The following is a 72,089-nucleotide window of genomic DNA, read 5'->3' on the forward strand; positions in this document are numbered from 1 at the left end:
ATACCAGAAGAATTCAGTTTTACCTTTACCATGAATCTTTATACATTGTACTTAACATTCAATGTAAAAGAACAAATGTTTTAACACTTTTTAAAAATCAGCCTTTATCATTAAAGCGACTCCACTGAGGTTTAAAAGCCAAAAAACATAAAATTTGAATTTTCGTACATAAATGAGCCGGGGCACTTTAAACTGAAATATATGCAAAGATAGTCAAGAAATATACTTCGAAATAAATTGAAAATCATATTTTTATGCTTTTCTTAGCTTGATTTGTGTGAAAAGCGTTTAAACGCTTTTCATTTTTGGTCATATTTTTACAATTTGAATAATTATTCTGGAAAAACGAAGTGCACAAATGATCTGAAATTTTGCACAATGATTAGTGGTCTAAACCTACATCAAATGGTACATTTATCTGAAAAAATATTTTCAGTTCCATCATGTCAAAAAACCTCAGTGGGAGTCCCTTTAGTTTTCATATCTTGATTTGCATGAATGTTTTATGCCATGTTTGTTTTTTCATTTTTTTTTCAAATAGAAATAATCAATATTTTCTAGAATAATTTTATGTCACTATTAAAAATCAAAATGATTACTTTTAAAAAACCTGCATTTTACACTTGATTTTTTAAACTTTTACAATGGTTTAAATAAAGAATATTTGAATTTTTTATTACCATATTCTTGTAAGCATGTATACTAATGGGACTTAGAAATTTTAAACTTTTAAAAATATAAAGTATTTAAATTCTGTTATTGCCATATACTTGTAAGCATGTATACAAGGCAAAATGTGATGTTTTCAATTAAAATTTTCCTTTTTTTATTTCATTATTTCTTTAATTTTATTTTGCTCTAGTCGATAAATAGGTCAAGGGACACTATAAAGTAAAATAGGTAAAGGAACACTATATCAAGGAATGATAAAAGTCGGCAAAAGTTGCTTGCATTGGGTAAAAGTTAAACAAAATACACAAATTAATTATTTTAGAAATAACTTAGTTGCTTACATTGGGTAAAAGGTTAAAAATTACTCAAATTAATAATCTAAAAAATAATGCATAATCTAAACTGGTTTCACAGTAGAATATGTAAATTGTAATTCCAAGACTAGCTTGATAAATAAAATTAAAGCCTTTTTTAAGATAAATATCATAATAACAATTTATGTTAAGAAAAAAGATATCAAAATATCACTTCACATAACCTTAACAAATAACAAATCTTCCTTAAAACTCAATAGTGTTTAAATTCACAAAAATGAATCCTACATTGAATTGAAAATATAAAAAAAATATCAAATTCCCTCTTTAAAAGTTTATAAAAATTGTTCTGGAAAAAGTAAAACATAACCTTTTCATCAACCTTGTGTACAAAAATACATGTACTGTAGTAAAACATGATTGGCTTAAAATATTTAAATAATCTTTTCATCTCTTTGCTCTAAAATATTGTAAAACCTGCATTCCACAGTCAACTGTCTTTCTTTATGTTGTTTTTTTTTTAACATCTACAACAAAATACACAAAAGGTGTGTAAAAAGTTAAATCATTTTCAAATATCTCCACATTACCTCTAAACCTATGTCAGCCAGATTCTGCCAGGCTTTCTATAACCATTGTTAAGTACAATATTGCAAAACCTCCAAAATAAACCCCAAAAACAATTTCATGGGAACCTTTTTTACCCCCTCTGACAAATCATTCAACATCTATGACAAAATTAATTTTTGTCCTATTTACCATCAATTACAAAATTAATTTTTTGTCCTTTTAACCGTCTATGACAAAATTAATTTTTTGTACTTCTTTACTATCTATGACAAGTAACATGTACACAATTTCTACTTTTTACCATCTGTCCTAGAACGTTTACTCCATATTTGACAATTCACAGCATTTTCAACTTTGGCCATCTCTGTTGATCTAGTCTCATTTCTCCAGCAGTTAGGTTTTCAAAAATTTTCTAACATGCTCTTAAAACATCAGTTAAACATGTTAAAATCACCAAAATCCCCTTCAATTTCTCTAAACGGTTCCCACGGTAACCCTATATCATCTAACTCCTGCTGCGTTAAACCTTCTTGTTTGTTCTGACCATTTTCTACAACCATGTCCAATTCCTCACCGGTCAGTTTCCCGCTAATCAGCAAGTTCTTAATCATACTATTGTTTTCAGATCTATTGTAAGCACCACTATCATCTAACATCCCTAACTCTGTATTTGTCACTTGGAATTTCTGAGTTTCATTCAAATCCCTAGGTAGAGAAAAGTCTGGTTTGTTCAAAAGCTGACTGGTTTCAATCAAGTTCAAATTTGTTGAGTCATGATTATGAATTGAAGGCAAAGCTTCACTCTGATTGGCTGTTACAAAATGAGATGACAAATGAAAGGACGGATCTATATTTAGCACATTGTCTGATGATGGATTAGATATAAGTATGGAATGATCAGGGTATGAATTAGGGAGCACATTTTTAAGACTATCACTCTGTTTTAGCACAAAATCCGGACGCCTTTGATCTAAATGGGTATTTTTCATTAACTGGTTATTCGAGTACACATTCATATCTCCACCGAAATTAAAATCTAAATTAGCACCACTAGGATCTCTATCTGATGTGGAAATATTTATCTGACACTCATTAACAGAACTGGTCAGGTTTGTAAGGTCATTTCCTGACTGAATTAACTGATTTCCAATATTTGTACCTAAGGTGGCTTGATTTTTTGAGTTTATAATTTCACTTCTTAACAGAGTTCTCATGTCTTTACCAACAATATTCTGTGTTTGTTGAGACAGTTTCATGAGCTTCTGTGCAAAAGGTCCTAAACTATCTGTAGACTGTTCACTGACCATGTTTCCCAACAACGTCTGCTGCTGGTCAAAATTTGGAACTTGTTCTTTGACTTGTTCAATTTTGTTCAATACCTCAGAAGGCTGTGCTTGATTCATTGTTCCATCTTTTGGAGGGGAAGATTTCTTTAACTGTTTGATAGCAACTTCATATGAAGGAGGGTCTGCTGACCTTGGTGAGATCATATTTATATCAGCACCTGTGATTGGTTGATTAGCATCTATAAATAGATTTCCGACTGAGTCCGCACCTACTGGAACTGAGACTGGTTCAATACTGTTATTAGGTAAGGTAACCATAGGTTTAATGGGTGTTACATATCTAACATCATGGTGGGAGCCTTGTATTGGAATAAATGCACTGTGGATTGATGATCGAAGTTGACTTGGATTCATGCCAAGATTGTTCATCTGGCTGGTTGCTATGGAGACATTCTGTTGATGTATGGTCATTTGTGGGATGTTGGGTGATTGATGTGGAGACAGTTGTTGAACCGGACTTGTAAAGTCTGTTACCATGGTTATTGGAGACTCTGCTATAGATGGTTTATATGTCATCTGACCACGTCCTTGGCCATACACAATCTCAGAATTATCTGCAGCAGAGACTGGCGTGGAGTTCAAGATAGGACTTGGGCCACAACTATGATAGCCAGAGTCAGAAAATGGCGTTTTGGAGACAAAACGATCATCGGCATCAATGGAAGACTCCCTACTCTTATTATGCAGCGCATTCAAATTTTTCCCACCAGAAAGTGGGTGTTTACCAAAGGCGGAGTCTTGTGGACTTATGACATCATGTGGTGTGTCAACAGGTTTCTGCAGAGAATGTTGGATGCTTGCCAAATATGTGCCTTGCTTTGACTCTTTGTGCCCTACTTCACGAAGCTCCCTTCTTTTACCAGGGGAAAGAATTCCAAATGAAGTTGGAGAAAGCATCTCAGTACTCTGATCAGCAATCTGACCTCTTGGCGACATGGATGAAGCCCTTTGGTTGCCATGGAGATGTGTCCCCGGAGGAGCCATTGGAGAGACTGGACTTTGCACAGGTGAGGCAAAAATTGGCAAAGACTGACATCGTTGACTTACTGAAGATATATCAGTGTTCAGTCTCAAGGTGTCTTTCATACGTGTGCTTGAGACAGGTGGCGCTTTTGGTACAGTGAAATTATTGTCATCATTCACAACATCAGGGACAGTGTTAAAACTTGACATATCCTTTGCATTTTTACTTTGACCTCCACAAATAGGACTGACCTTTTTACCACTTTGGACTGAATTATCCACTTCAAACTTGAAGTTTTGTAATTTTGGATTTCTGCCAGCTTTCATAGACTGGTAATTTCTAAATTCTGGCTCTGACATAACAGACTGGTTTTCTTTCTGTCTCTTTTCTATGGTTTCATTGATCCAGTCTGCAACATCACTTGGTAAACCAGACGGCTCAATATCTAAGTTGGACATTCTATTCCCAACAGTAGTGACACTGGATGGTCGCTGATATGGTTTCCCCCTGTCTGATACTACAAATGATTCTGCTTTCAGACTGGCTCTACTTCCGGGTGAATTCTGACTGGTTTTCTGTTCTCCTTTATTTTTCGTGACTGGTTCACTGCTTTCCCCAATGTCAACATTGAGACTGCTCTCAGTCTGCATTTGTAGAAAATGCTTCACTCTTTCATCAAGGTCTTGCTGCTGCTTGATTAACTTCTGCTGCGACTGTCTCAATGACCTTGCACTGACCCCTATTGAACTCGACTGGTTCTTGTGTGATTTGTGCTGTGGTTTCATTGCATACAGACTATTAGGGAATGACTCAATCAGAGCTTCACGCTCTAGACTGTGTATATCTGGACTCTGTAACCCAGGTAATAGTGAACTGCCCCCAGATTTTACCGTCTGCTGCTGCATTTGTTGTTGTTGCTGCTGCTGCTGTTGACGATAAAGGTGTTGAGGTTGATATTTGACCTTTGCTTCCGGGTCAAGTTCCATCGTACAAGATTGGGTCCTCCTAGGGATATCATTGACAGACAAATCATTATCTGGACTTAAAACAAAAGACAAATTGTGAGCTGGGTCGCCCTCCTCCCCTGTGGAGTTCAGACGTTTAAAATTCTGTCTCGCATGGATGTCCGATGACTTTCGTTTTCTTGCGCCAGATGGAGTCTCCCGTCCATACAAATCAGCACTTTCGGGTCTGCTTAAACTTAGATCAGATGGTTTTGAAATTCTGACTGGAGTTTCACGACCTAATGAATTAGACAAGTCTTCCTGAAAGGGTGATTTAATGTTTAATTTTTGTATTTTTCGCGGTGTTTCGATCCACATTTGATCCACTAACTCTGTACTAATATTTTCTGCCCTATCAGTGCCTATTCCACCTGTCTTACTTTCTGATCTCACTCCGAGTATGTTAAGGTTACCATTGCCAGCTGTGTTAAAATTGTCAATCAGATCACTGTCCTCATAGTCCTCGCACAAAATCGGAGTTACGTCCCTTTCTTCACTCATTGGAGAGAATACTTTACTTTCTGATGAACTACTTCCGATATCATAATCTTCACTACCAAGATTTAATGTGTCAGTTGAGCTAATAGAAGTTGTGGAATTTTTGGATTGTTTATCGATGTTTTCACTAGAAACAAGATTAAAGTTTACTTCAGTTTTTTCCGGATCAACTTCCTTTTTATCTGGACCTGATGCTGCCAGCTGGTAAGCTTTTGTTGTGACATTTGAATTATTACCGACAAGCGACTGATCTGTGACAGATTTTTGTCCCATATTGCTCACTTGCTGAAGTTTCATTGGCTGATTGTTGACAATAATGACCACCTCACTGGGCGGTATATTACTAGACCCAGCTTGAAGCCCTTGAAGCGTACTCAACTGCTGACTGGTCACTGATATGTTCTGTTGATATGGTAACTGAATACTCGACTGAAACTTGGCGATAGCTTCAGCCTGTTCTTTTGCTCGCTTTTCTTTCAAGATTGCAGACACAGGTCGTTTATCTTTCCCGTAGGTAGGAACATCCGCTTTCGCATCTTTCTGGGGCTGGCTTTGTGCTTTATTCGGAGATGCCTTTGGACGAATTGGTGTAAACTTTGTACGTAACTGTTTCGGAAGATTTTGGAAAGTTTGTGAAGAAGAGACGATACATTCGCTCCCTGTTGTTTTAGACATAACTGATGACACAGTTACGACACTTGTACTTTCATTTGTTTGATTTTGAATGTTCAAAGGAAGCTTTGATGAGTCGATGCCTGAAGTCTGGAATGCGAGATCAGTGTTTCCATCATTGCTTGGTGGTTTGAATACAGCTGATGCAGGGACAATATTAAATAGTGGCTCGTTGTTGCTCAAGTCTGGAGGATTTTTAGTTGGACTGGTATGAATTTCTGTCGGTAAGGCAATCATTGTGAAACTAGCTGGTTGTGAGACAGTCTGACTAGGTTGTGTCTGTGCAGCAGACGGAATAATTATTGGTATTGCCATAGCAACAGACTGGTTAACACTCGCCCCTTCTTTACGACACAAAGACTGGACCTGGGAAAATGGAACAAAAGCACTTCTACCTGGGACGGTTGACTGGTTCACAAATAATGCAGTTTTGGATTTACCTAAATGCCCCATTGATTTATTCAGACATGACTGGTTATCTGGTTTATTTTCTAACATTTTCTTCAGACTGAGACACCCAGTTGACTTTGATAATTTCTCAGCAGAAGTTTCTGGCACGTCTGCTCCTGCAGCATTGTCTTTTCTATTGCCACTGTTCACCTTTTCAGACACTGAGCTTCTGTTATTCACAGTCAAACTTTCACCTTTATTCTGTGCCATAACATCATCAAAGTCGATTTTCCGTACATGACTATATTCCGACTGATCGGTTTCCATGGAATTTTCCGGTGTTTTAGCTTCACATACACTTTCAGCACTCATAGGTTTATAGTTATCAAAATCGTCTGTAGTACCGCCCACATTTCTATTATCAACACTCTCACTAAACGCTACTTTGATTTGGCTGGCTGCCAAATCATTCTCATTATTATGTCTACCTTCATCCTTAATCCACACATTGTCACTTTTCGCATTGATAGAACTGTTAGCATTTGGAATGTTAGCAGACGACACTCCAATATGCTGCACTGTGACGCTCACACATACATCACTTCCTGTATTTAAATTAGAACCTGGGTCAACGGTCTTGCTCGGATATTCCGACGTCTTCTGTGGTTGCCATGGCGACACCGACTTCCTGGCTGACTGAGACGGTGCTGGACTGGTAATCGAGCTTGGAATTCTGGGAGATTTTTGTTGGACTGTGGAACCTGATGAAATAGACGGAGTGACTGTTTTCCTTTGACTGGTACCTGTGTTTTTGGATCCAGATGAAATGATTGAAATGTTAGTTTGAGGACCAATCTGTTGCTGCAGCTCACCACGTAGAGCCTGAAAATATATTAATAATTTATTAGAGTGCTATGTCCTGCTTTTCCTCATAAATATCATGAACAGTAAAAATTTCTTCATCTTAAGCTTCTATAAGAATTTGCCACTAATTGTTTAGTTTATATCAAATTCCTATTATGCCTCAGAAATCTCAGAAATGCATTTATTTTTCTCTCCTTTTTTTCATTTTTTTATTTTTTTTTATTTTGGTGTCCTGTTAAGAGTTTCCAAAAAAGTAACTTATTAGACAAAAGCCTGATTACTTGATCAAATAGCTGGTAAAAAATTATGACGTTAAAAAAGTAAAGATAAAGTAGAAATGGGGCACTTAAAATGGAAATATATACACTGGGGCACTTAAAATGGAAAGATATAGTTACACTGGGGCACTTAAAATGGAAAGCTATACACTGGGGCACTTAAAATGGAAAGATAAACACTGGGGCACTTAAAATGGAAAGATAAACACTGGGGCACTTAAAATGGAAAGATAAACACTGGGGCACTCAAAATGGAAAAATATACACTGGTGCATTTAAAATGGAAAGATATACAAAAGATAAGTACGAAATAAATTGAAAATCAATTTTTTGCAGTATTTTTAGATCAATTTAAGTGTAAAGCTTTGCAACACTTTTCAATTTTTTGTCAGTTAACACACACAAAAAAACGTAGTGAGCGATAGATCGTTTATGTTGCACCTACATCAAATGAAACATTAATCTCAGAAAATCATTTCCAGTCCTAGCTCCCATGTCAAAAAAAATTCAGCAGAGTCCCTTTAAAAATAGATCAAGCATTTCAATTTACCCCTCCCGCGTTCATTTCAAAATTAGGAAGTAGGGAGGGGGATTTTTTACAATATACAAAATGTACATCTGAAATTATCCTAACACAACCTTTATCGCAAGTAATTTACAAACAAATTACGTCTGCACCAAGAAATGACTGAATATTTCATTTATATTTCAAATAGATTATTTTACTGAATTTCAGAACTCATTCAGATATTATTTGTCAAAAATAAATTTCGTAAAATTAAATTTGAGAAATTATTCCACCTGGTGCCAATTCATGTACAAAGATCAATATAGCTGCCTCAGATATCAGAAACAATAATATCAGCATAAGGAATTGAAGGCATGCAGGTCAAATTTCATGTTCTTTGGAATCTTGACTTCTAATCCAGTTACCTCTCTGGCTTGGGTTCAATCCCTGGGAGACGCTTTGGTAGTTAAGCACTGAGAAAGGTAGTCTAGTACTGGTGCAACACTCCAGGAACGATGGTTAGGAAACTACCCGCCTATATGACTGAAATACTGTTGGGAAAAGGTGTAAAATGAAACAAACAAACAAACTTTGGAATCTTAAAGGCCCATTATGCCCCCAGAAATGATTTCATTTTTATTTCTCAGAAGCTTTTCAATTTTGGTGTATGGACTTTTTTAGTATCCAAAAAAGTTTCGATCATTTACCTGAATGATATTTTTTTTCAATCTGTTAAATTGATGGTCATCTAAGTGATTAAAGGAGTAACGGGTTAACTCATTACATCATTTAATAATATCTAACACATTACAGCACTGTGTGTTTCCGTATTTAAGTTTATTTATACTCGCCACCGGTTGCCCATATGCAGGGCAAGTCCTCCAGAAGAGTATTAGTCATTTTATATTTTGGAAGATAGTGCAAGATACAGAAAGATGCCCTGATTTCAGAAGCTTCCCCTGGTTCTTTAACATGCCAAGTGTTTGCACTCATAAATGGGACCTCGATTTTAAGTCTTATCCAAAATGTTGAGATTACAAGTCTCGTACTTTAGATTAAATAATTGAGCTTATAAAGCAAACTGGCTACTGCTCTGGTGGCCTTATATACCCTAAATATGATAGGAACAGTTAAGCATTGTGGGTCATACATAAAACACAATACATTATGACTTCGTAAATTGTACTGACTCCAAGGTTGTTTGCTTAATGCCTAAAAAGACTGTTTTACGACACCATCTCATAAATTGTTCTTTAAATTTGCACTATGAGGCATTTAAAGTCACGTTTTGCACAAGTATTTCTATATTTCTTAAGAGACCAATGACCAAATAATTTAAAATCTTTACAATGAAACAAGCAACAAAAAATCTCCAACATTATAATAAACAATATTTAACTTGAAAGACAAAGACTCTGTAACAATATCTAGCGAGAAATTACAGTGAAAATCTAAGATTTTTTTTTCTTTCAATGCTACAATAAGAGAAGAAATTATTACGCAGTAAAGACATGAGAAAATTCTCACGATGTTATAAATTTTCACCAAGAATGAGCATCAGATGGTGACAATTGTGTGCCTGACAAATTCTGACAAATATTAGATATATATAGAAATGTTTACAGTTTTTTTAATTATTCAAAGTAATCGTATCTTTGCAGACTTATAATGGATACATTGGGGTGTTTTTATTTCCTTAAACTTTATTAAACAATGATATATTGTACATTATGTTGACCTATGGATAGTGTGTGAAGCCATCTTTAAAATGATAGATTATATTTCAAAGATGGTTGTTTTGCAATCATAAGGTTATTATATTAAGCCTTTCACCATACAACCATAAAATATCCTCCTAAATGAAGAAATATAACTATTTAACACATAAACCAAGGTGCAGGAGTGGTAATAAATAAAGCCATTTTATAATCAAAGGGCTGCAAGCTCTGTGGTATTTTCTGATCTTTGCAATCTAAATCATACTGACTATCTGTATGTATTTTCCTGTATAATTTTATTTTTATATACAATAGTTCATCTTACACGAGATGCAGCAACTGCGTTTAGATTTTTTACTATAACAGTTTGAGTTTGTAATTTTGCATGACTAGAGTTGCATCAAAAAATCATTTATGTTCATATTTTTATGACAGCCACACTTTATCCTTGCATATCGTGGCTACTTCCTTAATAAATACACTTCAAAAAGAAAAAAAGAAAAAAAAGTTGCCTCGCCTGGGATTTGAACCCCAGACCTCTCCTACCCTAAACGAGCGCGCTACCCCTGCACCAAGGTGAAGTAATACGTAGTTAACTTGAAAAAATAACATATTCATTGTAATTCTAAATTGAGAATTCCCATTTCTTGTTTGTAATCCTTATTAATTTCGAGGTATTTTGTTCACGATAAACCTGTTGTTTAACACTGATGAAAATAATTTAGCGGAAATCTTCTTGCCAAAACTGAGTCCGACATGTATATATTCCACTAATCGACAGTCAGATTTATTTGTAGTATTCGGTAATCGACATCGCTAAAAATAGCATTAATTTTTCATTGATTAAAATGATATTCATCTGCGTAATTTGTGATTGTGCATTTATTGCAAATTCTATATTCTTTTAAACTTTGAATGGGTTGTAATTTGTTGGATACTTGTAACAAAATAAAAATATTTCTTTCTTTTACATCGCTAGTTTTAATCTGTTTTGAGAACTACTTATTAGGTTTGTCGTGAAAATTCTGTGTCAGAGATTGATTTTCAGCATTGTATTTACTGATCTGTGATCAGAAAATACAAAACCGATATTACACAAGCATAATCATTAACCATTTTAGGGAATATTCTAAAATTTATGTACTGACTGAAAAGTAAACAGGGCAGACCATACGATAATGACTTCAGGTCTGCATTGGTCATATAGGTAAAGTCAGTCACCTCCAGTTGGGTTAAAGCTTTATAGATTTTGGTTTAAATTTTTAAAGGCCCATTATGCCTCAGAAATGCTATCAATTTCATTTCTCAAAAACATTTTATTGTTTCTAAAAATATACTCATTTGACATATACATGAACTATCTTTTGCATTTTAAGTTCTGTTACTGGTTTATTTATAGCAAATTAGTATTTTGTTTACATTTTTCTACCTTAAATTACAACACATTAATGCATTTTCAAAGCTACTTTCTTCAGTATTTAAACATGAAGACGTATTATGCTCAAAATTCATTTCATTATTAAAACATTATTAAACATTATCAAACACATATTTGACAATTCTAAAGAATTAAAAAATATGGATTTCTGAGAAACAATGTGCCTTTAAAACAAAATTTACTTATCTGGACATGAGCAGCTTTTTAAAAAATGCACTAGCACCTAAGTAATCTTATTTTACATGATCTTCGATTGTAAGATTTTTCTGCAGACTTTCAATTGGAATACCCGTAAGTTCAGATGACCTAAAAAGCATTGCTAGGAAGGTGATTTTATGAAATATCTCTGCACTTTCAGGCACCACAATCTGTTTAATTACCATGGTTACATTGTCATTTCCCCCCCCCCCCCCACTCCCAATTTCGCAGAGAAAACATTCATACATAATTAATAATTCAGGCTGGTATTCTTTCCATGCTTAAGGCCATTTCACAAGTATTGAAATCAAAATTAAAAGAGATTAATTCCGTAACCATCTGCCTATTAGGTAAACAATACCATACAATTGAATCAGTAAAATAAAATTGTTTTCCCCTGTGTAATATTTTCTTAAATTTTAAACTGATAAAAAAAATCAAATTAATTATATCTTCTAACTTTGACACATTCAAGCAATTAAATATTAAGCCGTTACATACAAAAGTTATTTCCCTTCCTTATAATTTTGTTACTTAAACTCTCTCTCTTTTCGGCATTTACCAGATGTTTGACTCTTTTACATAAGAGCTGATGATATAGTGAACAGTACAGGCATAATCTGATGTCAAGTAATCAGTTCAGACCATAATTAAACGGCAAGTAAACAGTTCAGACCATAATCAGAGGGCATTTAAACAGTTCAGAGCATAATCAGAGGGCAAGTAAACAGTTCAGAACATAATCAGAGGGCAAGTAAACAGTTCAGAACATAATCAGAGGGCAAGTAAACAGTTCAGAACATAATCAGATGTCAGGTAAACAGTGCAGATCATAATCAGATGTCAAGTAAACAGTGCAGATCATAATCAGATGTCAAGTAAACAGTGCAGATCATAACCAGATGTCAGGTAAACAGTTCAGAGCATAATCAGATGTCAAGTAAACAGTTCAGACCAAAATCAGATGTAAAGTAAACAGTTCAGACCATAATCAGAGGGCAAATAAACAGTTCAGACCAAAATCAGATGGCAAGTAAACAGTTCAGACCATAATCAGATGGCAAGTAAACAGTTCAGACCATAATCAGAGGGCAAGTAAACAGTGCAGACCATAATCAGAGGGCAAGTAAACAGTGCAGACCATAATCAGAGGGCAAGTAAACAGTTCAGACCATAATCAGAGGGCAAGTAAACAGTTCAGACCATAATCAGAGGGCAAGTAAACAGTTCAGACCATAATCAGAGGGCAAGTAAACAGTGCAGACCATAATCAGATGTCAAGTAAACAGTTCAGACCATAATCAGATGTCAAGTAAACAGTTCAGACCATAATCAGATGTCAAGTAAACAGTGTAGACCATAATCAGATGTCAAGTAAACAGTGCAGACCATAATCAGATGTCAAGTAAACAGTGTAGACCATAATCAGATGTCAAGTAAACAGTGTAGACCATTATCAGATGTCAAGTAAACAGTGCAGACCATAATCAGAGGGCAAGTAAAATGTTCAGATCATAATCAGATGTCAGGTAAACAGTGCAGACCATAATCAGAGGGCAAGCAAACAGTTCAGATCATAAACAGAGGGCAAATAAACAGTGGAGACCATAACCAGAGGGCAAGTAAACAGTTCAGACCAAAATCAGATGTCAAGTAAACAGTTAAGACCATAATACAATGTCAAGTAAACAGTTCAGACCATAATCAGATGTCAAGTAAACAGTTCAGACCATAATCAGAGGGCAAATAAACAGTTCAGACCAAAATCAGATGGCAAGTAAACAGTTCAGACCAAAATCAGATGGCAAGTAAACAGTTAAGACCATAATACAATGTCAAGTAAACAGTGCAGACCATAACCAGATGTAAAGTAAACAGTTCAGACCAAAATCAGATGGCAAGTAAACAGTTAAGACCAAAATACAATGTCAAGTAAACAGTACAGACCATAATCAGATGTCAAGTAAACAGTTCAGACCAAAATCAGATGGCAAGTAAACAGTGCAGATCATAACCAGATGTAAAGTAAACAGTTCAGACAGTGTTTTTTTTCACCAAAATATTCGGCGAAATTCTCCCTATTCCCCCCTCAAAATAGTATGTTTTTTTCCCCCCTCAAAGCTTAAATTTCCCCCTATAATATGGCAGCCCAAATCTGCCTGCAATGAATATCATTTTTTTGCAACTAACTGCCGAAAAATGCTTTATTTTAAGCCTGTAAGACTTACTGTTAAGCAAGGTTTTTCATATAGGTAAGGGGAGCTACTCCTGGCATCCCAACAAGTTTATCATGTGACACATCAATATTTTAGATCCGTATAAAAATCCCCCTCCTATTGCATTTTTCCCCCTCCAATGGGCACCGACCCCCTTTCCCCAAAAGTGAAAAAAAAACACTGGTTCAGACCATAATCAGAGGGCAAATAAACAGTTCAGACCAAAATCAGAGGGCAAGTAAACAGTTAAGACCATAATACAATGTCAAGTAAACAGTGCAGACCATAATCAGATGTCAGGTTAATAGTTCAGACCAAAATCAGAGGGCAAATAAACAGTGGAGACCATAATCAGAGGGCAAATAAACAGTGGAGACCATAATCAGAGGGCAAATAAACAGTCGAGACCATAATCAGAGGGCAAATAAACAGTGCAGATCATAATCAGAGGGCAAATAAACAGTGCAGATCATAATCAGAGGGCAAATAAACAGTCGAGACCATAATCAGAGGGACAAATAAACAGTGGAGACCATAACCAGAGGGCAAATAAACAGTGCAGATCATAATCAGAGGGCAAGCAAACAGTGCAGACTATAATCAGAGGGCAAATAAACAGTGGAGACCATAACCAGAGGGCAAATAAACAGTCGAGACCATAATCAGAGGGCAAATAAACAGTGCAGACCATAACCGGAGGGCAAATAAACAGTGGATACCATAATCAGAGGGCAAATAAACAGTGCAGACCATAACCGGAGGGCAAGTAAACAGTGCAGACCATAATCAGAGGGCAAATAAACAGTGCAGAGCATAATCAGAGGGCAAGTTAACAGTGCAGACCATAATCAGAGGGCAAGTAAACAGTTCAGACCATAATCAGAGGGCAAATAAACAGTGCAGAGCATAATCAGATGACAAGCAAACAGTGCATACCATAATCAGAGGGTAAGTAAACAGTGCAGACCATAATCAGAGGGCAAGTAAACTGTTCAGATCATAATCAGAGGCAAGTAAACAGTGTAGACCATAATCAGAGGGCAAATAAACAGTGCAGATCATAATCAAAGAACAAGTAAACAGTGCAGACCATATTAAGACATCAAGTTAACAGTTGATGTGAAATAAACAGATGAGACTATAATCAGACGTTAAGTAAACAGTCCATACCATAATGGCAAGTGACAAGTGCAGACACAATTTTCACAACACAAATTTAAAGCATTCTACAGTACTCAGTTTACTTCATTATATACATGTATTATCAGAGACTTATAATAAGCTTTCTATTCCAGATATAACACTATAATGTTACAAGGGCAGGTGGTCTTGCCACGCTACCGACAATTTAAAGTGATACAAACATCTTAAATGTCATTTGGTGTCTCGTCGGATTCCATCACTGAAGAAAGACCAAAGATAAACAATTCCGCCCTCGCGCCCTCCCCAACACCGCCTCATGCCTCTGTTTCAAATACAGGGAAACATTGGTCGCGGACAAGACACCCTTACAGCTGTTATTCTGAAATTGACTTGTTCGCCTTCTCTTATTTTTGAACTGTCTGTGTAAAATGGATTTATTTCTAGGGTTGTGCAATATATGGCAATATATTGGAAATCGCAATATTTTATCTGGCAATATAATACTTCAATATGTTTTCTGACAGTGTTGTATCTAGGTCGCGCAATTGCGCCATTTGAGCATATTTTTTGCAGATCTTGCTTTTTAATGAAGTCAATGCGCACAAAGTTGCCCATCAGACGACCTTTTGAACTTAATTAAGTTAATCTTCATTGTATCTTGAACACTTCTGCCATGTTTGTTTTCACTTGAGGTAATGACTAAAATACATACTTAATTGCAAATAGCAGCCGGCCGGGTCATATCGTCTATGTATTGACAGTTTGATCTGCACACTTTACTAATATTATATATTTCTTTTTTTTCTTTTTGAGTTGTTGATCAGACAAATGCTGTTAAGATGCCTAAACCTTTAATAAATTAATTCTTTTCAGTACGTCATATTGTTAGGTAAATCATGTCCCCCACATTTTTTTTCAAATCCCCCACATTTTTTCAGTAGAGTGGAGGACAATACCCAAATAATTTTGAAATTCTAGATATAATACTGCAGAAATCCCAAATATTTTATTTTGCAATATTATATTGCAATAAGTTTTCATATATATCACAATATATTGAAGCTATAAACTTTTTATAAAATTCTATTAAAGATTGAAGTGTATTCACCTTGTATTAGCTTGACTTAAAAATTAATGGCATTTACATTAAGTTGTTTAAACTTCTTCATTTACAATGCCTTTTTTTAACACATTAAGAAATCTTCTATTAAAGGGTCTGTCACATATTCTCTATTGGGACATACTATAAAACAATAAAGTTAAACTCTTTTAAGTAAAGTTTCAGTGGGTATTAACCTACTGATTTTCAAGCATTTTATGATTTTCAAGCATTTTATATAGTTCATGATATACAACAGTATATAACTATATCTGCACATATCGCAATATATTATTGTAACATGATTTTTTTTTGTATTACCCACCCATATTTATCATTATTTATTAGGATATCAACATGAAATGTTGATGTTCCAAAACATACAGAATTGAGTCTGGGCAGACCAGAAATAAAACTCTCTTTTTCTTCTCTGACGTGATTGTTTGTTTGTTTCATTTTACACCTTTTCCCAACAGTATTTCAATCTTTATAGGCGCTTAGTTTCCTAACCATCTTTCCTAGAGAGTTACACCAATACTAGACTACCTTCCTCCGTGCTAAACTACCAAAGCATCTCCCGGGGATCGAACCCACGGCCACGCCAGAGAGATAACTGGATTAGAAGTCATCGATTCTAACCCCTCGACCACGGAAGCGGTTCTCTAACTTGACTATTAGCCATTAGTATAAAGTCAAACTAGGCTGCAGTCTTTAACATTATACATGTATAGTGTTCACTAAAATTGTTTCTGATTTTAAAATCTTGTATCTTCCCTCATATTATAAATGCAAATAAAGGGAGGTTACTACAATAAAATAAGTGAACTGTTGTTTTGCAACCAGTTACTTCCCTTTAAAATGATTATTTTTTCCCCTGTAAATTATGTTATAACAATAATATTTTTTTTCAGTATTAATATCCCTGATCAATGAAATTATTTTTTTCAAAATTAATACTTTTTTTTACTTCTTTAATAAGATATTTTTTTTATACTTCAATAACTTTCATTTGCAAGTTTCCTAGCTTATCATTATTATTATCATATTTATTTCATTACATTTTACTTCTTTAGTAAAATATATTTTTTATACTTCATTAATTTTCATTCTCAAGTAGGTCAGGATATAAGACATTTCCACATTTCTGGTCACATGACCCAAAATTTCCACTTTTCTGGTCACATGACCCAAAATTTCAGTCTTTTTTTCAGTATCCTGGCATAATATTTATAATTTATGCAAGCACCTATGATGTAGAACCTTCAACTTCAATTTTAAACCTGGCAAATTTGTATAATGAAGATTTTACACCTGTATTATTTACTACAACAGAAAGGATGAGGTGTTTTTGATCAACAGGTACTTTTCCAGCTACTTTACCTTACCACACAGCAGCACGCCTCCAGATTCATGCTAATTTTCATGAAAATTTTGATAATGTGTCTAAATGTGTAATATTGTGAAGCAAAAGGAAGCAATTTACACATTTTCAATGATACTTCAAACCACGTATATTTCCAAAAAGTAGTCAAAATATGCATAAATAGCCTTTACTGCGTTGGTAACGTAATAGAAATATAGTTGTAAATACTGAAAAATCAGTCATTAATTGCACATAATATGTAAAATATTACTTCAATCTAGAAACTTTTTACTTTTCCTTACATCTTACTACATTTTTCTCAAGTTTGATTTTATTGAAATATCTTGACTCATCTGGGGGACATGTAGCTTTAAAAATATACTTGGTAATCTTCTAGTCTGATACGAATTATTTATCATGATTTAGAAAAATTTTCAAAATATATACTGACTGAAAAAGCCTACTATACAGACTGATCTTGGGCTGTGCACTGGTTGCACAGAAAAAAATGTGTTGCCACCAGATGTCAAAAGAGTTAAAGGGACTCCACTGAGGTTCCGAAACCAAAAAACTAAAAATTTTAATTTCTTACATAGATCAGCTTGAGCACTTACAACAAAAAGTTGCAAACGAAATATATATAAGAAATATATTCAGAAACAAGAAATGTCGAAAGACACATATGCGCCCCTTGACTAACATTATTGGTTATTTTGTTATAGAAACTTGCCATAAATGGGTACATGGAAGTGTTCAGTTATGGAAAAAAGCAAAATAATGAAGACTTTGTGATAGTTTTCAAGATAATGAGTGGAAACCATTCTGACATTAAAGGCCCCTGTGACCTTGACCTTTGTACTAGTGACCAAATATCAATGGGGGTCATCTTATAGTTATGACCAATCAATATTAGAAATATGAAGACTTTGTGATAAATAGCTTTCAACATAATGAGCGGAAACCATACTACCATATTCCGATCTGAACCGCAACATATGACAGATGTTATTATTCTGGAATAACAGTGAGAGCGAATGATCTGAAATTTTGCACACAAGTTATTGGTCTTGACCTACATCAAATGGAACATTAATTAATCAATCTAAAAGAAAATATTTCCGATCCTGTCATGTCAAAAACACCTCAGTGGAGTCCCTTTAAAGAATCTTAGAGAAGTAAAACTCACCTGTGCTTTATCTTTTTGTTTCTGTATTTCTTTATTCTGCTGTAATTTTCTTTGAAGCAGTAAATTGGTTTCTTTATGTTTATCACCACTTGTTCCATGCTGACTACTGAACAATGCCGAATCTGCAAAATAGATAAATAAACAGGATTTATTTTTCATCGAGTGGTATAAAAGTATATATTTCATAAGTGGCGGAATTTTCTGAACCATGCTGACTGCTGAATAATGCTTAGTCTGCAAAAAAAAAAAAGAAAAAAAAAAAAAAAAATTGGGGGGATATTAAAATTTTTTTCTATAAATACAGGATTTATTTTCATCAAGTAGTATGAAAATAAATATTTCATGAGTGGTGGTATCTACTAGTGAAATACATGTATGATAATTTTCATGCCACAAGATGATAATAATTCATGTATTTATAGAAAAAAATTGGGTTTTCTGTTTATTATATACATTTTTCTCTTTTTTGACATCACAATTTGAAAGTTTTCCTTTTAAATTTTGTTTAATGGCTGAACTCCAGCAAGACACCAGTGAGAAAAGAGTCAACAAACATCACATGGACTTTCTTTGATAAAAAAATTTGTTTTTCGATTAAAACAGCAAAAAGAACCAATTGGATGAACTACTTGACAAATTTTTAATGATATTTTTATAATAACATGTCATTTCCTGTAGAACAGGTTTTATAAGCATTTAGTTTGATTTTAGCTAATATTCATGAATCAAGTTTTTACGTTAGAGATTAATTTTCTGCAATAGTGAAACAATTACTTTGTGAATTTATTAGTTATCGTGAATGTTATCGCAACATTGTGAATACGTTATATCTCAAATGAACATTTTTCAATATTGTAAGGTCAAAAAAGCATTAGGCCCTATTTGTAAAGTTATTACCGAATCTACATTTCATGTAAATAAAGGGAGATAATCATAAATTTATTTTCAATAAAGTCTAAGTAAGAAATGAATGCATAGATTTTAATGATTACTAATAATGCGAATAAACAGTTGCAGTAATTATTAAACATATTCTTGAATGTTTGGAAATTGTTTTAGAAGAATAATTATTCACATATATAAAATTTCACTTAAGTGTTGTTACATCCTTAATTACAACATACAGACTCTTAAAAGTTTTGTACAGTCATTAAATATTTGATAACCAGTACCTTTAAGATTATATTTCCCTCCCTCTTGCATGGCTGCAATCAAAGTGAATGCAGCGACGGACTTGGTGTTGACAAAAGTTTTAACAATAAGATGTTCGGCTATCTCCTGGATGCTACCAAATTTCATATCAAGTAGTTTATCAGCCCATTCACACACCAGCTGGCAAGATGACTTAAAAATCTCACTCTCCATTAAGCTAGTATCAATCTGAAACAAAAAAAATAGTCCTCTTTATTTCTGTTTTCTTCATTCGATTTTTGTTAAGAGTCAATCTGAAATACCAAAAAAGTGTCCTTTTTTATTTTTCAGTTCTGTTCATCTAATTTGTAGGGCTTTAAGATGAAGTTATGTAAACACTACAATTTGCAAAGTTTTGGTTCAAGTGTACTGTTAGAAGAAAACCTCAGCTGCCCCCCTTTTTTTTATTGGAGTAGAACCTTCAACCCTGCATAAACTAGCTGGGTAGCTTCCTCACATGAATGTTCATGTATCCAAAGTCCCTTATTTGATTCAAACTTCACATGTGAGGGACTAATTATTTCATATTCAATTTTTTTGATATATATGATAAGAATATGTGCTGGGATTGACATAAATACATTTTATTTGGATTTTAAGGCGTTTGGTGCTGCACACCCCAAGTGCCTGTGTATATATATGAGCCGCTCCATGACAAAACCAACATAATGGGTTTGCGATCAGCATGAATCCAGACCAGCCTGCGCATCCGTGCAGTCTTATCAGGATCCAGGCTGTTCGGTATCAGTTTCTCTACTTGTAATAGGGTTTTTAAGTGAACAGCATGGAACCTGATCCTGGTCTGGATCCATGCTGGTCGCAAACGCATAACGTTGGTTTTATCATGGGGCAGCTCAATTATAACTTACATTCAACTCAAAACTGTACATACCTCAATAGTTTTTGTAGTAATCTCCAGTTCTGGCAAGGTGGGCGGGGCAGGTTCTAGCTTCTTCCTCAGCCCTCCGTAGAAATATGTAAATCTTCGTTAAGAAGAACAATGTTACCATAGCAAATCTTTATTACAGCTTCTTGCTATGATGATTTACTTATGTATAGAGGTCAAGTCAGAGGTCAAGTCTGAGGTCAAGTTTGAGGTCAAAGGGCCCATTTGCATTCAAAAAGAAAAGAAAAATATGAGTTGTCAGTAGGACAACATGCTTGATTATTTTCTATGTTCAAAAAAGGGCTATATTCAGTCATAATCCAAGTAAATGTTATAGGCCTTGGACAGTGACCTCCTCTGATATATCGATAAGTACTCCTAATTTCATGTATATAAAAGTTTTTCATACATGTTTATATCATTTTAGTAACATAAATGTTATGTTCATGCAGATATGTTGTGTAGTGTCATTTGTAAATGACCTTTGCATGATTTTTTTTTCTGACCACTTTTTGTCATCACTGCTATGAAATGTGTCCATTAAGTAACAACAGATTAGTGTTAGACATGGCCACCTGCTTTTGTATATGTTTTTAGTGAATTTTCATAACTTATAGACAGTTAAATAATTTATCCAAAAAAAATGATTTTTTCAAATGTGTTTCTATTATTGATCGACAGAAATATATCAACGATACATCGATATCGTCTCTATCAATGACAGCTCTAGACAATCCACTAATTGGTAAAATGAAATTGTAAATGGAAAACTCCAGATTAAACAAGAGGGACATGATGGCCGTAAATTGCTCACCTGAGTCAGAGTACTTGTTTATTTGGGTTTTTTTAAAAGAAGAATTTTCTGTTTGTACTTTATGCGTATAAAGAAAATCAATGGGCCTCTCGGTGGGTCAATTTTTACCACAGGTACGGACGGACAGACGAAAGGACGCTGGACGAAAAGTGATCACAAAAGCTCACTATGTCACTTTGTGACAGGTGAGCTAAAAAGAAACAAGTCCTTCATAAAAATCTAGTATTTATAAAGGTTAAAAGGATATTTTGACTGTCCTCTCTGACCGAGGCGTCGCGTGTTTATATCCGGGAACACCTGCTTCATCATCTTGCCGAAGTCGGCGTTACATAACGGCCGGAGATCGTGCTGCTCGCAGTATTGTCTGAAACAACAACAACAACAATAAATACATGACTGTAGATCAAATAAATATTTCATTTACAACATAACTACTTGTGTTGAACCTCCTTTTATTATTGTCTCGGGTTACTGTACTCAAGGTTCTCATTGACCGCCGTACAGTGACATACTTTTGGCTCAAATTTCAAATCTTTGGCAAATTGCATGGAGGTAAATTATCACCAATTTATGCTTCACAATTAACTCTTTAAGGGCATGACTAGCGACATGTTCGTGGTCCGTACTCGGCAGCAAAAGCTGGATTTTGTACCCTTACTGGCGGATGGTCCCTCATTAAGCATAGACTACACACACACACGCTTGAGTTTGATACAAGTGAATAACTCTGTGTAGTAATTTCAGGGACTTTTTTTACTTATTTTATAGCCGCTGTTCGGTCATATTCCTACTTAAAAATAGTATATTATTTTCCAAATCCACAGGAAAAAAATCCCAATTGAAAGTTAACAAAAAAAGGTCTTGAATAACAAATTCTAAAATCTTTGAAAATAGGGGCTTCTTCACTTTTATAGTGCTTAAATATTTGAAGATTTAAAGATGCCATCTAAGACAGTGATTGTTTGCATTAATAGAATCACAGAAAAATTTAAGTCATGCATTTTTTCCCAATTTTTAGTAAAACATTGCTGAAACATATATTGTTTCTCCCTTTAAACTTTTAAAAAATCTCCAACTGTTATGTAATCTCAAACTTTCCAAAATTTATAAAGACCCGACACCCATCCCCAACAACCTAGAAATTAAGGTGAACATGGCATTTCCTTACAAAAATTTGCATTATCTTTTGAAAAAAAATCTCTAAAAAAAAAGGATTTTATATATTTTCCAAATTTTCTGTTAAGAAATGTCTATAGTAAAAAGTAAGTGGTCAACAAGAGAAAATATATATCAGATTTTGTTAGCGTTCACCAAAGATCACCCTACCTGTACTCATCATAAACCTCAGCCTTCGGCATGCACACATCTCCATGTTCTTCAAGATGACTTTTAATCCAGGTAAATGCCTCACCTTGCTCCTTTCTATTTGATGTTGGCAAACATGATGGTGGCGTCCTGAAAATGCCATTTCTTCATTAACAAACTTTAACTCATATCATAACTTACGTTAGCTTATTATATAATTAAAGCTTTAACTTCTGTGAGATCAATTTTCCGCACACTGCTGTCGAGTCTTTTTTTATTTTACAGATTTAGGTCTCCAAATGCTCAGGTCATATGGTGATTTTCCAGCTTTCCTGCAGGAGAGAGAATACACAGGTGCCCCTTCATGAATTATTTTCAGGCCCAAGCAGACACCTGAGTAGAACCACCGACATAAGTGTTTTCATTATTAACAGACAGGCAATCCATATCATCAGTTGAAATACTGTTAAAATCGGATGTTTTTTCAGAAAGTAGATTAAAAAATCTACCTTTGACCCTTGGCCAAATCGGTTGTTTTTGTTGGCACATCTGCCCAAGATAAAAATAAAACCCTGATTTCATAAGCTAGCTTGAAAGCTTCCTTATATGAAAGAATCCAGTGGATGAAGGCACAGAGGTTTTAATCAGCCTAGTGACCATAACCACTTGGCAATGAAGCCACCTTTTTTTGTTGCCTTAGAGCCAGTGAAGTGCCACCCTTTTTTTTGGTGCATGTACAATGTGCCGGATAATTAAATGACCATACAAATTATTTCTGCCTATAACACTCGCGAGCGGAGTTGGCTGAACTCAGAATAGTTAAATTTCCAAGAAATACAGTACATCAAAAACTGCTGTAACACTTACAGTCTATTTTGGTCTTCTTGAATGCCACCTGTTGGTAACTTCAGGTAGAGCAACAACTTCTCAACATCTGTCAAACTGTGAATCTCGCTCTGTCAGTGCAAAATGCATCTCAATATTATTTCAATATTTTCAAAACCCTGATGAAGACTCGTAAGAATTGAAAACTCATTCTTTGTTGATTGTATTCTTTTAGATAAAATGAATTTCATAGTGTTATTTCATCAGATTCAATAAAGTGACGATTTTTAAAACTGTTGTCAGCAATTAAGAAATTTAAATGGGACACTAGTAATGCAGTACATTAATAATAAAATCTAAATACATGCAGTAAAACATTGTATCCAAAAAAAAAATATATCATAAAATAATCAAGTTATGATCTTAAAGAGAATGATAAGATAAGAGAATGATAATTTTACTTAAATTACTACAACAAAATACCTGCTTGTTTATAAGTTTGGTATGACACTGTTACTAATAGTAAATAGAAATTCTTTGAAATAATTAAATATCAACATTTTGATATTTAGAATTAAAATGAACACAACTCACCAGTATTCTTGTTATTCTTGCTCTGCCTTCAACACTAAAAACATAAAAAAGTTTTATCTATAATCACTAAAAAGACTGAATGTGTTGCATCATGGTTGTTGTACTTGACCAACTTCTGATATGACATGCCTGCAAAACACATCTTACATGTTGCTTTGTTTAATTCCTTACGCTCGCCAAACCCAAAACATCCTATGCCCCCTATTTAAGTTTTGTTAGAGGAATTTTTAGATTTAATTTTTCTACTTTTGACATTTGAAGCCAGTCTTATTGCTCAGGGTTGTCATTAACATTTTTTGCAGCAGGTTTGTTTTGAACTTGAGGCGGTCATTTCTGTCTTTATAATGCATAACAAAGAGTGTTTCCTTAATTTTGAGGCGGCCAATAAATGCATTTGAGACAGGCATTTTGGCCTCCTGCCGCCTCTTAATGACAACCCTGTTTGCTTACCGAAAAAACAACATATTGCACTCACTGATTGGATGACCAACTTCACCAAGTTAATTAAACAATCATATGTAACGTAAAAAGCACATGTATTTGAACAAAAATTTGTATCATCAACTAATTAGATTGCCAGATGATATATTTATATTATTTGAACATTACATTGTGGTAATAAACTTATATATTCAAATCAATTAAGCATTTACTGCATTAAAATGATTTACATATTCTGATTCATTGCAAATGATACATGAAATACATAAGGAGAGTGCATAAGGAGAGATATTCATAGCACTTCCCAAGTATGTAAGATCAAGTCATGAAATATGCACTGATGCAATTAATACGGGGAAGTCATAGACTTTGGCTTGCCCGGCTACAGACTACATGTGTATATTCAAAAGGAAATTGAAGAAAAAACAATTAGTATATATATAAAATTCTATACTTATCAGTGAAATTTTCAGTGTCATTCCTAGTTGGGCGCCCCCATTTTATATGTAAGAATCACAACTTTTTTGATTAATACGGGGAAGTCAAAGAACAGGCCTGCTTTGCGTGCCCGACTTTGGCTTCACGGCTATAGACTACAGGTGTATATTTAAAAAGAAAATCAAATAAAAAACAATTAAAAACTATATAGAATTTATGAAATTTTCAGTGTCAATTCTAGTCGGTTACAATGTAACTCAATGATAATAGGCAGGGTATTCCGATAACGGAACAAATCTCAACTTTTCGGATACATAATAATCGTTGAGTGTTCAGATTGAAAACGGAAGGGGTGCATGAAATACCGAATGACACCTTTAAAACAGAAAAAAAAAATGAAAGGAATTTTTTCTTAACGACTTCCCCGTTCATAGGCTTTGCCTAATTTCTTATTACTAACTGTAATCATCGAGTGTTCCAAGTGAATATGAAATTCGGAATGGACGCCTTTAAAATGGAAAAATGAACATTTTTTAATCGACATGCCCTTTCGTAGGCTGGGCTAAGGCTTTCAGGGTAAGGCTTAATTTAGGTATGATTTTTAGATTTTCATTGCTGAATATTACAGAAAACACTTCTAAATTATGGGAAAAAAACCAAAACAATCTGTCAAGTTATCTATACTAACCTGATGGAAGACTCTAACCCATCTTGTATCTTTCCGTATCTTTTGCCACCTTCATCTTTTGCAGCAATATAACTGCAGGGGTCAGCAGTTTGAAGAAATAGCTGCTGACTGTACATTATGAGTTCATTTTCACAATCATGAGATTCATGGCATTTCGAGTTTTTGAAATGTATCACTTAAGCCATATTAGAGATCTACATTTTTCATGCACCTATGAAATGAACTCTTCAATTTGGCCAAAATTTCATCAATAATTCATTCACATTTTCTCAGGGATGAACTGTTACGTATATACTTAACAAGTTTTTATCCAGGAAAGAAAGCATTGCTACAACGACTGAAAAGTTTATCTTAAAAGCTATGATTTAAACACAGTTAAATTAATTTTTGCAATGCTTTATTTCATTATCAACATGAACAATTTTATTTCTGTGATAACAAGACGAAACGTATGTTTTACGACAGGTTAATGTTTGTAAACAATGCTTAGACATGTATATAACAATAATGTATTGATTTTATTTTCGATTCATGGGTGTTTGTTTTGAAATATATAAAATCGTTGTCAATGTAAATAACATTTCTCCAAAATGCTCAAAAATGTCTATTTATATTCTACTGCGCATGCGTAATGCCAAGACTCACTTGCGTATGTCGTAAACGTACACAAAGATGTTTCGTTAATGCGAGACAGAAAAATAAATATACGGTACACACTTACTAATCGCTAAAATGTTGAAATGTATCTGCTGGAATGAGAATTATGTTACAAGAATGCTTGCCCGATCTAATTTCAAATGAATAAGATTATTTGTCAATGTTTGAAAAATGCTTGAGCAACAGAGAAGTGTGTTCCGTCGGATATAACAAGTTTACCGACCTGTATCGAAATTGAGGTATCCGATTGTTCAAAGACATTATTATTCACTTGTTCTTTAAAACTCTGCAACTGATTTTTTTGTTTGTTTTTAACTTAAAAGCGCAATTCAACCAATCTCTTCAGAATGAACCTTACAATGCCAAGTTGTTCACAAACATTAAACCTCTTATGCCAGCTGGGCGTATACGGACGGACGGATGGACGACTGAATAACACTGCATGCATGGATAGAATCCAGTCACACTGTATATGACTGTTAGAGGTTTAATTTGCATGAATGAGAGGCTGTCATTTATCAATACTTTATTGCAAATAAATATTAATAAATACATTATATTAATTTCGTATCACGACATTGCAACAGACAGATATGTCAGCGTTCTAGAAAAGAGTAAGCTTGTGCGTCGTGCCGAAGCGGAAAGGGACATGGATTTGAAGAAATCCGAAAGGGTCGATAAAGAAAACATGGAAAGAAAGGTAGATAACTTGGTAAGTAAACTAAAAGTCGTCTCAGTTAAGAGAAAGAAGATAGAAAGCATGCAGTGAAACAAAACCGTTCATACTATAACTTTTGCAATAGTGTAGACGCTTTCCTAAGACATGTAGAAAAACCGAAAGTTGATATCAAATATTCTAAAAAGGATGATGATTTGCAAGGCGAGGGAGTTACAGTTTTGGCGTAAGACCAGATTCAATTAAAAGAAGAAATGTAAAAGCCGGTTCATTTGATATGCCTTAAAATGCCACTCTTACCAGTTCTGAAGGAAAAACGGAAAAGGTTGAAGATTGAATCGAGAAAGAGAGTGATGCTTCTGAAATTGGAAAGGACAAACCTAACTTATGTAAATAATTCAAAACGTCAGATATTGTGTCGACTAGAAACGTCCCATTATTGGACATCATATTTCAACATCTATAAGTATTATTATAGATGTTGAAATATGATTTTTTTTCAAAACGGCTTATATTAAGTTTTTTTGATATATATGATCAGTACATGTGCTGGGATTGACAAATATGCATTTTATTTGGATTTTAAAGGCGTTTTGAGCTCCAAACCCCAAGTGTCTGTGACCAGAACAAAGGTACAGTGCGAGTGACAGTAAATAATTAATTTCACGATCAATCACAACGAAAATGACCTGCGGCGTCCGGGAATCGAACACGGGTCGCCCGACTCATAGTCTAGCACTCTACCAAATGAGCTAACCGGACGACTCTCCGCTCCCCGAATGTATTGCCAAGGGAGGCCACTGCGTTAGAAACAAATACTGTGATAATGTCACAGTTGTCGTTCTTATCTGTAGTGTATTTAATGAGTACATATTTTTATATCATTATCTGTATTTTTATCTATAAAATGATAGAGCCGTAACCTCACGCCGCTAGGACGCTTACTTCACATACATGTATCTAATTACAACAAGAGCTATAAGTATCAAGAAAGCGCTTAAATGTTCAATATAATTATTATATTACATTGACCATGTCCATGATGTCAATAAAAGCACAGGCACGAGTATCGGACCTGGGAAGAAAAAATATGACCAGATTGATAAAAAAAAAACCTGTGTCATCTTAAAAGTGTAAAAAACCCAAAAAAAACCATGTAAATAATGACCCCCTTTAAAAATATACTATAAGTTAAGAGAAGGCCGGAAACTCCAGATTCGAACCTACGAGCAAGGGATTCATTTCCCGGGCCGTTGTGAAAACAATCGGCCAGACAATTAAAAAAAACTTTTATCACTATTTCGCGTTTATATTAAGCTTCAAAATGAGACCAACCCCAAGTCTCTAGCCCTTCCCGTTCATGAAATATCTATCAGGAAACGAGCGAATTCGTGCTAAAAATCCTTGGTAGACAGAATTGCGGCACAACAATTCGGTACGTAAACATAGACTAATACATGTATGTCAGCTGACTACGGGTCAAAATTACTTGAATTTACTAAATAATATTACTAAATACATTAATGTGGACCACTCACAACCGTCAGTAGCATCTGATACACACGAGATTCGAGTTTCAAACATTTACACGGTCTTTCAATCGCTTTCTACGCCATTAGGCATCCTTGTGTGAAACGTTGCGGTTTTCGTTGCAATTGGCCATTCAGAGGACTCGTTACAAAATATCGAACAGCTGATTGACAATGGCGTAGAAAGTAATCTAAAGACCGTGGAAAGGTTTGAAATTCGAATTTTGCGTGTATCAGATGCTTCTGGCGGTTGTGAGTGGTCCAACTTAATGTATTTAGTAATATTATTTAGTAAATTCAAGTAATTTTGACCCGTAGTCAGCTGACATACATGTATTAGTCTATGTTTACGTACCGAATTGTTGTGCCGCAATTCTGTCTACCAAGGATTTTTAGCACGAATTCGCTCGTTTCCTGATAGATATTTCATGAACGGGAAGGGCTAGAGACTTGGGGTTGGTCTCATTTTGAAGCTTAATATAAACGTGAAATAGTGATAAAAGTTTTTTTTAATTGTCTGGCCAATTGTTTTCACAACGGCCCGGGAAATGAATCCCTTGCTCGTAGGCTCGAATCTGGAGTTTCCGGCCTTCTCTTAACATATAGTATATTTTTAAAAGGGGTCATTATTTACATTTTTTTTGACACTTTTAAGATGAACACAGGTTTTTTTATCAATCTGGTCATATTTTTTCTTCCCAGGTCCGATACTCGTGCCTGTGAATAAAAGTTAAGCAGACATTTCTATGCTCAAATGGAAAAGGCAACATTTTGAAATCTGAAGTCAATCCCTTAAGTAGCAAAAATGAAAAGAGCAAAAAGTTTATAAAGTTTTTAAAGTAAATTTATAAGTTCAAAGAGGAAATTACTTTTGAACTAGAGATGCTAGAGTTAAGACCCTTGCCATACATGATGTGAGTGATGACTAAGAACTAATAATTATCTTAAGTCTAGAGTAGATACCATTTATAATAAATAGAGATAATACTAAAATATGTTTCAAAAATTCGTAAAGTCGAGCTAAAAATACTTACATTCTTATTTTTTTCTAGTTATGGTAGTCTATAAAAAGACATTGCTTATACTTATAAATATACATGCATTTAAAGAAGCGAAAATTTAGTGAAATAGATCATAAACAATTATTGTATATGTTTATTGCAATTTTTCGTTGCATAAATCAAACAAATATAAATTATCAAATTTGCATCTTAAAAAAAATTGATTCAAATTGTGCGAGAAAGAAAGAAAGACGAGAGCGATTTTGGCACCCGAATAATGGGCGCAAAATTTTGAAAATAATCGTTCTTGAGAAAAACATCTGTTCCTTCCGTTATTGTTCTTCCTTTCCGCGATTTGTCATCTTATTTCTTCTTTTAAAAACTGTCCGTAATTGTTCAGACGGATTTTTGAGTACTCCTTTTTAAGGGATTTACACTAAACCCCTTAAAGTTATGATAATTTTAGAGTGTCGCCGAATAGCAAGTGTCAATTGTTCCTACTTTAGTATAATTGTCTGCCGTTCAAGAGCGGCTGCACGGCGGGTTTATTTTTGTAGCAACTTTCCGTTGTTTGTGAAAAGACGCTAAAAGGAACAACTGTCGGAAAATTCAATTGTATAATATTCATAATTTTAATCTGCCAAAATTAAATTTTTATGAAATGTCTGCGTTGACTGCTTTTCCTAATGTCGTCTGCAAAATTATGTGCACAGAAATGTCACAATAATAAGGGCTCTTTTTTTCTTTTCCTTTTCGAGTGTTGTCTAATTTTTGTTTGTAACCGAATTGTCGGTTGGGTACGTTTATAAATAAAAGGTAGTAGAATAAAGAGCTTGGATGATATATAAGCAATGTACACGGGCGGACCACGTGACCGTACACGTGACACTAACAGAACCACGAACCATGTGAAACATCATATCATTTATAAAAATCTCTAAAATCTCTAAAGGCTCTAAAAACATTTTTTTTCTTTTTTTACTCACAATTAAATAACAGTTTATAATTTTAAATCTACTATTTGAATATCAATAGACTTTTTCTTCCTTATTGTTGTCACACCACATATCACACCCAGCGGTCAAATTCATGTTAAAGCGGCATGCCTCCAGAGAGTCAAAATAATTTACGAAAATCAAACTTGAAAAAATATTTACTAAGATTTTAAGAAAAGTATAAAGATTCAAAATTCATGTAATAATTTACGCGTTATGTGCAATTAATGACTTATTTTGCAGTATTTTTGATCACCATATTTTTACTGCGTGACTCACGCAGTAAGAGCTTCTTTTTTCATATTTTGACCTTTTTCGGTAATTAACGTGAATTACAAGTGTATATTGAAATTTATTCAATACGTTCTTTGTTCACTTCACAATCATTTACATGTACTTTCATAATTATATATTTTCAAAGTTTTCATGAAAATAAGCATGAATCTGCAGGCATGCTGCTTTCAACTCTAAAGTATTTGATTATTTCGAATTAAAATTTTAACTCTAACCTACCTCATTGACAAATAACATTTTATTTTTAAGATGCTGATTTTACAAGCTGATCGAAACATTTGTGCGTCTTACAAATCTAGAGTAGATTTATAATTCAATTTTACTGCTGACATCATATGATTGAATGTTTGAATGTGGTTAATTTACGAAATTCAGTAATCAACATTTTGATCTTCTACCATTATCGACATAAAAAGGCGCTCGACCGTTATAATGACATTTTCTCCGACCATTAAACGCGACAATTCTCCTCCGGCCAATCGGATGGCTTCTTTTCCAATCCCCACGTGATCTATCACGTGATATGATTCCTGGTGCTGAAGCAGACGACGACAGAATGAAAAGTCAAAGACAAAATGCTTCTGGCAGATTGAAATACTCAGAAATATTACTATAACACGTGTAGTAATTTATTAACGAAAGAAAATGACATTTGTCGAGCGGCGCATTCGCGAATAGAAGTTGACATACGCGCTGTCAAAAACGGTGTTCTATATGTAATAAAGCATTATTACAATCAATAACGATATACATGTATATACTAAAACATTAACGGTCATTATGCATACGTGATAATTAATATTTGTGGATCTATATTGATGTTCTGGACTTAACCATATCTACTTTATTGTAAAACCACGAGATTTTTTCCATTATTTCCTAAAGAGAAAAAAGGAGAAAGGTTTCTTCTGTACTTTATTTAAAACGTTAAGTCATAATTGGCATTGGCTATTTAAAAGAAAATTTGGAATATAAAATAAACGGTTTCTTAAAATGTGCGTTTAAGATTTTTTATTAAACATTATTACGGTAAAAAGGATGTAAATTAAGTACATTAATGGGTAAAAGGATTCAAAGTGCATCAACGAGTGGTTTGTTAAGGAGGTAAACATTAAGAAGTTAGGCAAACAGTTTATTAAAGCATTAGTAACGGATGCGGATTAATACATGTATATACAGAAACGTGTTAATGGGTAACACCACTTCTATCTGAGTCAGTGTCTATACGGAATAAGTGAGTGATGGATACAGTTTCAGATGGTAAGTTGTACAATACGTTGATTATAAATTATTAAATTTAAAGAAAAAACCATCTGCCAATATTTAGAATTTGATATTTTTTTAGGTACATGTACTGTACATGTATATTCACATATCTGTTCTGTTAATAACAAATCATTGCCTAAATTGGGATGTCAAAAGATTCGTAAAAAAAGGATCGCATATACTATGCCTCTTAACTGGACCCCAAAATATTATTATTTTTGGCCCCAGCTTTAGATATCATGTTATTAAAACAAAAACGGTGAGAAAGAAAAGTTTTCTGTTTCATTTTTAGGGCATTTTTAAAGAAATGTATGTACTTTTGTATACCTTTTGCGTTATTGTGGAGGTTCAAAGATCACATTATAATACATGTCCTAGAATGGGGAGGAATTGCGCTTAATTTAAAAGCTATCAAGCGCATTTTAAAAACATAGAAAAGTAAGAACATGTATACATACAATGTGTATATATAACATTTCCTGGACACAAGGAATATTCGGCTCACCCAATAAATTCCTCCGCCTCGCCAGATAAACTTTCTCCATCCACGGCACCAACCTATTATTCTCTATATATTGCATGTATATTGTTTGGCCATTCTGTTGCCACCCAACCATTTCTAACTTATTCCCATAGAAGCATGTAAGTCTATCCTCAACCTGTCCAAATTATGCCACAACTTTTATTATTCATGTCGTCATTTCTCTGATGGTGTCAGGGTTTTATGTGGCATCCGTGGCCAAGAGGTTAAGGTCGTTGACTTCAAACCACTTGCCCATAACCGTTGTGTGTTCGAATCCCTACAGGGACTTTCATGTGAGGAAATTGGTGTCCGATCGTGCCTGAAATAACACGTTTCCTTCAAATTATTATGAGATAGCTTTAAATAGGTCATCAAAAGGAAGTAGGATCTAATTTATACAAGTAAAAAAAATACACATTTGGTTTAAGTTTATAAACTTACAGTTAGCATGTCATTGACTTGTAAAAAAATAGCTGTAAACTTTTAAGTGAAAATCTATTATCCAAGTAACGTTGAGTCTAATTACGTTACTTCTAATGGACCTTGAAATTACGGTTGTGTATGCAAATCGCGAGCTTCAATCGTTAAGAACATTTACCTCAAACAACCTATGTAATTACCGATGCAAATTTCCCCTTAAAAAAGGTTTTTCATTCATAGCATTTAAATTCGACCTTGTTTATGGCGTTTTAATGTCACGCGGAGAGTTTAAGCCCAATGCTGATTACGATTAATGACGTAGAAATACAGTAAAAATATTTCGTCCTCATTAATTTTGGGACAAAGGTTCTAGTGTTACTATTTCAATAACGGTTGGATGTCCATTTATAAATCTGCACGGGCAGGTTTATAAATTATTTCGCTTTTTACAGATGCAGAAATTTATGAATATTCTTAAACGAATTAGTAAAATCAAAGCTGACGTTCGGATATCAAAGAAACTGTAATAAAAACGCGCCATCTGCCGGACGAAATTGTCGTCTGCTGCGATGGCACTTCATCTAAGACCGGGTGCCTGTCTTCGTGATCTTGTAAAATTAAATTTAGCGATGCATCATAACAATGATCATCATATAAAATATCATCCATTAATGACTCGCCCCTTTGTACTATTTATTGATTTACACAATGACCGCTCCCTCGTGGGAATTTTAGTTATTGTACATGCCAGGTCCCGGAGAGAGACACAAACGGGTATTCGGGTATCCGTGAAGTGTATTGTAACAAATTGCATTCATAAATAAAGTGATTTATCATTCAATATCATTGGACGTTTGCGTATCTGTTCCAGCAAATTTGAAATGTCAAATCGGCACCCGTTTCCCCAACATGGTTCATCTGAACACGAAATCCGTGGTCTGAAAAATAATGAAAAAGACAGCGCCAAAACAAAACAAATTTGAACTTAGATTTTAAAATATTTCATATAATTACAATACAGATGTACATATAATGTATTCAGTCCCATGCTTAGATAAACATGTGTATCTCGGTTCCATTTTGGTCATCTGTTTCAATATAATATATGAGATGAAAACAATTCTTTCTAAAATCAATTTTTATAAGATCTCTTTTAAGATTTTGCCAGTATTTTACGAGGAAGATTCGACAGTTTTTAGAATGCTTTTATCACACTGTGATAACACAAATGGACGAATTTGCAAATATCTATATAAGAACTATGTTAAACAATTACAGTTGCGACGCAAAAAAATCCTAAAAGTCCTAAAGATACTACTTTCTTATTATATAAATAGAATATAAATTTAAAAAAAAACCTACGAAATTATCTTCAAACCAATTGTATTTTACGTATGAAGTATAGTGTTGACTAACTTCGGCGCCTTTACATTTAAAAAAGCTTCGTTTGAGAAGAGTTTTTGTCTAGCTACATGCTTACGTTATTCATCATCAGAAAACGGAAAGTGGCGGAATATACCGTACTTTCACGAAGAATTTTTACTTAAATTAACCCCCTAAATATACAAAGCCATATTCACTGAGCATTAACTAAAATAGAGTTAATAAATTAAAACTGTAACTCAAACCAAACATCAATTTCTCCGATAGTTCAAATTTCAATCAAATATACAGAAATTATTGATTTCATAAAACGGTTGCTAAGCAACCCTAGAAAAACACAAATTCAATAATACGCCTAAGGATATTAAAGTAGCATTAATTACACTGAGTGTGCTTCATTACTAGATAATAATACCCTTATTGGAAGCTGTCAGGAGCCAGGGATCTGCCTATGATTATATAGTGTAATCATACGTAACCAGGTACCATAGCAACCAGAATATTATTGGGTTGTAAGTCTTCTAACGGAATACAATAAAACTAGATATACAATGTACAATAATTGTACATTACTGAATTGTATAAGAAAGACAAATTTCAATATCATCATCATCACTATATTAAGTGACCACTATTCAATACCGCTGTTCATCATCATCATTATCATCATCATCGTCGTCGTCGTTGTCGTCCAATATGAGCCCCCTTAAAAATATACTATATTTTTTCTTCCCAGGACCGATACTCGTGCCTGTGAACGAAAATTGCGAATAAAACGAAAAGTCTAACAATTGCATGTAAAACTAATACAATTTGTGTATTATAAATCTGAAGAGTCATATTCGCCGAAAACGTAATTTAGTTAAAAGGAGCATGCAATAATAATTAACAGATGAACAGAGATCCTTTAAAGCACGGAATTAATCTTTTTCGGTTTTCAATTTGTCATTTCGTTAAATTCTCACCTGAACTATAATCATCACATTGTTGATCGCATCAGATGATATCAGCTTAAGTTCAAACACCTGGCCGCAAGGTAATAAAATGCGCGATTACCTGCTCACGTCGCAAAACACGCGTTACTAATCAATTATTGATACTTTCCGCTTTTTAGGTTTATGACCTTTCGGGAATTAAAGGTGATGTTAAGGTTTTAACATGTCAAGTCAAAAATTTCTAACTGTAAATTAAATTTAATCATTAATCGGGGAAAAAAATAATCGATATTTGAAAAAAATTGGGAAAAAAAGAAAAAGAAATAAAATAAATAAATAAAAAAAAATTAATATAAAAAATAAAGAAAATGAGGAAATGCTCTAAATTGTATCAATAAAACATCTTAACAATGTATTTAAAATTTTCCACAGTTTCATTAACCATACCAAATTATAATTCTTTTTCCGTTAAGATTAACACTACCACTGTAAAGGTCATACGAATGAACTTCTGGTTTATAGGTAGAGGGAAGGAAGACCGAAGATACTGTCCGGCGCAAACTGGCACCCGAACAGGACCATAGACCGACCGTAAGCCCTCTCATAACAGAATTCAAGGCCTCTCGCTGGTTATTTAAAGTCAGCGACCTTAACCACTCAGCCACTCTAAAACAGTGTTTGACTTTCTCAATACAGAAGACGTTTTTCACCATATAAATAAGACAATTTGGAAAAAAAATAACTCCCGGATCTTTACTTTTGTCCTTTACTCTTTGTCTAAGCTGAACAGTTTTTGATTTCTTTGTTTTGTTGATCCGGGATGTCTTTTTCGAGTGGATTTCCGATTAGTCTTGTGACATTTAAACACATACAAAGAAATTGCTAGAAAATCAATATTATCATTTTACAGACTCTACGAAAAAACGGACAGATGTTGATGTTTCAAAAGAAAGAAATTGTAACTATAACTGGCACATAGCTCATTAGCATTTTCACACACATGTTCTATTGATATTATAAAACGAGTACATGTATAAACGTACATTTCACAGGCGGTGTAGGGTGCCATATCGTTTTAAAAGACCCGCCTTTAAAATTAACGCATGAGAAAAATGTATTTTGCAAATTTTGAGAACATTAATCAATTTTTATGGGTGTCAGAGCTCGTTAATCAGTGCAATTAAGGCGAAATTGCTCAGTTATTAATTTGTTTTAGTGACGGTTGTATTTAACAGATTTCATTAGACCTGTCAGAAATTAAAGTTCACCCCCTAATCTTATTTTTGTCGCTTTTAAAGTAATTTAACAGTCATTTTACTGTTCTGATAATGAAGTGGATGTAAAATAGCAAACTATTTCAGCTAATTTGATGATGACGAAAATTATGATAATATCAAGAATAATAAAACGTGTAATAATAATAATAATAATAATAATAATAATAATAATAATAATAATAATAATAATAATAATAATAATAATAATAATCTTAATGATAATAATAATAATAATAATAATAATAATAATAATAATAATATGATGATGATGATGATGAAGATGATGATGATGATGATGATGATGATGATGATGATGATGACCAGGATATGATGAGGTTGATGATGATGATGATGAAGATAATGATGACAAACATGATTATAACAATTTTTGCCTCTAAGTGGACAGAATTTGGTGCAAAATACGGACATAATCTCATAAATTTGTATTTACAAATGCGCTTCATTATCTGTTAAGTAAATAAAACTTTTGATTTTTGTAAATGACCGTTTAATGACATATCTAGGTAAGTGTTTTCTTTTAAATTTGAATGCAATAAACTGTCATTAGCCGCTTTAGTAACAGATAGGTGGCAGGGGATGATGAAGCAAATTTCATTCGGAAAAATTTCGGTCAAATACTGGCGTACGGTAACCTGAACAAGTTTTCCTTCACTAACCAGTAACTGCCAATTGCAAATGGCGTAACTTATTTCTGAAAACCCAAATGTGCTCTGATAAAACACGTGCACATACGGTAGCGCGCCTGACTTGTCAATACTGGGTTCGTAAATTTTCGGTTTATACTTAAGGGCTACATGTAAATAAGAGTATCACTTGAACACTTGCACTTAACGCTACGTTAAGACACGTACACCTTTGAGCACGTGCACAGCATAGATGGGTGTGTTTAACAGCGTCAACTATTTAAATTAATTAGTGTGAACACCACGAAGAAGAATAAGATTTGAATGAAAGAAAAGGAAAGAAAAATGTCTGAAAAAGGTTAACAAGTCCTTGACCTAACTCAAAATATAAATTTTTATAAAATTACATTCAACGTTCCCTGCAACAGTGAACGTTACATTGAACGTAATAACAGTAGCATTGACTTTTCAAACGTTGTTTTGGTAAGATATTTGCATGAAAAAAAATCCATAATAATTACACTTCTACTTTCTTTAAAGATAACATCGCAATAGTTAATGCAACAAACGGTCAACAAACGCTGGATGACAACTGTACAAGATTTCAGGGTAGATAACCCGATCAAAAACCGTGTGAAGGTCACGCGCTATGTGCTAAAGGGAAGCAACCTTGTAGATATTAAGAAAAGATAAAAATAGATCTTTACGCTGATTAATTTTTGTTGATCGTTATTATGCAACTTGAACACAGCTGTTTTCTTTATGTTATCGATTTGTTTTCGTTCGTTTAATATGTTTTTAAACACCACTCAGGCAATCGATAAAGTAGAAACCATGTGAGGCAAACTGTAGTGAAAATTATTCAGCGTATGGTGGTGAAAAAATGTTCTTTTCCTTGTGTTGACATTAAAATTGGACATTATTTTAATTTGTTAATAAATCAGGACTAATTTGAGATGAGCATTCGTATAATAGGTAATTGCAGTGTTTTTTTTACATTAAACATTATCGTCCCTGAAGAACAGACTTTAATTGTGATTAAAGCACGTGTCGATTCTGTGCCTAAAGATATCTTTATGACAATTATTTTCAATATTTTTGTTTATACAAAATGTATATAAAAGGCACAAATTATGCATATTTTTCAATAGCTTTTTTCCTCAATCCGTCATGAAATGCTCCTTAATTTAAAGGCACAGTATGCTTCAGAAAAGAAAATGAATTGTTGCTTCTATAAGATAAAAAATGGACAAACATGAGTTTTGTGTTTTTAATGAATTTTAGAGTATGTCAAATGCTTATTACCAGGTGAAAGTATCACTGATTGTAAAATGATTTGTCTTTAAAGTAAAATAATGTTAACAAAGTAATGTTTGACTTCCATACAAAATGCTACATTACTATTTAACTGTACCAATTAACAAAAAACAACAGTAGCAATACCAGACGATTCACTTAATTGACAAACGGATAACTTAGCGGAAACTATCATAGAGTTACAAAAAAAAAACAACAAAAAAAAAACCTTTGTAAAATAGAAATAAAAAACATTTTTTTCAGGGAATAATGGGCCTTTAACTGACGTGCTTTTTTTATTTTTTCAGTATTTTTTTTTATTTTCAATTTCTTAGCAAGACGATAAATATAGTCTTTATAGAGCTATAGTATGAAAAACAAAACTTGTGTAACCTTTGAAACCTAACAAAAGAGATAAATGTTATAATCTATTATAAATATAAGTTCTCCACTGAGTTCTTAAAGCCTAAAGATATAACGTTTGAATTTCTTACATAAATGAGCTGGGTCACTTAAAACAGACAGATATGCAAAGATAGTTTAGAAATATACTAAGAAATAAAGTGAGAGTCTGATTTGGATGAAAAGCGTTGCAACGCTTTTCAGTTTTGGGTCATTTTTAACATTTTGAGTAATTATTCTAGACAAAAGGGAGTGAGCAGATGATCTGAAATTGTGCACGAAGGATATTGGTCCTCATTAACATCAAATGGAACATTTATCTCAAAAAATATTTTCAGTTCCGTCATGTCAAAAAAGGTTTTAATTACTTTATTGTGATTTTAAAGTTCATATAAAGGAAAACTGTTTTTTATTTTTCAGTGAGGTGTCCATTCCTACCAGTGTCGCATTTCCATGACAACTTAGTCGTGTCATCACTTTCTAACGCCGTCGGCAGTGTTGTAGAGTTCATCTGTTCCGGCGACGACGACATCTTGTCGGGACCGTCGGTATTACAGTGTTCTGCATCAGGAAGATGGAATGGTTCAGTCCCTACATGTATAAACGAAAATGGTATGACCATTTTAGCCCTTAAAGCGACTTTTTTTTTAAAGGTTAAATAATATTATTTTATTTTTAGATCAATCGTTCCATATAATTGTCAAATCAAAATAATTATGGTGGAAAATAAAATTTGCTGTTGTTACAAATACATAAAAATCTACTTCTTATCTTTGACCAAGAGTTACCTACAGGACAAAGTATTATATTGCAAGGGACGTAACCACTTTGCACTGTTTGACAAAGAGTTATCTACCGTTATTAATGGCGTCCGCGCCGAAGCGCGGCGCCCTTATGGAATGAAAAAGGGCGACAGCAACTTCTCGAGCCTTATAGTCGGTCATAATAAAAGCCGATCATTCCGATCGGTATGAGGGTGCTTGATTAAAAAAAATGTCTCGGTATGTACAATGAATAGCGAACTGGAGAATTCGCAATGCATGAAATAACCTTTTCCGTCTCTTCGTTTTTTTTTATTTATCATTTTGTAGAATGATGAGTTGATGACCTAAACATTCCAAAAATCTATTTATAGAGGGATGTACTGCTATCGGTAATTCCCGGTCCCTCCCGGTCTATTTTGACCGGGATTTACTAGTGATCGGCGAATAGTATCACACGTTTATTGTCCGGTCTCTCCCGGTTTTGGAGTAGATGTTTGATATCCAGATATTTTACAGATAAATAAGCTTTTTTCCAAATGAATGTTTGTCACTTAGTTTGGTTACAATAATAAATAAACATAGATCAACTCTCAAATTTATTGATTATTATTATACATAAACATACAATTCGAAAAAACCCCAACAACAACAACAATAGCATGTTTCATTTTATCTATATGAGATAAAAACAATAAATATGTACAATAATTGAGAAAAAGGTACATTTTTATGGTATAAATATGACACTATCAACTTTGAAACATTTTATTTATTTTGTTATTCGTGTTTAGTAAAGATGCCCAGGAATTATTCAAAGTTACAAATTAGATTTTATGAATTATTCAATTGATTGATAATTTAAAAAAATGATAAAGAAAATACAAATGTACATGGTTTAAGAATAAGCAATATTATATATTGAAAGATTAAGCATAATTTTATTCATCTTCACTTTCTGCATTTCTTGCTTGGACGCCCTTTGATGCTTTGCATCAATGCTTTTCTTGTGTTCTCTTTTTATACATTTAACCATTTTCAATACATGACGTTCACTGCATGCGTATTATAATATTGAAAACGAACAAAAAATGTACATGTACTATTCATGCTTTCAATTTTAATTACCTTTCTCGTCTGCTTCTGTATGTACACACCGGATTAAAAACTCATGCCACATCTATTTAGAAAATAGCTATCAAAAACTGTACCCTGCAATCATTTGTCATTATATAACAGAAGATTTTACGTGTGTAATAAAAAGTCGATGTGGGTGACATTGTCAATATTATAAACCTATCAACATAAAGGTTACATAAATTATATGTACATTACATATTACATAAATAATTGATAACATATATCATAATATTGACAGGGTTGGCAATATCTTACCTAATTGTCTAATCCCATTACACCAGGGCAAATAAGTAACCATCACCTTGCTAATTTTAAAGGCACATTTTAAAGGCACGTACTGGCTCAGAAATCCATATTTTTTTAATTAAAAAAATGTCGAACATGTGTTTAATAATGTTCGAATAATAGATTTAGAGCAAAGTTGATGTTTAACAACTGAAGAAAGGAAGAAGCACTAAATGTACAGTAATGTGTTATAAAGGTAGCAAAAATGTAAACAAAGTGGTATTTTGGACTTCCATACAAAGTACCCCATCATTATGATTAAACCCATTGCCAACAGAGCAAAAGAAATAAAATTTAGTTCATCTATGAGGCAAATGAGTTTTTGTTTTGGAAACTTTAACAATTTAAGATCCGGTTGTTCAAAACATTGGTTAGTGTTAACCAATGGTTAAATTCATTATCCGCTGGTTAAATTTTGTCCGTTGGATAAATTCTGTTGCTCAAAACTTATCCAACGGATAAAATGCGTTATCCAGCGGTTAACTTTAACCAGTCCTATGACCACCGGATAATGCCCTAAACCAGTGGTTAGTCATCATCATAAAAATAGTAAAAATCATTAAAACTTTTTTAAAACCAGATTTTTCTTACAAATATATGTTTATTTTCCTTAACTAGAGCATTTCATATGAAATGCATAGGATTAAATTGAAACATTTCTGAAAAAGTGCTTTAAGAACCCTTTTCAATCTAAATTTGTTGTTGTTGTAGTTCAGAAAATTCAGTTAAACAGTGATAACTTTCTTATTCTTTAATAAAACATACAAGTGTCAGTACTCATTTTCTTAGTTAGAACAATACAATCCCATCTAATGGAAGTAATTTCAATTCAAAATTTGAAAAAAAGTTGTTTTTGAATTTTTTCTTATGTGTGTCTAAGGGAAAAATAAATCTATCAATACTTTAAGGCCTCTGATAAACTTTGTGTTTAATTCCAAAAACAAAAAAAGCACAAAACATGCAAAATTATTTCTTTGGGAGCTTTTTGATTCTAATAAATTTATTATTCATCAAAATATCGGCCATTTTGTTTCCAGAATCACTAACCAACCCTGTTGCATTGTGGTACTTAACCAGTGGATAAATACGCTATCCACTGGTTAGGTAGCCAGGGTACTATCCAATTGTCGAACAATGAATTTTTATCTACTGGATAGCTGACCGCTGGTTAAGGATTTAACCAGTGGATAAGCTATCCAATGGTTAATTTTAACCAATGTTTTGAACAACCCGGTCATGAAGCATAGTTTTTTTTTGAGAAATGATAGCATTTCTCAGATATAATCGGCCTTTAAGTTATGAACAAAATTTTAATTAATAAAAAGTCCATTTCTAGTGGATCTGTCAAGGTAGAATTCGGCTATTTATATATCCGCTGATATATTCGGTTTAAGTTGTTTTGATATCAATGTTTACAGAATAAAAAATACATTTAATTCTGAGATTCATATAATTATGATAACATTTGTACATTTTTTTTGTAATGTACAAGTCAATTTTAACCACAACCCCTCCACCCTTAGAGAAATAACAGGGGACTTTGATATTTGAATTTCCAAACACCCACGCTGTAAAGGTCCCACATTGCGGGGCCAGCAAGGTGGTAAATAAAAAAACAACCGCAGTAAGCTTGGCATATCCGTCACCATTTTAGCACCAAAACAAAGCCACTGCATTGACCCGGAAGTGCGAGACAGGCGAATGGAAGCCCGCTTTTTCCCAGGGTGAGCCGTGGTGACAATTAACTGGTACGTAACATAGGTCAAAAGTTATTTTTTCCTTTTTCAGCGACACAAGCATCTACAATTTCCATCTCAGACGCAGACGGGTCCTCAACGTTACCGCCGACAGCTAGTCCAGCGGAAGTAGAAGTCGAAACCGTCCTTGTTATTCTTTGGGTAACTGGAGGTCTTCTATTGGTGACCCTAGTAATACTAATGACTTGTATTTTAACAACACATAAGAAACGACAAAGGGACAGGTATGTTCATCAAATGAAGTTTATTATTTATGATCCCAAATAAATTCACCATTAAAATTTGTTTGAGCATGTCTCAATTTGCCGCATGTACGTTAATATGATTATATAAAAGCCGTACTAAAGCTGCACGCCTCCAGATGAGCCAAAATATTTCAAGAAAATCAATTTTGAGAAAAATGTACTTAAATTTTAAGAAAGTGAAAACAACAAAGATCCAAGTTATTTGTTTACATGTTATGTGCGGTTTAAGGCTGAGTGTGCAGTAATTTATCGCCATACTTCTACTGCGTTACTAACGCAGTAAGGGTAGTTTTTGCATATGTTGACGACTTTTTGGTAATTTTCTTGGTTTGTAAGTGCCGATTGCAAAATGTAAATTACTATTTTTGTTCACCTCACAATATTTCACATTCAAATTCATTTCTTAAATTTTCATGAAAAGTAACACGAATCTGGAGGCGTGCTGCTTTAACATGAATAATGTTACAGTGACAACATATAGAGATCATAATGTTAACTTACAAATATGTTTATATAACACTTAAACTCTGTACTTTCCTATCATCAAATTAAGTGTAACAATGAATTCATTATTTATTAGCAAACAGTGTAAACTTTTCGTGAAAAGAAATGTTGTAGGAAATGTCATGTTTGATTGAATAAGGATCTGGAAAAAAATCCAGTTAGTTTGCTTTCGTAATAACGTTAAACTTGTAATTATATTAAATGAACGACCGGATCAAAAAAGTCTTATGTTATAATATAGCACACCTGCAGTGCGACCCTCCTTTAGATAGAGTAATATCCTTTTTACTTCTTCTGCATGGTCTTATTAGAATTGCTTGTAGAATTAAAGTACGATTATATGTACTTTGACTCTAACTATATATGTAAGACTTCACAATAATTTAACCTATTTATAGCAACATTTCTCAGCAACATTTAAAATCTCCGTCTTCCACAGGGTGATGCTCTGTAGGGGTTGTACTGTTGTTAATTTGTGCTGATTTCTGACAGAAAATTTGTCTTTATTAAAGCGAATATATTTCGTTTGGATTACTAGGGCTATAAGGAGCATGCGTGCAAGCCACCATATTGATAATTATAGATGTTGAAATATGATTTTTTTTCAAAACGGCTTATATTAAGTTTTTTTGATATATATGATCAGTACATGTGCTGGGATTGACAAATATGCATTTTATTTGGATTTTAAAGGCGTTTTGAGCTCCAAACCCCAAATGTCTGTGTTCTGAATATGATGCTTTAAAATATGGTGGCTGATTTGTGCCATGTCGTATTTCGCTCCGCGAGGCGCAGTGGCGAAAACACGGAGATATCGCGAAGGCATTTTGTGTGTTTTCGCCTTGAGCCCCGCGGAGTGGAAATACGACACGTCACAAATCAGCCAACATACTAAAATGCATCGCCGTTTTGAGCATATCTTTAATTATTAGAAGAATCAGATTGGCCGTAAAAAGAAATTGACCGCTCTCTTCGTCTAACAAACGATTATTTTTGGATTTTTGTTTTAAAATGTTACCTATCAAACAATGTTTTATTTCCTTTCTCAGGTCACAGAGGTGTTCTCCTCGTGGACAAGGGAATCCAAGACATGGCGGAGTAAATCCTACATTTTCGAATTACGATGAGATCTGGACATGGATCCCTGTTGTCAATGGCAACACTGATAACTGCCGAAATCAAAATAGTGCCGCCGCGAGAGAAAGTAGTGCTACACAAACAAATAGGGAATTAATGAGAAACTTACGACTTCCATCTTACAACGAAGCTATAAGAGAAGGTCAAGCCGGAAGTAGACATGTTAGTCAACCACAAATCGTGCCTCAAAGACAAAATGTCATTCAAACTCAAACAACACCTCATTCAAACGCTCAAAGACAATCTCATACGCAAATAAACACAAGAACAAACGTCGCAAGGTCCGCGCACGTGCATAGAAATCCAGCTAGCAGTCGCGAAAACCGGGGTCAAACTCAAAGCGGAAGTATTCTCCCAAGATATCATATTAGAGTTGACACACACACTTCCGCGAATCCATCAGATCAGCATCATTATGAAACTATACCAGCAGACATTAACAGAGACTCAAATACCCGCAGTAATCCTGAAAATATAACGAACGTTAGGGTCACAGCGTCGTCTGCTTTGCAACAGGCACGTGATCTAGTCAATCAGTCAAGTGCGCATGCTCACCGTCCTCAACCGTCGGCTCCCGGATTTAATCACGTGCCAAGTGGATCGATGGCAATTTCTGCAGCAATGAGTTCAAGGGATCCAAACTGGCATTTATCTACCCGTACCAATACGACGCCAAATGAACAGCGAAGAGGAGCGCAAGATTCTCGGGCTCAAGTTCATAGATCTACACAAAATTATCAACGCAGTTCATACGGTGAATACATAATATATATACAAATAATAACACTTACTGTAACTTCCTAGTTTCAAACCACTTGCCCATCACCGTTTTGGGTTCAAATCCCGACAGGGACTTTGTATTCTTTCATGTGAGGAATCTATTCAACTAGCTTACAAAATGTCGATGGTTCTACTCAGGTGCCCGTTCGTGCCTGAAATAATGCACGGAAGGGCATCTTAGGTCTTCCTCCACCAGGAAACTTGGAACGTCGCCATACGACCTATTCTGTGTCGGTGTGACGTAAAACAAATAAAAAAACTTCATAATTTAAATTATGAAAAAGGTAATCTTTACTAAAATTTGCCCCTGAGTTTACTGATTAATTTTATTTTATTATTTTATTATTTTGATATCTTAACCAACTTATTGTTTGCAGATTTTCGCCATAGCGAGGCTAGTGTGTTTGAATATTACAGCGACGGGGATCGCCGGACAAGACCTCACATTCCATCAACATCTGCAACCGTCGACGATCCTCCACCGCCGTACAGTATTTCTAGGTATGTTTGAGTTACTTCCCTTTCATAACTTAAAGATCCGCTTTTGGTGAGCATCGCTTATTTAAAGGCACATAATGCCTCGATCAGAAGACCATTTTTTTTTAAGAAAATAGGCTGAACGTGCAGTAATGTGATGTTCAGGTAGCAAAATGTAAACAAAGTAGTAATTTGACTTCCATATACAAAATACTAATTCACTATAGTTATACCATTTGCAAACAGAGCAAAAGAAGTATATTTAGTTTATCTTTGTGGCAAATAACCATTTTTTAAGAAATAAAAAGTAAAGCATTTCTGAGGCATTATGGGCCTTTAAAAGTGAACTGTTCACAACAATCGTAAGCATTTACATCAGACCAATCGCCAACTTTCAGGGCCTTTACGTCAAACTTCGGAAAATTTGTTACTGCCGAGATGTTACGAATGCCCATATATGTCCGAAAGTAGAACATCACATTTGCTTTCTATTAATTCCATCACAATCATTACCTCCCCCCTTCCCTGAGCATACGGAATTAACCGATGTTTGTCGATTCAGAAAATGGCGTAACAGAACTTACTTATGCTCGTAACACTTTTGTCCTTTTATTGTTTAATTATTTTTTTTTTTAATTTTCATTATTATAACACCTTTTGGACATATATATTCTACAGAGAGCCGACTTGTCAGGGACGTGACGCAACTTCCGGTCACGCAGCGTCTAGATCGTCCGGTACAGGAGGGGCAGTCTCAATGCGCACTGGGCAAGTTTGAAATATTTGATGTTTTATATTTCGTTTATAGTGACAAAGCTTATCACCCATTTTACTGCCCCTAGTGACTGAGGGTTGCCTTTAAGGGTTGAGACATCAGAACTGCCTCCACTGTTTAGTCCTGAGTGGTTGTAAGAGGCGACTCATTGAGTCTATGCATCCTTCAGTTTGTTCAGCGGATGAGGTGGTTTTGACCCTCAGGTGTTTACTGTATGTTTGTAACAGCCAAGGTTACCCAAAATTCATCTTTCCTGGTTCGGCGCTTTATGACCTAACATTGTGTTGGTGCGCCCTAAAACCAAACAAAATCCCTTTGTTATTATTCTTAAGCTCTATATAAATGTATATTTTTAAATAAAGGGACATTTTTGTACCTTTACATTAAACTGGAGGAACCTTACTAAAATATTTTGACTAAAAATATTGCCCCGCTTTTGAGGTGACTCACTAATTAGAATTTGATATCTTTCTCCTTTTTTTTGGCTCTTTTTTAATTTTTTGGCTCTCTTTTAATTTCTTGGCTCTCTTTTCAATTTTTGCTCCGTGATTAATAATGAAAACAAATCATTTTCTTAATTGTAATGAAAAGCCACTATAAAAAAAAATGAAAATTGCTCTGAAAATATATTTTAATACCTTTTTTATTTACATTTTTCAGATTTGAAAGTCAGTATTTTTAGAACAGTCAAGTAAAGGTAGATGTACGTAACAATCGGATAATAAATGATCAAACATTTGGTGCTATAACATTCGGACACAATCGACACAAACGGGATGTTTACCCGTTCTAGTAACTTTAATGTGCGCAAAGGACTTATAATGAGCGCAAAGGAGTGTGCTGAAGGGATATATTTTATCTGTTACACAGATTAGTAAATAGCCAGTGCTTGCCTTTGAATGTTGTAGTTTTATTGTTAAATCCTATTTTTATCTTTTATTGTCAAAGAGTCCAGGGTCAGATCCCGAAATTTTCGGTTGGGTGTGTGTGTGTGTGGGGGGGGGCTTAAGTTTGGAATCACTAAACTCCCCCTTTTACGCATTCCGCCCCTTAAGCCCCCGGTGGATCCGTCCCTGAAAGACTGTGTGCACAAATCTTTCGGTTTTATATTCATTTTAAATAATACGAGTACACGTTTTGCCCATCGTGGATTTTGTTCTCTTCAAAAGATTTTATTATTTGTAATATTATTATTTGATGAAAAATGTGTTGATTGTTTAGATGTCATCATATTTTTGTGTTTATTGCAGTATTAATTCATGTGCCAAACATTGACTTGTGCAATTGCATTCTTTTATTTAGAGTGCATACTATTCTTCGTTTTATTACATAATAATCAAAACTTGTATATTTTGTAAGACCAAATTAATTAGCACTGAAGTTTTGAGTTATTCGGCTGCTTTCGGCTTAATTTGATTTTGATTGACATAGATCACGTATCTGGTAACGCGTTGCGTGCGTCCATGCCTTTCAATGTCAACTGGAGCCGGGTACCAAACTAAAGGTCTAGCTCATTTAGACGCTTTTTTACTCTATGTCACGAAATGCTTCGATTTAATTGTGCTATTTATAGAATCAAATTAACATAAAACTATTTTACATAATAGAATTATTACACACATGTATTTGAGATTGATTCATAATGTGAACAGGTCAAATTAGTGTGTAATTATTATAACACTGATATTAATTATTGCATATTCTTGCCTCTATAACATATTATTACATATAAAGCAGCATGCCTCTAGATTCATGCTTATTTATGAAAATTAAAAAAATGTATTTAAAACTAAAAATAGTGTGAAGTGAACAAAAAGGTAATAAACAGGTTGCAAACGGCGCTCACAAATCCTACAATGCATGTAAACTACCAAACAGTGGTCAGAATATGTAAAATAGCCATTATTGTGTTAGTCACGCATTAGAATTGTATAAAATTGTTAAATACTGCAAAATCATCATTAAACACATATAAATAACATGTAAATGATTATTTAAATCTTGATATTTTTTCTTTTCTGAAAATTTTAGAATATATTTTTTCTCAAGTTTGACTGTCTTGAAATTATTTCGGCTCATCTGGAGGCATGCAGCTTTAATTCATGTACATTGTATTATGTTTTGTATTTATTTACTTTTATTGTTTTTAATGTGTTCCCTATGTGCCAATAGCATAACTTTTTTCATTACACTCATATAATTATGTTTTTATGTAGTTTTTATATGTACATATTGAAATTTTTTAATATATATGTAACAATGTTTTACTCGATGAAACTCTTGCCAATTATAAGATAGCTAGCTTTTTGCAGCACATCTCCGGAGTTTTCTGGTATTTTGTTTAAAAAACTGGACAAAAAATGTTCTATTTGGTTAAAATTTTGTGAATTCTATGTAAATTTACTAAGTTATTAACCATCCAAAGAACTTACCACTCGCTGATAGTATAGTAAATACTGACATATTTTTCAATGTTATGTATCCCTTGAATTGGGAATATTTTTTTGCATATTTAAAAGCGGCTTTCGGTTTTTCTAAAGGTTGAATATGTTATTAAGAATTAAGGTGGAAAATTAAATTTGCTGTTCCCTTGAGACCTATATTCTTTCGGTCTGCACTAGTAATGCGGAAAATTCTTCTCCCGACTATTTTTAGAAACTAACGTCACGTTATAAATACAATGTAGCTCTCGGGGCTCTGTTTTGAAGAAGGTTTAACAGTTGTATGATGCATTTTTTCCAAAATAAAATTACTGAAATACTTACACTGAAACGACATTTACGCCAATTTTTTTAAGCCAATCACCGACGAGGATTTTTCAAATTTTCAGGCTTCAAATCTTAATAGAACAGATTTTATATAAACTGGACGTTTTATATTATAAAACGCAAGTGGGCGGAGCACTAAGCCGGTTAGAGTGCATATATTGGATGTTCTTCGTAAATAAGAAAGCTACAGTCGCTTCGCAAGCTCCGCTCCTTTTTATCTTGCTTATTTTACGAAGAACACCCAATATGCATCTAAACCTATTTCATTCTTCTCTTTTCCGACAGAAAAAAAAAAGAAGGTGGAAATACTTCACACGGGTAATCCAAATTTTGTTAAAAACCGAAATATATTGAATTATTTTTTCTTTTTCCATCAAACACACATTTTTTACTTTCAAAAAATGTTTCAATTTCCATCTGCTATTAAAGATTTTTTCAATCCCGTAACTCGAAAAACCCCAAAACAAAGGAAATTACCATTCAAAAATGAAATAAAATGAATAAATATAAAAATGTACAACACGAAAACCCAAAAACAAATAGTTTAAAAAATTTTTTACAAAAAAAAACCCGAAATTAAAAGGGGAAAACACCGAACCAAAAATTTTTTTCTTTTATTTTACATTTTCCCCTCAATCCCCTTTAAAACTTTATTTTTCCCTTAAAAAAATTCCCGTTTAGCTTAAGGAAGGTCGATGGTTATTTTCAGGTGCCCGCTTGTGCCTCAATTTTAATCCAAATCCCTTTGCAATTGCATATGTAATCTATGACATCATTCTCAAATTAAATAAAAAAAGGTGCCACGGAAGTTTTTATCGTCTGCTGTCTAAAATCAAAAACCTTGTTTCTTTCTCCATGCCTTTATTTCTTATTTCTCAAAAGCTTGAAAATTGTGTTGTACTTTTTATAGTACCAAAATGTTACTGAGTAACCATCTTTATCATATTTTGAATCAGTATTGATAATTAACACTTAAGAAAGGATTCTCTATTGTTTATTTCCCGTTTTCAATATGATATTATTCGTTATGTATTTCATTCTTTTTTTTCTACTTGTGTTGTTTTTGTGCCAAATATCCAATGTCTTCCATTTAGATATAATTAAATTTGTTCTATGATCATGATTTGTATGAAAAATAATCATTTATTTATGAACATTAGTTAGATTTTATATGTACATGTAGTATCCTCATTGTATGAATAAAATGAAAGATGAAAGAAAAGTCGTTAGTTTTAAACTTTTGTTTGAACTTTGAAAAAGAATCATTACAAAATGTCTGAGTAAAAATATGCTGACCAGTATATATCTTTTTGAGCAAATGCTGTATGCGTGAAATCATTGCTAAACGGTAAAAGCTTACATCAGACAGCAGCGTGATGTTTTGTTCCGGAACATTTTGTTTTTTTTGTGTACTAAGAAACGGAAACATTCTATGTTACAATAGAGACCTTGACAGAGTTTGAATGAACCAACGCCGCAAGAAATTCTTAGATTATAAATAAGAATAAGAACATAGTCCGTCCCACTTACTAATATGACTGTTCTAAAGGGCAACTTACCATTAGAATGTTCCATTCTAAAAGATATTACCGATCTAGCTGTTATATTTAATTAACAACTTACCAATCTGGCTATTCTAGAACCCGGGGGAGGAAGTGTTACACGAGGGATGGAGTTCTTATGATAACTTTGTGCAAAGGATGAGCGTAAAAATTATATTTGATAAGTATTTCCAACCTAAATGGATAATAAAAACGCTAAAACGTGCTTTGATTTAGCGCAAGAAACACATTGGCAGTAAAAAAAGTTATCATAAGAACTCCAGGACATATTTTGAGGATTCACACTTTGAACTCCGGGACATTTGAAAAATCGGGTATAAATTTGTTAGTCGGGGCTTTATGTTTGCATTTTTGCATTATAATTAGGTAAATATGTATGGCAAGGATGAAGACCAAAAATAAACAGGTTAATACTTGCGAATTGGCTAATACTTTGAAAATTTTACTCAAAACTACCAGATTTTAAGCAAGAGGCGATGAAAAATGGACTATGACAAGTTATCATAAGAACTCCATCCCTCGTGTAACACTTCCTTCCACGCGTAGAAGACAACTTACAAATCAAGAGAATATTACGAATATAGCTGTTCTGTTTATTAAACAACTTAATAAGGCTGTTCTGTTAGATAACTTACAAATCTTGCCATTCCAATATATAGCTGTTTTATATAATTAATTACTGATCTAGTTGTTCTCAACAACTTACTTATCTGGCTGTTCGACGTGTCTGTTCCTGTCTTCTAACAGGCAAATTTCTGATCTAGTTCATGTAGTTGTTCGTTCTAACCATCGTCGGATACCCACGATTGATAAACATGTCACATAACATGCAGATAAATGTTAATGGTTCGGCCGTGGGTATCCGACGATGGTTCTAACATGCAACTTAGTAGTTCTGGACCTGCTGTGTTGGCAACTTAACCAGATATATATACGTATAGAGTCAGTGTACCCGGTTCTGCACAGGACCCGGTCCCGCACACTTTCCCATTTTACATGTTATTTATAACTCCGAATTAATCATCTATCTAGACCTTCAAGACAACAACTTATTAAACTATCTGTTTCATAAGTCAAGTTAGTAATATTTATTTTATTCTTTATGAAAAATAATAGGTTTGATATTGGCAATAGGAATATCACATTAATACTTTAGTCAGTTTAATGCAGGGTACTGTAGTCTGATAGTTTGGTGAAACTATACAAAGTTACTGCCCTTTTATTGATACAAAAGGTGTTTTCCGCGTCGAATTTGAATGTTGACAACAAAGAAGTCAAACAAGAACAGTGATTCACGCACAGTACGAGAATCTTGAGCAGGTAATATTTATAATTTTCTGCAAGATATTATTCGTGCATTTTGATTGGTTATTCATATCATAAATTAATTATCTGAATCACGCCTAATGAATTTGTTGAACAGTTGAAGTTGTCAAATGAATTTGTCTTTGCAGCTATTTTGTCTTGCGGATTAGATCTAGATCACTACAGTATGTTTCTTTCAGAAGTAAAACTTGTATATTATGCACTAAAGAAAAATGGATAAACCTTAAACATACATATACACTTGGTTTAGACACCGGGTCTATCTAAATTATCTGATTAATAGGGCTAAGACATAATTTAGGTCCTAGCTTATGGCCGGGAATAATAATGTATCTCTCTGTCCCAGGTGAGGGTTATGGTTAGAGTGTCCAGGGTCTTTCTATTTGAAAGACTGGAGTGTCACAGGGTGAGAGAAATGTGAAGCCTGACTGGGACTCGAACCCAGGACCCTCGGAATACCGTACCACGACTCTACCGACTGAGCTATCCAGCCACTTAGACATTATCTCCCCTAAATAATGAACAGTTCTGAACCGTGACAGAGGGTTAGGGTTAGGATTTTGCTACAGACATATTCTTAAAAGTGCTCCACCACAATTATTGTGTTTAATTATATTTTAATTTAAAAAAGTTGGGTAATTTTTATGCATTGAATAATATCTGTAAGACTGTATCAAATTATTTGATTGTCCCCAGAAAACTTGGTACATAATTATCAATTCTGGTCACATGGAACTCACACCCAAGGACCTTCTCCTACAGAACCAATGGTTGAATAAACACCAAACTAAGTCTGTAGTGGTGGGAATTGTAAAGAAAAATCATAATGTGATATATATTGCAATATTTTCTGACACATTGCACAACATATTGCGATGCATTGTGAACAATGTAAAATACTTTATTGCTTGAAAATCAATGGTTAGAACAACAGAACCTTGACTTGAGGTGTTTATTGTTTAATATTATGTTTAAATTAATGGTACATAACATGATAAGAGGTCCTTTTTATAAAAGATTTTAAAAGTTGTTAAAAGTGGCATTGGAAATGAAGAAGTTTAAACAATTAATACATGAATGCCACTTGAAGTCAAGTAAGTTATAAAAAAAGTTGATTACACTTGTATCTTTAAGAAAACATTATGTTTATTTAACTTAATATTAAAAGTTTATAGTAAAATTTTAAATTTTCAATATATTGCAATATATGAAAAGTGAAAGGACATGCTAGTATAGCATATTCAACATTTAAAAATACAGATTTGCAGAGCTACATTGTGTAGTTTCAAATTTATTACTGATTTCTGAAAGACTTTATTTGTGGTCAATTTATTACATAATATATCCCCATTTTCAGCGGTCAAACATTTCATTCACATTTGTAATGGCTTTCTTTTTTTAACAAAAGCAACTCCTTGAAGTTCAGGAGTGTCAAATTTATGGTGATGTAAAGGGGTTTAACATAGGGGGAAAAAGATTCTCTGTCCCTTCCTGCTGACTGGAGACTACTAACTCGTTTTGTTTTTAATCTTAAATTTACAACACAAAATACTACAGTATTGTACATGAACATAATGTAAACAGTAACTGTTATACAATGTATAAATATTATAAAAATTTAAAATTAAAGAAAATCATTGTACTGTAACCTACCCTCTTCTTCAGTTGGGAAAGTTGGGGGGTGGGTGGGGGGGGGGAGTGGGTGGGTGCTTGGGGAGGAGAATTAGAAACAGTTCTTTATTTTTGTGGCCTTGTCAACTAGAAGTGGTTGTTAAGTCAAGCTGAAAGCTGAAAGCATCAATTATTTATACAATGTATGGGTATTTTTAACTCAGGGTTGCACAACAATTTTGTGAAAGTTTAAATTTGTACTATAATTTTAACTCTCTACGTATTATACATATAACAACTTCACTGGATGCTTTATTCATGCATTCACTCAATGGGTTTATTTATAATCATGGATGGTTGCTTCATTCTTTATAAAAGAGGGAATTTAATCAAATTTTGACCTTAACTGATGCTTAATGTGCATAATACTACATTTTCTACTTAATTCAGTAACGGGTTAACTGTTTAAATAATTTGAGAAGAGTTAATTTGTTACTTCACTAAGGTGACAATATATAGAATTATCAAGCTGTTGAAAGTACATGTATTAAAATTTCACTACAGTCCCAAGTTAATTTGTCCTTTCAGATTAAAAAATGCAGTCAATTTTTTGTTGAAGTTAGGCAGGTTATATATTATTAATTACAATCAATATTTGTACAAGGGGAGCAGTAGCCAAGTGGTAATTAAAGTGTCTTTCCTCTGAACTGAGGAGTTGCGGGTTTGAACCTTTGGTACTTTGGTCAAGACACTTTAAGAGTATTCTTAACACGCAAGCTTAAAGCTGCATGCCTCGCCAAAACATTTCTTGAGGAAAATGTACTGAGCTTTTAAGAAAGAAAAGTAAAAAGAATCAATATTGTATGATATCACTGTACATGTATATGTGATTAAGGACCGATTTTTTAAACATATTTCTACTGTGTTACTAATAAGTAATGCAGTAAGCACTAGTTTTTTTAGTTATTTAAATTGGTTGTAAGAGTTGCTTTACAATGTGTAATTTTTTGTTTGTTCATTTAATAATATGAAAATTAGCATGAATCCGGAGGCTTGCTGCTTTAAAGGCACATTGTGCCTTGGAAACAATTTTTTTCCCCTTATTTTAAAAAGGGAAAACATAATTTTATAATGTTTAAATAATGGTGAATGAGCATTGTTAATGACATGAAGAACATACTGCTGAATGTGAAATTAATTGTCATAAAGGAAGAAAGTGTAAAGAAAGTAGTATTTTGACTTCGAACTTTAACGGGACACCAAAAAGAAGAAGCTACATGTAATTTGAGATACGAAAATAAAAGCATTTCTGGGGTATTTTGGGCCTTTAAAATAAAGTTAAAGTTACAAAACAGTATCAAAGCAATCTTTAAATAAATATTATGTAATTATTACATCCTTATGATAAAGAGAATCTTTTATCTTTTTTTTTCAGTTTTAAAACCAGCTACAATGAATTCATCATCAGGCCGGTCATTAAGGTCCGGACAAAGAAGAAGGCTGAAACATTTGAGATCAAGCTGTGTTAAGGGGCAGCTTGAATTGATCAGTTTAGAGCGGTCAAATGACACATATTCCTCCAATTACAGAAAAGAATTTGGCAGAAAGAGCAAAAATCTACAAAAGGAGATAAGAAAAAACACAAAGGAGGTTAGCGTAACAAAACAAGACAAGCAGAAAAGTGGTAAACAGTTACCAAATGAATATCAAGAAATTGTTGGCATCCCATTATTGAGAAGAAAAACTGAAAAAGCCAGTTTTGATCAAACATCATCAAATTCATTTGCTAAATGTATGGCTGAAAATAGGACATTCGAAAATGTAACCTCTGACTCAGGCACGGAAGATGAATATCATGAAGAACATAATAAAATTGTTAAAAATAAGCCTGTTGAAACAGCAGCTAATAGATTTGGTGTTTTAAATTCATGTCAAAATAGTATTCTGGATCTCACATGCATTTTCTGTAATAGAATTTGCTCAACATTTGGAAATTTGAAAAGACATATGTTCACGCATACTGGAGAAAGACCATTTTCTTGCTCTCTATGTGGGAAAGGATTTATCCGTAAAAATCGCCTTTTTGAGCATATCAGCTCCGTTCATCAAGGTCAGAGACCATATACATGTGACATTTGTAGCAAAGCCTTTGCATTAAAGCATAATCTAGTGGCACATATGAACTACCACCTTCCTCAAGCCAGGCTCTCCTGTTGTTTGTGCGAGAAACAATTCAAATATAGAGGCGATCTGAGTAAACATATGAAAAGAAAACATAACGAACCTGTTGAGTTTGGTAAAAACTGTGTCATGCTTAATGATCAGTTTGACACTCCAAAGATAGAATCACAAACAGAAAATGGTGATACTGACATGCCCCAGTCATCAGATTTTACTAATGCTAGCGCTGATGATAATGAGAATAAGGAAAACTATGTTGGTAAGGTAGCATGTAAAATTGAGTTGCCTGATGAGGATTATGGTATAAGCCGTGTTGTTGAAGAACCTGAACGCAAGAGCAAGAAGTTATATCATTGCGACACGTGTGACAAACGCTTTGCAAAACGATGTCAGTTAGAACGCCACTTGCTCACTCATTCGGAGAACAAACCGTTTCATTGTTCTCTTTGCGGCCGAGGCTTCATCAGGAGAGACGCACTGAAGGTGCATATATATGCCCAGCATACAGGATATAGACCATACAGCTGCGAGGTTTGCTCGAAGACCTTTACGACTCAGTCGCACTATAAAACCCATGTGCTGTGTCATGCTGCGGAAAGAACGTTTCTCTGTAAATATTGTAATAAAGGTTTTAAGACTAACAGTAATCTGTTAAAGCATGTGAAAAGAAATCACAAGTCTGAAAAAAGTTTGGCCAGAGTTACAGCCCCTGAAAGGAAACATGTTTGTGTGGTGTGTAACAGAAGATTTTTGTGTGAAGCAGAATTAAAACAACATGAAAAGCGGTGCAATGGCAAGAGATATATATGTGTTGTTTGTAACAAAGATTATGTTGAGTTAAAATCGTTTCAGCAGCACGAAGAACGGCACAGAATGGAAACTGGAAATGTTTACAAATGTGTTAAATGTGAGGCGGGGATAAAAGGCTATGATAATATAAAGAAGCATGCTAAAATCTGTAACACTTAGTGCTGATGAAAGGCAGCATGGCTTTTAAACTAAAAGTACTTAAAGGAACTCAACTGAGGTGACCGTAGGCCTAAAACATAAAATTTGAAAACCTTTCAAAAATCAAATAAAGCACTAAAAATGGAAAAAGACTGCAAAGGATGATAAAGAATTATACTCAGAACTAATTTGAAATTAATTTTTATGAGATTTTTACCCAAATTTGAGTTAAAAGCGTTGCAACACTTTTAGTTGTTGGGTCACTTTGCATCATAAAAGTGATTGTTCTAGGAAAACGGGGCGAGGGAAAGGCCTGAAATTTTGCACACAAGTTATTGGTCCAGACCTTTGTTAGTTGGTACACAGATCTTGGAAAGATATTTTAAGTCCTGTCATGTAAAAAAACAGGGTGGAGTCCCTTTAAGCTTGACTATTCAATGATTAATTGTACTATTCTTCTCACCCAGGTATAAGTATAGGTGCTGCATGCCTCGTTAATCAGTGAAGATTACATATTCACTACGCTTTACAAATTTGATCTAGTTTGGAATTATGATAACTATCATAATTGATAATTACCTAAAATTACTTGTCTGTCATTCACTTTTATACATGTACCTGTTTAAGGACGTTTTTGGGAGTTTTCATAATAATGAACATATAGGCAAAATTATACATGATAACTGCTCAATAGAATTTCTTTAAACTTGGCATGATGTTAGAATATGATAACAGAAACATTTTAAGTGAAAAAAATTGGGGTCACCGTTCTCGTTTTTGAGTTCACTAAATTTATTATTCTAATAAAATGCCAAGTTCAAAGAAATTCTATTGAACAGTTTTAATTTTGCCTATATGTCTATATGAAAACTCCGGAAACGTATTTAAATAATTTCAGTTAAAAACATGTTCTGTTCTGTTCCATGTCTTGTTTATAAATTGCATTTCATGATTTTAATCCAGACCATTTTTTTTATCATCATTGCTGTGAAATATTTCCACTATGTAACAACAGATAAATGTAAGACATGGGCTTGGGTGAATTTTCCTAATATCTAGACATCTAATTAATATGTTAAAATTATCAATTTTTATGCCCCCCTTCGAAGAAGAGGGGGTACATGTATATTGTTTTGCTAATGTCAGTTGGTCTGTCCGTCCTTAGACCACATAGTTTCCACTGATTATCTTGAAAACTATTAATTACAAAGTCTTCTTATTTCACATAGTGATTGGTCATAACCAGAACCAGAAGATGACCCCTTTTGCTTTTGGGGTCATTAGGTCAAAGGTCACAGGGGCCTTAAATATCCGCTGATTATCTTGAAAAGTATTCAACACAAAGTCTTCAAATTTCACATCTATAGTGATTGGTCATAACTAGACTAGTAGATGACCCCTATTGGTTTCTGGGTCACTAGGTCAAAGGTCAAGATCACATGGGCTTTAAATAAAATGTCAGACTGGTTTCCACTCATTATCATGGTAACAATTCATCACAAAGTCTTCATATTTCACATAGCAATTTATCATTACTAGTAGATGACTCCTTTTGATTTTGGGGTCACTAGGTCAAAGGTCAAGGTCACAGGGGCCCTAAATGTCAGAATGGTTTCTGCTGATAATCTTGAAGTATTCATTACAAAGTCTTCATATTTCACAGTGATTGGTCATAACTAGACTAGTAGATGACCCCTATTGGTTTCTGGGTCACTTGGTCAAAGGTCAAGATCACATGGGCTTTAAATAAAATGTCAGACTGGTTTCCACTCATTATCTTGGTAACAATTCATCACAAAGTCTTCATATTTCACATATTGATTGGTCATAAATAGTAGATGACCCCTATAGATTTTGGGGTCACTAGGTCAGGTCAGGGTCACAGGGGCATTGAATGGTAGTATGATTTTCGCTTATTATCTTTGTTACTATTTATCACAAAGTCTTAATATTTCACATATTGATTGGTCATAACTAGTTGATGACCCCTACTGCTTTTGGGGTCAAAGGTCAATGTCACAGGGTCCTTGAATGTTAATATGATTTCAGCTCATTATCTTGAAAGATAATTATCAAAAAGTCTTCATATTTCACATAGTGATTGCTATAACCAGCAGATGACCCATATCGCTTTTGGGGTCACTAGTTCAAAAGTCAATGTCACAGGGGCCTTAAATTTCAGAATTGTTTCCGCTCATTATCTTGAAAACTATTTATTTGAAATAAACATTGACTATTGATTGAAGGAAAAATATCAACGATACACCAATATCGTTTCTTACGATGACAGCTCTAATTATTTCCCTTTTTAGCCTGACTTGTTTTCCAAAGAAGAAAAATAGATGTATTGTCTTTAACCTTGATCATAACTTTTTTAGGTGTTGGTGAATTTAATTCATACTTGGCCGAAACAACCCTTGGGATAAGACCTTTAGTAGATTAGACTAAACTTGACCTTCATTCATAAATGACCTTAACTTTCAAGATGTCTAAATTGCTTGATTTTTGCTATTAGTGGCTATGACTTTGATTATTTTTGAATAATATTATTATAATATATATTAATTAATAATTAAAAATATTAATATAATATTATTAGATTTTGTTCAAACTTGAACACAACAATCTTTTAGGATAGACCTTCAAGTTAAACTAAATTATTGAATTTTTCTTTTCTTTTTTGTTGTTGCTGTAACTAGCTATAACTTTGTTATTAATTAATGGATTTACTTCATACTTAGACACAACATTCTTTAGGATAAGACCTTCAAGCGTGTCAAACCCATAGTGACTTTGACTTTGAAGTTTAAAGTGTTTGAAAGTTAAATTTTTGAATTTTCACAGATTTTTGCTATAATTGACTACAATTTAGTGCAATGTAATGAATTTATAAATAGATTATCTTCATATTTGGACAAACCAACCTTTTCAACACAACCTTTTGAAGGTTTAATTGACCTTAAGTTTTAAATGACCTTAACTATCAAGGTCAATTTTTTTCAGGAAAAAAAAAAAGACTTGCTACCATTACAAAACATATTGAAAAATTTAGATGTGACCTTGACCTTTAATTGCCCTGGACTGTCAAGGTCAAGTTAATGAAAAATTTTTTTTCCTGCTTTGATCAAGGTCAGATTATTGAATTTTTGTTGTCATTTAAATAAAATAAAAAATAATAAATAATTTATGTACAGATTTGATTCATAGATGGACAAAACAACACTTGTTGAAAATGTTAAAGAACTTAGATATGACATTGACCTTTAAATGACCTTGACCATCAAGATCAGCTGATTGAATTTTGCATACATTTGATTAATTTTTATTGTTCTGATTTTTTAAAAAATATTTTTAAATGTAAAAAATATCATGTATTATCAATAAAATTCATGTTCAGGAATTTTGTTTTCTTTTTATAATACTAAAGTTTGTGATACAAAGTAGAACTGCTACTAATTGTCCATACCAATTTGTTTCTTGTGAATTTTTCCAATGCCCATTTTAGACCAATAATTGACCCATGTTTTACACATGTACAATATGGATTCAATTTTCAGCATTAATTGTGAAAGAAGATCTAAGACACTCGGGTCATCATGCATTAACCTAGGCTTGTGCAGTAGTTTAAGTATTACTAGTATGTTGCAAGCAGTGCTTTTAGTTCAGCCTTGTTTTACAGGTTCATATATTAGTTCAGAAAGTTCTTTGGTCTAGATGTTCAGCATACAGGGCTTTAATTCAGACATGTGTTGCTGCCAGTATTTTAGTTTACAAATTTGTGTTGGAGGAACTTAAAGATCAGACACGTGTTTCAAGCATGGATTTAGTTCAGACACGAATTTTGTATTAAGTACATGTTGCAGGCATTGTTTAAGTTCAGTCACACGTGGCAGTTCAGGTGCATCCTATAAATATTGTCTCCATTCAGACATGTGTTGCAGTTCAGACACATGTTGAAGGCATTGCTTTGGTTTATTCAGATGTTGCAGGAAGTGTTAGTTCTTAAACATGCTGCATGCATTGTTTTAGCTTATGCACACGTTTCATAAAGTGCTTTATCACACACCCGTGCGGATTTTGCGACTCCGTAAATATGGTATTGCACGGCCGTGCATATATTTTGACCTGACGCCATTAGCGTAATACAAACATAGTGTAAAGACGCGCTAAATGTTAGCGTTATACTATAGGCGCGTCAATGAAAAATGACTCTTATTTCACTTTAAATGGTCTTTATTTTGGGTATGTGATAAATAGAATATTAAATTCGTGTAAGTTCATTACTGAATTTATTGCACTCGTTGAATAAAATAATATTATGCTTGCATGAGGCTCGCATAATATAATTTTATTCAACTCGTGCAATAAATTCAGTATTGAACTTACACTCATTCAATATCCTCTATTCATGTTCAGGCATAGGTTATTGTTTCATTTAAAGTATATGATGAATGCAGAAATAAAGTTCAGCCAAGTTTTAGTTAAAGCAGGCGCTGCAGGAAGTGTTGTTTTAGTTCATGTACATGTTGCAGACATTGTTTTAGTTCAGACACTTGTTGCAATGATTAAGTTCGAACACGTGTTGCATGAATTGTTTTAATTCAGGTACATGTTTCAGACAGAGATTTAGTTCAGAAAAGAACTGTAGTCAATGTTTTTATTCAGACACGCAGGCAGTTCTTTAGTTCACGCACGTGCTGCAGTAAATAAGTTTATTAACACTCGTCCCTGGTTTAATATAGGTGCGAATTCAAGTGTTAATACTAGAGGTCGTTTTACAGTATAGCAAAGTTAGAAAACATTTAATATTTTGGCAAGGGGTTATGCATATTTCAATAAAAAGGGGTGGGTTAATCATTAACCAGTTTTACTAGATTTACGTAACTGGTAATTAGTCTAAATTTAGGGGGACTGTTTTCTCTAAAACCGTTTAAGTTATATCCAAAACTTGATGCTAATATATATCATATGCATATTGTAAAATTCAATAGCCGAATCACCGAGTGGTTATCTTCTGGATCCGTACATGCAATAGTTTTGTCATACTCTTTGAAGGTTCGAACCCTATATGGGGCCAGTGATTCAAAGTAAGTGACAAAGGGTGAGCTATTGTGCAACCTGCCTGTGGCTCGAACCCTTGAACTCCTGTCGTTTCCTAACTAGTGAACGATTCTATACACTTAACTACACCAAACATTGTTATTTGAAAAAGCATTCATTTTAATTGTTTTCATTGCACCACCTGGCGAACACAATGTCACAAAAAAGATAACTTGACTAAATCTTACTTTTACGTTTTTATATATATCAAAATAACTATGAAAAGTGTACTGTATGTATAATAAACTATTTAACATATTTGTTATTTGCTCATTATATTTTGGAAATAATTTTAAAATTCCCAACAAAGTCGTCTGTATTCTTTCATTTCCGGTGAGTCCAAGTGTCGTCTGCTTTGGACATTGTCATACCTGCAAACACAAAGTAATTAATGTTAACAGATTAACAATAAATAGCTTATTCATCCTTAAACTTTTTAAAATTGTATTGTTTTCTTATGTTTGCACAGCAAAATACATGTTGAAGGAATTTCCTAAATTGTCCTTCGAAATATTTGACCGGAAGTACAACGTACATGGTCGTGAGGGTTGTTCATTAAATTGTAAGCTACTGGAAATTGGACAGCACAGTTGTATTTTATGGCAAAATATGCTATACACTAGATATTTCTTTATATATTTAGATATGTTCATATATTTATTTGTTTTTTTACCTCTATATGAACAATCTTTATATAATAGCATAGATTTAGCCTACCTGGAATGAATCTCGCTGTTACTATAAATAGACATTATCCCAAAAGGACCTGCATCCTCGGACTCGTCAATGATTCTTTCATATTCCGTTGTTTCATTGTCGTCTGCGGGTACATTTTTATCGTCTGCTGTTGATGTGACGTAATTTGTTTCGTGCTCTCCTTCGGGGCTCGGTTTTAAGAACTCAGACAATTTGGCTTCTCGATGTTTGGTGTCATATTTATCTGGAAAATGAGCATGCCCGAATTTGTCAAGTCCGTTCAAAGTCGGCTGCTGAATTGGTCGATTTTGATAAGTGTCGATAGCATTACAGTTTTCTCTTATCAGGTATCCGACATTTTCAAGACTTCTCGGCGTATTAATGCAAGTGTTTAAGGCGTAACCTTGTTCTGTTTTTGAAAATGCGATTGTTACAACGGAAATAATTCCAAAAACAGTTTTGAATGTCATAAAACCATACACCGGAAGTAAACCATACTGAAGTAAACCATACCGGAAGTGCATATTTGGGATAAATAATATCGTCTGCTAGAAAGCCATTAACATTCTGCTTTGATTTTATGCACATCAAGAACTGCTCTCCATTGACTCTTTTGTTGAGATGTTTTGATGGAACGCTCATGTTAATTTTGTACATCAAGCATTTCCTGTTTAAAACAGAGATAATTCTTCTAAATTGCAATCTGGTAGTGTTGGTGTATATAGATGTACGTGTGTACTGGCCTCTCAAATACATTTCTGGTAGGTACTTTTCTTTAACGATCATGGGCATGTAGCCTGGACCTACAGCACGCGGGAAAGGCTTTGCAGACGTGAAGTTGGCACATACAAATGGTTTTAGTTCTTTGCTTCTTAGTAGCCCATAGTAGTTGCCCATAGTAGCAAATGAAATATTGCGGCCACTGTCGTCTGTTGCTTGAAGTAATAAATTGTCGTCTGCAATAGGTGCTGCGTTTGCATGGTCGTTACGAGACTGGTAAATCGAGGGTAAAGTAGCTGGTAACTTAACAGCTTTGTCTAGCGGTAAAGAGTTGCCGGTAGAAGCAACATGCGACTCTTTTGCAACTTTACATAACTCGTGGATGCCTTTTCCATTTCCAGATTCATCAATACTTTTCTCAACTTCTTCTTCGATACTAGTAGTTTCCTTAACTGCATCAGTATAGCTTACACCATCGATCTTAGTGCTTTCAAATGAACTGGCTTTTACATTTCTCCTATTAATTGCTGCTGGTCTTATACCAAAACTGTAAACTCCCTCGCCTTGCAAAACATCATCCCTTTCCGAGTATTTGATATCAACTTTTGGTTTTTCTACATGCCTAAGAAAAGCGTCTACACTGTTGCAAAAGTTATAGTATGATCGGTTTTGTTTCACTGCATACTTTCTAGCTTCTTTCTCTTCACTGAAACGACTTTTTAGTTTACTTAATAAGTTATCGACCTTACTTGCCATATTTTCTTCATCGACTCTTTCAGATGTCTCCCATTTTATTTCCATTTCCTCTTCGAACCTTCTCTCCAATTTCCTCTTTTCTATAATGCTAACAAATCGCTCTTGGCTATCTCTATTGGTAGAAGTGACTTCCGTTGTATCTTTATAGGCTTTAATAAGTCCGCCATGACCATCTCCGGCACCGTCGATATTTGTAAAGCCATCCGTATCATCTGGCAAATCATTTCCAGAACCGTTACTCCTCGCTGTCGAATAAGACAGTTCTGAAATTGAAATGTGGAAAATTTTGAATATATTTAATTGAATTGTTATACCTGAAGAACGCGCTTGACAAGGTGATTTCTATATTGAGTGAGTGAGTGAGTTGGTGAGTGAGTGAGTGAGTGAGTGAGTGAGTGAATAAATAAATAAATAAATAAATAAATAAATAAATAAAAAAATAAATAAATAAAAAAAAAAATAAATAAAAAAATAAATAAATAAATAAATAAATAAAAAAAAAAAATAAATAAATAAATAAATAAATAAATAAATAAATAAATAAATAAATAAATAAATGAAAATGAATAATTGAATAAATAAATAAATAAATAAATAAATAAAGTAATAAAGGAAGGAAGGAAACAAAGAAAAAAGGAAGGAAAGAAGGAAAGAAAGAAAGACAGACAGAAAACAAAGAAAGAAAGGAGGAACGATTAAAGGAAAGAAGGAACGAACGCACGAATAAAGGAAGGAACGAACGAATTAAAATGGGAACGAACTAATGAACGAACAATATGCAAAGGACAAACAAACTAGTAAACTAAAAATGGTGACAAAATAGAATTAAATTTTTAGTCATTCTTTGGATTGCAATGACCTTCCGTTTCAAAGAAGGGAAGATTGACATATTTTCTACGCAGTATAGTAATAAAATGATTTCCTATACCTTTGACTGCTTCTGAAAACATGTTATCCTTGCTCATTCTTTACAATTTATCATATATAATTATGCAAACAATCCTTTGTAAAAATTCTTTTGAATTATTTGTTAGCTGTTTTCGTGGTACGTTTGTGTAGCTCACTGAAAACCATAGAAATGACGTCTTTTTACGCTACATTTGGTGACGTAAATGACGTTGTCTGTGACGTAAGGGAGATAATAATATGACGGTCAATTTCTTTAAGCAGTGATTTCCCTTTCATGTGCAACTCGCTTACATGCAAGTCTGATTTGATTTAAACATATTCTGTTGCAAAAACAAATATATACATGTACATGCATCTTATGACAGTTACAACCAAAACAAAACATTATTTTTGGCAAAGGGATAATCTCAGGGTTTTTATGGTAAAGAAACTAGGAAAACAAGGCAACAATTGTGCAAAAGGTACATTCGCTTTATCAATCTCCTACGCAGTGATCTCCCCTTATCAGTATAAATCTGCAAAGGGAGGTAATCACTGTGAGGAGTTTGTCGCTTTATATAACTCCCTTGTCTCCCTTGCATTAAATAAATTAAAAGGATTCCACATATTGAAATAAAATAAAAGGAAATAGGAAATTTTACTTCTTATACTAAAATGTTAAACTGATAAACTTTGAATCGAATACATTTTTGGATTACATTTGACTAAACACATTTGGGACTATTTCTTAAACATATGAGCCTTAGCACATTGCGCGCGGCATGAACTCGAGAGGTTCTTGACAGGTTATTGCTTCATTTGAAATTTAAAGAAAGAAATGCTTAATTGTTAAAAATATAATCATGATATAAATAGAATGCCAAACAAGTGTGTAATATCATAAAATTTATCATTCTCGGCATGAAAAAATGAAGAGCTCCTCGTCCTTCTTTTTTTCTTAGCTTTACCTGTTAAATTTTCTTATATCAGACACAAGCATATGGTATTCTCTGTTTATATAACATGTTTAGAAACGGAATGTTTCGGAACTGTATCACAATAGGCGTTCTTAAATGGGTCCTGATTTTGATTTTCAGACATATTTCAAATCATTATTCATGTACAACCGAGACAGACTTTATTTTCCAACGAATAAGTACACAGATTACTACACATTTTAAATCAAAAGTCACGTGGTTAGATTTAGTTTATATCAGTATTATTTCTGTCGGATAATGGGCCTTTAAATAAATAAATAAATTAATAAATAGTGAATGAATGAATGAATGAATGATTGAAGGAATGAATGAATGAATGAATGAATGAATGAATGAATGAATGAATGAATGAATGAATGAATGAAGGAAGGAAGGAAGGAAGGGAAGGAAGGAGGGAGGGAGGAAAGTTGGAAGGAAGAAAGAAAGAATTAAGAAAAGAAGGAACAGACGAATTAAGGAAGGAAGGAACGAACTAACGAACGAACGAACATATGTAAAGAAAATATAGTAACAAAGTTCTAAACAAACTAGTAAAATGGTGAAAAAATAGAATATATACGTTTAAGTAATACTTTGGAATGCAATGACCTTCCGTTTCAAAAAATGGAAGAATGACTTATTTTCTCAGCGTTATAGTAACAAAATAACTTCATATACCTTTGACTGTTTCTGTTAAAATTATTTCCGTGCTCATTCCTTATTATTTATAATTAAGTTAACAATCCTGTGTAAAAATTCTTTAGAAATATTTGTTATTCTCTGCTAAAAAGCTGTTTTCGATTACGTTTGTATATCTCACTGAAACCATAGCAATGACGTCTTTTTACGCTACATTTGATGACGTAAATGACGTTGTTTGTGACGTAGGGCAGATAATTATATGACGGCCAATGTCTTTACGCAGTGATCTCCCTTTCATGTGGAACTCTCCTACATGCAAGTCTGATTTAATCTTAACATATTGTGTTGCAAAAACAAATATATACATGTACATGCATCTTATGACAGTTACAACCAAAACAAAGCATTATTTTTGGCAAAGGGATAAAACAAAATGGACAAAACAACACTTGTGACCAAATGAACAAATAATTTAGATACTGACCTTTATAAGACCTTGACCATCAATTTTGCTCATTATTTTCTTAATTTTATTGTTCTGATTTTTTAAAAATTCCTTTCAAATGTAAAAAATATTATGTTTTATCAATAAAATTCATGTTCAGGAATTTTGTTTTCTTTTTATAATGCTAAAGATTGTGATACAAAGTAGATCTGCTTTTAGTTGTCCATACCATTTTGTTTCTTGTGAAGTTGCTTGGTTTTTCCAGTGCCCATTTTAGACCAATAGGACCCATGTTTTACCCATAGGCATGTACAATATGGACTCAGTTCCAGCATTAATTGTGAAAGAAGACCTAAGACACTCATCATGCATTAACCTAGGCATGTGCAGTAGTTTAAGTATTATGTTGAAGGCAGTACTTTTAGTTCAGACTTGTTTTACAGGTACATGTACATAAATTTGATCAGTCTATATGTGGTTTTTAAAGCACATGTTGCAGGCATTGTCTTAGTTTAGTCACATGTGGCAGTTCAAGTGCATCCTATAGACATGTGCTGCAGCTCAGACACATGTTGAAGGCATTGTTTTAGTTCAGTCACGTGGGCAGTTCAAGTGCATCCAATAGACATGTGCTGCAGTTCAGACACAATCATGTTGAAGGCATTGTTATAGTTCAGTCACATGTGGCAGTGCAAGTGCATCCTATAGACATGTGCTGCAGTTCAGACACACGTTGAAGGCATTGTTTTAGTTCAGTCACATGTGGCAGTTCAAGTGCATCTTATAGACATGTGCTGCAGTTCAGACACACGTTGAATGCATTGTCTTAGTTCAGTCACATGTGGCAGTTCAAGTGCATCCTATAGACATGTGCTGCAGTTCAGACACAATCATGTTGAAGGCATTGTTTTAGTTCAGTCACATGTGGCAGTTCAAGTGCATCCTATAGACATGTGCTGCAGTTCAGACACACGTTGAAGGCATTGTTTTAGTTCAGTCACATGTGGCAGTTCAAGTGCATCCTATAGACATGTGCTGCAGTTCAGACACAATCATGTTGAAGGCATTGTCTTAGTTCAGTCACGTGTGGCAGTTCAAGTGCATCCTATAGACATGTGCTGCAGTTCAGACACAATCATGCTGAAGGCATTGTCTTAGTTCAGTCACGTGTGGCAGTTCAAGTGCATCTTATAGACATGTGCTGCAGTTCAGTCAAATCATGTTGAAGGCATTGTCTTAGTTCAGTCACGTGTGGCAGTTCAAGTGCATCCTATAGACATGTGCTGCAGTTCAGACACAATCATGTTGAAGGCATTGTCTTAGTTCAGTCACGTGTGGCAGTTCAAGTGCATCCTATAAACATGTGCTGCAGTTCAGACAAATCATGTTGAAGGCATTGTCTTTGTTCAGTCACGTGTGGCAGTTCAAGTGCATCCTATAGACATGTGCTGCAGTTCAGACACAATCATGTTGAAGGCATTGTCTTAGTTCAGTCACGTGTGGCAGTTCAAGTGCATCTTATAGACATGTGCTGCAGCTCAGACACATGTTGAAGGCATTGTTTTAGTTCAGTCACGTGGGCAGTTCAAGTGCATCCAATAGACATGTGCTGCAGTTCAGACACAATCATGTTGAAGGCATTGTTTTAGTTCAGGCACATGTTGCAGGAATTGTTTTAGTTCATAAACATGCTGCATGCATTGTTTTAGTGCACGCACACGTTACAGAAAGTGCTTTATGTTCAGACATATGTTAAGTTATTGTTTCATTTAAAGTATATGATGAAGGCAGAAATAAAGTTCAGCCAAGTTTTAGTTAAAGCACGCGCTGCAGGAAGTGTTTTAGTTCAGGCACGTACTGCACGAATGATTTTAGTTCATGCACATGTTGCAGACATTGTTTTAGTTCAGGCACGTGTTGTTTGCATTGTTTTAGCTCAAGTACGTGTTGCGGGCATTGTTTTAGTTCAGACTCTTGTTGCAATAATTGTTTTAATTCAGGCACATGTCTCAGACAGAGTTTTAGTTCAGACAAGAACTGTAATCAATGTTTGAATTCAGACACGAAGGCAGTTCTTTAATTTATGCACGTGCTGTAGTAAATAATTTTGATCACACACGCACCTAGTTTAATGCAGGTACGAATTCAGGTGTTTTTACTAGTGGTCGTTTTACAGTTTAGAAAAGTTAGAAAACATTTAATATTTTGGCAAGGGGTTATACATATTTCAATAAAAATGGGTGGGGGAGAGAGAGAGGGATTAATCATTATACAGTTTTACTAGATTTACGTAACTGGTAATTAATCTCAATTTAGGGTGACTGTTTTCTCTAAAACCGTTTAAGTTATATCCAAAACTTGATGCTAATATATATATATCATATGTACATAGTATAATATAGTAGCCGACTCACAGTCTTTTGGATCCGCGCATCATTGACCTTTCCGGTTTTTCGTAGCACACCTTTTCAATTCATTGCACAAACATAACCACGTGTTCTTTTGTGCAAATCAGGTCAACCAGTGAATATATTATGTCAGTACAAGTTGGCCAATTAACATAAAACTGTAAACACTGAAAAGGTCCATACTCTTAGAAGGTTCGAACTTTATATGGGGCCAATAATTCAAAGTTAAGGACAGTGTGTGATATTGTGAAGCCTGACTGGAACTCGAACCCGCGACACTCGAGCTATCCTGCCCCTAACTTCTCTCCTTACCAGTGAACAATTCTATACAGTGACAAACGTCACTTTTAACTACACCATCGTAGACATTGCTATCGTTCCAAATGCCAATTAGAGAATTCATTTTAATTGTTATTATTGCACCACCTGGCGAACGACAATGGCACTGACGACAGAATATGGGGCGTCCGAGGCCGAGTGGTTAAGGTCGTTGACTTCAAACCACTTGCCCCTCACTGCTGTGGGTTCGAATCCCGACAGGGACTTTGGATTCTTTCATGTGAGGAAGCTATTCAGCTAGCTAACGGAACATCGGTGATTCTACTCTACGGTGCCCGTCCGTGCCTGAAATAATGCACGGAAGGACCTTAGGTCTTCCTCTTCGAGTAAAGCTGGAACGTCGCCATATTACCTATATTGTGTCGGTGTGAGGTAAACCCCAAACAAACAAACAAACAGGCAAACAGACAAAAACTTGGCTGTACGATCATGTTATTTAGGAACATGCCATGTAATTGAATGCTTATCATATCGGAGAAAATATTGTTTATTCTTTTATTTTCCTGGTCATTTGGCTTTTTGTATAGAAAAAAGAAACTTAAAAAAGATATAACTTGACTTTTACGTTTTATATATATCAAAATAACTATATATGAAAAGTTTATATGATAAACTAATTAACAAAGTTCATTGAATAGTTGTTATTTGCCCATTACATTTTGGAAATAATTTTAAAATTCCCGACAAAATCATCTGTATTCTCTCACTTCCGGTGAGTCCAGGTGTCGTCTGCTGGAAAATTGTCATACCTGCAAACACGAAGAAAGAACTTAATTAATTAATGTTAACAGATTAACAATAAATAGCTAATTCATCCTTAAACTTTTTAAATTTATTATTACTTTCTTATGTTTGCATAGCAAAATACATGTTGAAGGAATTTCCTAAATTGTCCTTCGAAATATTTGACCAAAAGTACAAGTGCATGGTCGTGAGGGTTGTTCATTAAATTGTTAGCTACTGGAAATTGGACAACAATGTAATGTTATGGAAAATATGCCATACACTGGATATTTATTTATATACATGAGTATTTAGATATATTCATCTATTTTTGTCTTTTTTTCCTATATGTTCCGTCTTTATATAGCAAATGAAATTATTGTCTTTAAATTGAACATTCGTCTGCTATTAAAATGGTCAAAATGAAGCTGTAAATATGGAATTTTGCCGAAGTAAGTGCTTGCCCCTTTATTAAACTATCCATGATTGCTGCACAACATAAATTCGATGTGTAATATATAAAATGTATCAATTTGATCGAAAGATGGTACAGTTTGAGAGATTGTATCAAAAGGCTAAACATACCTTGAATGATGAATCTCGCTGTTCCTATAAATAGACATTATCCCAAAAGGACCTGCATCCTCGGACTCGTCAATTATTCTTTCGTATTCCGTTGCTTCATTGTCGTCTGCTAGAACATTTTTATCGTCTGCTGTTGATGTGACGTAATTTGTTACGTGCTCTCCTTCGGGGCTCGGTTTTAAGAACTCAGACGATTTGGCTTCTCGATGTTTGGTGTCATAATTTTCTGGACAATGAGCATGCCCGAATATGTTGAGTCCGTTCAATGTCGGCTGCTGAACTGGTAGATTTTGATAAGTGTCGATAGCATTACAGTTTTCTGTTATCAGGTATCCGACATTTTCAAGACTTCTCGGCGTATTAATGCAAGTGTTTAAGGCGTAACCTTGATCTGTTTTTGAAAATGCGATTGTTACCACGGAAATAATTCCAAAAACAGGTTTGAATGTCATAAAACCATACACTGGAAGTAAACCATACACTGGAAGTGCATATTTGGGATAAATAATATCGTCTGCTGGAGAGCCATAAACATTCTGCTCTGATTTTAAGCACATCGAGAATTGCTCTGCATAGCAACTGACTCTTTTGTTGAGATGTTTTGATGGAACACTCATATTAATTTTGTACAT

The 72,089-nt window shown here is 33.9% G+C and overlaps 5 protein-coding genes across 5 annotated transcripts in view; 2 read left to right on the forward strand and 3 right to left on the reverse strand.

Annotated features, from left to right (window-relative positions):
• Positions 1–1,868: 1,868 nt before the first annotated feature.
• Positions 1,869–26,246, reverse strand: LOC132735654 (uncharacterized). Its single transcript, XM_060722629.1, has 9 exons — positions 25,624–26,246; positions 24,057–24,090; positions 23,505–23,593; positions 22,659–22,787; positions 21,586–21,696; positions 20,525–20,615; positions 19,614–19,821; positions 18,442–18,563; positions 1,869–7,312 (listed from the first exon to the last, which is right to left on the reverse strand). Exons 1-9 carry the CDS (start codon positions 25,737–25,739, stop codon positions 1,988–1,990), a joined length of 6,225 nt encoding a protein of 2,074 aa, XP_060578612.1. The 5' UTR covers positions 25,740–26,246; the 3' UTR covers positions 1,869–1,987.
• Positions 26,247–31,329: 5,083 nt separating this feature from the next.
• On the forward strand, positions 31,330–47,566 carry LOC132735663 (uncharacterized). The gene is made up of 7 exons (XM_060722639.1): positions 31,330–32,035; positions 39,342–39,533; positions 42,896–43,088; positions 44,663–45,504; positions 45,908–46,031; positions 46,686–46,775; positions 47,443–47,566. The coding sequence occupies exons 1-7, from the start codon at positions 32,017–32,019 to the stop codon at positions 47,462–47,464; spliced, it is 1,482 nt and encodes a 493-aa protein (XP_060578622.1). The 5' UTR covers positions 31,330–32,016; the 3' UTR covers positions 47,465–47,566.
• A 4,764-nt stretch (positions 47,567–52,330) lies between these two features.
• On the forward strand, positions 52,331–57,784 carry LOC132735658 (zinc finger protein 41-like). Its single transcript, XM_060722633.1, has 2 exons — positions 52,331–52,432; positions 55,485–57,784. The coding sequence occupies exon 2, from the start codon at positions 55,502–55,504 to the stop codon at positions 57,197–57,199; it is 1,698 nt and encodes a 565-aa protein (XP_060578616.1). The 5' UTR covers positions 52,331–52,432; positions 55,485–55,501; the 3' UTR covers positions 57,200–57,784.
• Positions 57,785–62,475: 4,691 nt separating this feature from the next.
• LOC132735659 (uncharacterized) lies at positions 62,476–67,115 on the reverse strand. Its single transcript, XM_060722634.1, has 3 exons — positions 66,994–67,115; positions 62,996–64,713; positions 62,476–62,649 (listed from the first exon to the last, which is right to left on the reverse strand). Exons 1-2 carry the CDS (start codon positions 67,028–67,030, stop codon positions 63,353–63,355), a joined length of 1,398 nt encoding a protein of 465 aa, XP_060578617.1. The 5' UTR covers positions 67,031–67,115; the 3' UTR covers positions 62,476–62,649; positions 62,996–63,352.
• A 3,594-nt stretch (positions 67,116–70,709) lies between these two features.
• The window catches only part of LOC132735657 (uncharacterized), a 10,710-nt gene continuing 9,330 nt past the window's right edge, over positions 70,710–72,089 (reverse strand). Inside the window, exons 2-3 of the mRNA XM_060722632.1 lie at positions 71,458–72,089; positions 70,710–70,898 (exon numbers count right to left, since the gene is read on the reverse strand). The exon at positions 71,458–72,089 is cut by the window's right edge and continues 1,064 nt beyond it. Coding sequence (XP_060578615.1) covers positions 70,853–70,898; positions 71,458–72,089 — 678 coding nt within the window. The 3' untranslated portion in view covers positions 70,710–70,852. The remainder of the gene's footprint in view (positions 70,899–71,457) is intronic.

The sequence above is a fragment of the Ruditapes philippinarum genome, unplaced genomic scaffold (assembly GCF_026571515.1).
Source record: "Ruditapes philippinarum isolate M1 unplaced genomic scaffold, ASM2657151v2 ctg599_1_1_1_1, whole genome shotgun sequence".
Classification (NCBI taxonomy): domain Eukaryota; kingdom Metazoa; phylum Mollusca; class Bivalvia; order Venerida; family Veneridae; genus Ruditapes; species Ruditapes philippinarum.

Coding starts and splice junctions, on each gene's coding strand:
- LOC132735654 (XM_060722629.1), bottom strand. CDS start 25,739: ATGTACAGTCAGCAGCTATTTCTTCAAACTGCTGACCCCTGCAGTTAT. Junction 24,091..25,623: donor GGGTTAGAGTCTTCCATCAG/GTTAGTATAGAT, acceptor TTATGTTTTTAG/TGTTGAAGGCAGAGCAAGAA. Junction 23,594..24,056: donor CAAGAATAACAAGAATACTG/GTGAGTTGTGTT, acceptor TTGCACTGACAG/AGCGAGATTCACAGTTTGAC.
- LOC132735663 (XM_060722639.1), top strand. Junction 43,089..44,662: donor AAGAAACGACAAAGGGACAG/GTATGTTCATCA, acceptor TTCCTTTCTCAG/GTCACAGAGGTGTTCTCCTC. Junction 46,032..46,685: donor CCGCCGTACAGTATTTCTAG/GTATGTTTGAGT, acceptor TATATTCTACAG/AGAGCCGACTTGTCAGGGAC.
- LOC132735658 (XM_060722633.1), top strand. CDS start 55,502: ATGAATTCATCATCAGGCCGGTCATTAAGGTCCGGACAAAGAAGAAGG.
- LOC132735659 (XM_060722634.1), bottom strand. CDS start 67,030: ATGAGCACGGAAATAATTTTAACAGAAACAGTCAAAG. Junction 64,714..66,993: donor TTTAACAGAAACAGTCAAAG/GTATATGAAGTT, acceptor TTTCAATTTCAG/AACTGTCTTATTCGACAGCG.